A 72089-nucleotide genomic window follows, 5' to 3' on the forward strand; every position below is an offset into this window, starting at 1 on the left:
AACAAAAAATAAATATTTTTCCTCATTCGCGACTATCAAAAATAATTTTATGAACTTATGAAATTGCGATTTTTGGGAAATTTTCAATAAATTATTGCAAACAATAACAAATATATGTGATGTACTTGGGACATTCACAATAAAAAATAAACATTTTTTCTTATTCGTGACTTTCAAAAAAGGTTTTGTGAACGAAGAGTTGCTATTTTTGAGAAATATACAATAAATTATTATAAACAGTTTTGTGAAAGAAGAGACATGAAAAAGAGTTGCGACTTTCGAAAACAGTTTTGCAAAGGAAGAGTTGTGATTTTTATACAAGATATGTGATTTTAACCTAAGTCGGTGCGATGATGGAAATTTTAATTAGCTATAAGTTTTAGCCTAGTTAAATATGAAATATTTAAAGAACAAATTTAAACTTACAATATACATAATTTACATCTTTAAAGTTTGATAATTTATAAATTATAATATTAATCAAAAGAACAAATTTAAACTCATAATTGTCCACATTTTTGTCTTCGCAACCCATCTCCGCAACCATAGAATATTTAAAAAACAAATTTAAACTCATATTTTACATAATTTATATTCTTAAAGTTTGACAATTCATAAATTATAATATTGGCAATTCATAAATTACAATAATCTCCATAATTCTGTCTTCGCAACATCCATCTCTACAGCCTCCGTAGTTTTTCTGTTGTGGTCTTTTTTTGTTATTTACATTAAGATTTTTCTTCAATTTCTTATATAATGAGATCATATCAATTTGCAATTTGTGACATAATTCTAAAAAAAAGATTATAAGCAAACAACTAATATAGCTTACCTCTCATAAACATCACAAATAAGGACATAAATATGTACCTGGGTGAGGTCAATTTCTTGTTTCTGCCCAAGTAGTAAATTATAATATTAATCAAAAGAACAAATTTAAACTCATAATTGTCCATAGTTTCGTCTTTGCAGCCCATCTTCGCAGCCATGAAATAGTTAAAGAACAAATTTAAACTCATAATGTACATCATTTACATTCTTAAAGTTTGACAATTCATAAATTATAATAATTTCTATAATTTTGTCTTCACAACATCCGTCTCTACAACCTTCGTTGTTTTTTGTTATGGTCTTTTTTTTTTTTTTTTTTGCCTTAAGATTCTTCCTCAACTTCTCATATAATAAGATCACATCATTTTTGCAGTTTGTGACATAATTCTAAAAAAGATTATTAGCTAACAACAAATATAACTTACATTTAATAGATATTATAAACAATGACATATAAATACGTACTTGGGTGAAGGTCAATTCTTCATTTTTACTCAAGTATTGCATGTACAAAAGGATAAATATACCACAGTCATACTTGTAATATAAATATTCTAAGTCAATAACATATATAAGATTAAAGATGAATTAACAAACATATAAGCAAAGTAATTACTCATTTTCTTGTTGAGGAATATCATCCACAAGTGAGACCATGTACTTGTCGTAACAGTTGTAGCTCATCTACGATGTAAAAAATCAGTCTCCAATAAAATATTAAACCTACCGAGTACAAAAGAGTAATAAGATCATGTTTAAATAAGTAATCTTAACTTACTATGTTTTAGATATCCTGGTGTGCACAAATTGAATTCTATAGTTTGAACTATTTCACCTTTGAGGTTCATTTCTCAAATAACCCAATGGTTATTGCTTCAGTTGACAGAAAATAAGACTTGCAACATAAATCAAGTTTAAGATCGCTTTTGGGCATTCAAATTTATGTTTGTTATGTACCCGACATTATCACGAGAATGTTTACTATCACATGAAGCATGTCATACCATGCACAATTCCAAAAAAAAAATTGCTAAATTTGATTTCCATAAAGCTTTTGATTCACTAAGTTGAGATTTTCTATTTAAAGTCTTAGCGGGGCGGAAGGGAGATGGGTAAGGTGAGTGGCAGCGTTTTTGGAATCATCTTCAATTATAATTAGTATTAATAATAAGACATGAGTCGTTTTAAAGCCTAATAAGAGAATGAGACAAGGAGACCCAATTTCACTCATTCTTTTCATATTAGCTATGGAAGTGTTGAGCTATCTACTTCCTTAAGCAAGCGATTGTGGATTATATAGAGGAGTGGACTAGGCTTATTCTTTTTGTGAATGATGTTTAATATTTGATGAAGCTAGCTAAAAAAATATGATAAATTTGGGTCATTAAACTTTTCTTGGAGATCGCTGGTTGCAAATTAATTTAGAGAAAAATATTTTTGTTTTACTTAACGATGAAAATGAAAGTTTAAAACATGTATACAGAAGCCATAATAAAAGTTACCTGATACTAAGGTAACTTTGGAGTCATGAGAGAGAGAGAGAGAGAGAGAGAGAGAGAGAGAGAGATTTTCTCTTCAAACTTTAATAAAGTTGAAGGCTGAAGAAATTGGTTATTATGATTGAACAGAAATTCTTAGTTTTTAGAGGAGCACATAGGTATTATTTCACTTTTGTTTTTTCATAAATTGTAGATACCGAATTTAATTTTTTATTTTATGACCCTGATTCAATGACCAGCCTCTAAATTGGGTGTTGTTTTTCTATACTGCGCCGGGCCGTTGATCTAATATTAATTAACGAGCGAATACAGGTTGAACTGAACCGAACATTGATCGTTCATACCAAAGCTTGCCAAGCCTATCTTACAAATTCCAGACCAGCACTTTACAGGCTGAACATGAGATGACCCACAAGCAGTTCATCTCGTTTCACTTTCCCAGCCCTTAGGAAAAAAAATCCCAAGTATTGTAAAATCCACCTCCTGTTTGGATAACTCTCACTTGGAGTCCTTTGAGATTCCAAGAATTGCGATGCTGAATCTAGGTTCTTATGTTCCATTTCAAGCAATTCTTCTTTAGAGAGAGAGAGAGAGAGTGACTCTTTAAAAATTTGCGTGGTCAAATTGGTCTTCAGATCGTATAAACTCAATCAGTTTCTCTACTTTGCGTGCAACGGACAAAAAATCACGAACAGAAAGGCCACTATAGCGACATTCTTATCTCACGGATAAGGATCGCATCCTCTCTCGCCCAATGCGCCCATCGATATGCAGAAACCAGTGGCCATGCATCAAAGATTCAATACATAAACAGAAAGAAACCAAAATTTCAAAGCCCCAATTCATCAAAGCACAACGTTATTATATCAGTCGCCTGTGTGTTTCATCTTCATTCAAGAAAAGAGTGCCCACTTTTACAGTTCAAAAAAAAAAACTGCCGTCCCATCCAAAGGCCATCATCGGTTTTTACTAGAAAGAAAATGCGAAAAGGTCAGAAACCGGAGCTTCTTCACTAGCGCCTTTCTACTCGATATTGACGTCAATGACATTGCTCCTCTGATCTTCCTTCGCCTTAGGCACCGTTATTTTGAGTACCCCATTCTTCATCTCGGCCTTGATCTGGTCGAGCTTGTACAGGTTGGGAGGGATATTGATCCTGCTGCTGTAACTCCTCCCCGATTCCTCGTCCCCGGCCTCAGGCGGGGCCTCGCCACGGATGATGAGCGTGTTCTGCTCGGCAGACACCTTGACGTGCTCCTTGTCCAAGCCCGGCATGTCCATCCTCAACCGGAGCGCGTCGCCGTCCTCCCTCACGTCCCAACCTCTTCTCGCCCCGCTCGTCATCCCCCGCGTCGCGGCCAGCACTGGGTTTTCCAGGAACTGGTCCATGATGTTCAGAAGGTGATTCAGGTTCTTAGATGGGAAGAAGGGATCAAACACATCTGCAGTTCACCAACCGTTCGATCAAATTTCCCAGACGAAAACCACTAGAATTTAAGTCACAAATTCAGGGGAAAAGACCGCAAGGATAAAGTTGTTTGCTAACAGCCCAAAAGAAACAAAGTTTCCCAAGCGAATCGAAGAAACTAAGACCGCAGAACATTCCATTCGACGAAATGTCTCAAAGAAGAGGGTCGCGCTAAAACTTACCGGTAAAGATTCCGGGAACATCGCGGCGCCGCGGCGCAGGAGCACCCTCCCTACGATCGACGCCGTCGTAGTCGCGCACCTGAGCAGAGGTGTTGAAGGCGCGAGTGGATGAGGATGAGGCCGCCATGGCCCTCGTTAGCGAGGTGAGGCGCAAGCAAGAGGTGCCCTTCTTCAGCGCTAGCATGGCAGCCATTTTTAAAGGAGATGGTATTAAAGAAACTCAGAGAAGGATGTAGTTGCAGAGGGTTTTTGGTTGCAATGGAGATGAGTGTCTGGCGTTTTAGGGGTGGGGATGCTTTATAGTGGGGGGAGACGGGCGGTGATGGAAGGTTCCAGAGAGAAGGGTTGGACGGAACGTTCTTCTGGATAGGCCCAGTTGGTCCTCTCTCCCTCTTTCTGGCTCCACCCTTTCTTGGCACCCAAGTTTCCAGAACAGCTGGGCAACATATGCATTGGTGCCTTGACCTTTTGGTTAACTATGAGGTCATGAATCACGTTGGTTATTCATTTATTTTAGAAAAAAAAAATACCCTGATACACCCTTCCTACACAAATTATTAAAAGGACCCATACATCTAATTACAAGGCTGTCAACAGGCCGGGTTTGTACCGTATACCTGATCCGACTCAAACCTGAATTCGCCGGTAGGGGCATAAAAATGCTGACCCTAATAATTAGGGGTGTCAACAGATTGGATCTGGTTTGAACTCAGGTGTGTCCAAATCCATATGTGACTTTGAAGTGTGGGTACCGGCTTTGGACCCAAGTTGGATAGGGTTTACTATAAAAAAAACATACTTGGGTCCTATGAGGATTACATGAATCAGACCCTATCCATACCCTATAAAATAACATTTTTTGTCGCTTTTACATTTAAAAACCACATATCTTAATCCTTCCTACCTAAATTATTAAAAAAGCCCATACATCTAACCATAAGGCTGCCAACAAGTCGGGTTTGTACCGGATACCCCATCCGACTGGAACTTGAATTCCCCAGTATGAGCATAAAACGGCCGACCCAAATAATTAGGAATGTCAACGGGTTGGATCTGGTTCAGACTCAGGTGGGTTCAAATCTGGATCTGATTTGCTTCAGACCCAGGTCTGAATGGGTCCACTATAAAGAAAATCATACCTGGGTCTTATAAGGATTACATGAATCTGACACTATCCATACCATATAAAATAACTTTTTTTATCTCTTTTACATTGAAAAATTACAGATCTTAATCAGAACTCAGGTAAGACTTGTGTCCGATGTGAAATTTCACAACCATACCCACCGTATCATATATTAATTGGGCCCTTCAGGTTTGACCCGGATTTTAATCAGACCTTATTTATCACCAAATTAACCCTGACCCTATAGGGCTTGGTAAACCTGACCTATTTATACCGATACAAATAATATATATTCGGGTCGACCCAAACTCAACTCAAGCAATATGTGGGCCGGGTTTGGGATATGATTTTTACTTATACTCAACCCAATTTGTTTATTTTATATGTATTTTAAATAAAAGTAGACTGAAATTATAAGGATATGGGTTTGAGATTTCATTTCTGTCACCCAATAAAACTTGAACCCAAACCCAACCTGATGCTTTGTTATTTGGGCAAGTTTGGGTACACCTTGATGTTGTGGGTGTGACGCATTGCCAGGCCTACATCTAAGAAAGGGGCATCCGGTGCATGGTGGCTTGGATGCCTTTTATTTTGGAAAAATGAAAATACAAGACAATGTGCTAAAATTCTCACTTTGACCAAAATCACAAATAGCTGACTTTTGAAGTACTTATTTCATTCACCCGGTACCAGCCAATCCATGAGGGTTCGATTACCTAGGGTTCTGGATCGAGCGATTCAATTGATGTTTCACCTTTCACCAAAGCATAAAGTGTCTAGAGACAAGCTACCTATTGGAGATCTGAGGTAGGTCTCTAGATCCTGTGCTAGTAGACTGAGGTGAACCCAACTGCTTCACCTTTTGACTTTGACCAACCATGCTGAACGAGCCAATCATTAGAACATTTTTACCCTTCACATGAGCAAAACTCACAAAGTTTGTGTGATATGTCGCTCTGCTCATCAGGTATCTCAAACTCTAGTTTAAAAGGAGGTTCACACTTTTTTTTTTGCAGACTTCATGAAGCGCTCAAAACATTATGTTATTTACATAGTCTTCTCTATTAATCATAAAATTGCATATCTGGTACTAAAAGTCGCTGAAAAATGTGTGAGCCTTACTTCTCCTTTCTTTAACCCTCACTTAAATATATGTTCACACATAATTTTTTTGTAGTATTTATAAAATGCATAAAAACATATTTTGTGAACTTCCTCATGATAGTAACTTCGCAAATACCTTAGTAATATCACATATATATGTTTCCAAACTTGTTGGAAATTGTGCAAACCTCATTTTTCCTTTCTTTAACCCTCACTTAAATGTATGTTCACACATATTTTTTATGGTCTTCACAAAGCGCGCAACAATAAGTTTTGTAAATCTTCTTATAATAGTAACTTCGTAAATACCTTAGTAAAATCGCATATATCTAGTACCAAAGTTGCTGAAAACTATGTGAACCGACATAGAATAAATGTGACTCTTCAAGAGTATAAAAAACGATTGTCTGCACCCTAAGGTTATTTGCACATATTCTAGGGTTTCTTTGCAGTCCTCAACTTGTGGTCTCCTTGATCTTCGAAAAAAAAATTGACTTTTCTGACAACTATTTTTGGCCACTTTTTCCTATTGATTCATCGATAGCACTTCATCATTGAGTTTTTCAAATTCATCAATGACAAATTTTTATTTTTTGGTAAGTACATTCCTGACAGTGAGTTTTTTTTATAAGCACAATATTTTTGATGGGTTTTCCCATAACAATTTTTCTTAAGTTGTTGCATATTCTCTCTTGTACATATCTTTATCTTTCATACATAAAATATGCCTACAACAAATATTAGAGGCATTGTAAATTTTCTTTTTCTTATCTAATACAATGTTTTTCAAGCATGTTTTTTAGTTTAGCGTTTCTGGTCTACATACAAACATTGTTTGATAGCTATAAGCACTTTCATCTTCTAAATCCTAGAGGCTTGAGGTTCATGTTTTTAGTTTAGTTCACTGCTTAATTTTCTTTAAGTAGTTAAATATTAAATTATGTGCTTCTTAGTTTGCAGAGTTTGACACAATATCACGTTTAAAAAGTATGTGTCTAAGGGACTTACATCCATATCGTCTACTAGTATTAAAGCAAAGAAATAAATATCAAAGAAGAAAAATTACGCATTGGCTCATCCGGTATACTATGATTTACGTAATCAACTTAAAACATGAATAGAGAGTGAGCCTGATCTATAGCCAAAATAGTGGTTCTCTGACATTTATCATAAAAAATACAACCTCAATTATGAGCCACCCCTAAATGAGGGGTGCAAAACACCTAAAATATTGGCCAAAATACAGTTAACAACTCTTGGGTGTCGCAAAACTAAAACAAAATGTGAAAAAAAATAATGAAGAGTTTGTTGTCACAATCATGTCTCTCATCGTGAAAGCATCTAAGAAGATAAAGGTAGAGGAGGACTCAGTGAATAAGAAGTTTGACTCATGCACTCACTCTGAGGTTGTTGTTAACCTTAATGAGTGAATAGATGAAGCTAGAGACGTGGACATAGAGAATGTGAATTTAGGTGTGGAGGAAGCACCTCAGCAAGAGCAGGAGGAACTCTACAAAAAAGGAGAGGAGACACCTCACCAAGGGGAGAATGCGGAGAATTTAGTGCAAGCTCTAAAGAAGAGATCAAAACGAAAAGAAGGTTCGGTACTCCTTGACAGATACTTTGATCATTTTTTATTTTGAATATAAATATTTCTAAGATGTTTGTAATTATTTTATATTTTACATTAAATCATTTATTAAATTGTCATATATATACTGTAGGAGCCGCAAGGCGAGGAGAGTGATCATACAGGCCACATGCACGATTTTACTGGTTCCAATTACACTAGAGGTTCTCATCTCTTTCAGAAGATGCGAAAGACAGAATTGATAGTATGCATTTCCAAAAAATCTTGAAAATCACACCATGGAATATCAGTCACATACTCATAGAAGTCGTTGTGCAGTTTAGGAATGTGGCAAGCAACACATTTCAGGTTGAAGATATTGAGATATTCATCATGTTGAGGGACGTAACACGAATCACCAGATTTAAGTGTCATGGGAAGCCAATGAGTGGACATCGGTGGGGTGGTTTGAAACACATGTGCAATATTTATTTAGAAGCCAAGGATAATGTGTTCTTAGAAAAAAGGTTAAAGTTATCATGGTTGAGGAGTCTTATTGACACTAGCAAGATGAGGAGAATGAAGGAGAGACTACTATATGTTGAAGGGAAGGACGATACCAGTAATATCTTGGATAAGAACTGAGAGTATTCTTGCTCAACTTCTTTGGCATATGCATATTTATTGACATTGGTGGAAAGTCGATCTATAGTTTGTAAATTGAACTGGTGACCAACTTGAATTACATCAAACAATACGCATAGGGGAGCTGCCACACTTGCATAACTCTATGCAGGTCTGAATAGCATGAGGACTGAAATAATAAACATCATCGGCATGTTAGTGTTGTTGGAGGTAGATATTTCTTCGTTTGTACCTAAATTATTGACTTGAATTAAAGTATTATTTAATATTTTTATGTAATATTTTGTGTATTAATATGTATTCATCCTTGTAGGTTTAGATATGAGAGCACATATCTATTAGAATATATTTTGTAATGTGAAGCTAGTCAAGCAATGAAGAACAGACTAATCGAAGAGCATCTGGTCATCACATGGACAAAGACCATTACTTAAAATTGCTACGAACAATGACCAGAGCAAATATAAGTATTTTTTATAATGTTTTATACATGTTTATTTCATTATATAGGTAAAGTGGTGCACCTATTAAGACGCAGAGCAGGAGAAAGAAAATCAAGATATGGTTATGCAAACAAAGAGTATTGTGAGAACAAACATTTAGTTGTACAACATGAATGAAGTTTAGTGTCAAATGACCAGCCAAGTGAAATTTGGTTATGTTCAACAACCAACCAGTTGCCCTAACGTATTTAGCAAAATCGTCTCACAGACAATAAATGATAGGACAAAAGATTACCTCATATTATTCTTCTTTAAACTTGAAGACAGATGTGACAATGGCAAAGATATCGGCTTATCCTCCATGGTACTTGTCAATGATAACGAGGATATAAATGTTCAATCTCAACATTTTGTAGGCAGTCCCTCTATAAAGAGGGTCATTGAGGAAGGAGAGGAACATAGAACGATGAGTCAAAAGTACAGAAGGACTGCAAGAGTGGGCTCTTGCACAAGACAAATTATGTGTATTGGTGGATATGCTTGCTGCAAAGGAGTCCATTAAACAAAATCAAACTAATCTTATCGATAACTATGCTATGGTCATCGAGGAGTTACAAGAGCGCCTGCAGAGATAAAGTGAGTATATTTATTTTTTTTGAATGAATGTATGTATGAATAAATGTATGTATAAATAAATAAATGAATGTATAAAATGTATTGAATGAATAAGCAAATTTATTTTAAATGAATAAATGTATGAACTTGTTCATTTTTAAATGAATGAATAAATGTATGTATGTATGTATGTATGTATATATGTATGAGTGGATTCATTTTTTTATAAATAAGCAAAATAAATGAATGAAATGAATGGTCAGTTTAATTTTAATGAATGAAATAAATGAATATATGAACTGATTTATTTTTTAAATGAATGTATGTATGAGCAGGTTCATTTTTTAATGAATGAGTAGATTCATTTTGGATGAATGTATAAATTAGTTTATTTTTAAATGAATGAATGTACGTATGAGCATATTTATTTTTGAATAAATGAACAAAATTAATGAATGAAATGAATGAGCATCTTCATTTCTAATGAATGAAATGAATGTATGAACTAGTTCATTTCTAAATTGAATGAGCATAATGAATGTATGTATTTATGAGTATACATGAATTAGTTTATTTTTTAAATAAATGATTAAATGTATGAATGAGAAGGTTCATTTTTTGAAAACTCCATAAATAATTGTTGTAAATAATTATTTGTTCAAACGATTCACTTTAGATCCATTGCAACAAAGATTTCAGCAGCATGTTTTATTACAGATGCTACGTGGTTAGGTGATCCGGACGAGTACTTTACCAAGTACTCCAGCCACGCAAAACACCAAAAATTGCCAGCGAGTGCAGCCATTTTCTGTGTTTTGTGTCACCTGAGTACTTTGGATATGCTCTGCTATGAAATTGGTTAAGCCTTGTTTGAAAGCAATTTAAAAAAACAAATAAAAACACTTGTTATGAACTTTCAAAGGAATAATAATGCTTGCAGACACACATGTATGCTACTATAATCGTATTTACAATTTGGCTTAACAAAGCTTTCCTTTTTTTTCTTTTTTTGGTAAATCTAACCTCATAAGCTGTCACATGGACTCAACAAAAAGACATGTGACAAGCATATAAGAGGACACGACATGGGGAAGTTGGAGTATCCTTGTGACAGAGATCATAGATGTAATTTATGTTGGGTATGGGTGGTCATAAGGATACCGCTGAGGGAGGCCAGTCCACCCCCTCAAAGGTTATCTCATTCCCATAAGACAGGTGCTTAACAGTAAATCAAAATTTCACGCCAGCAATTGCATAGTTGATTCCCTCGTATTTTACAGGTGCCATAACAGAATGCATAGTTGATTCCCTGATAGATATTTAGCTTTGGAAGTTGAATTAAAGCTGCTGAGTTTGAAAGAGAGATGCAAGTCCAAGGGACCTTGGACAGAAAAGTGTCCAAGGTACCTTAGAGTCCGTTCATCTCCAAGATGAACGGCATCCAAAAACCCATCAATTGATAGGTTTCCATCTAGATGGGTCCCACAAAAAATTCCAGTGATGTTCATCATCGGCATCAAAGGTTATAAAATGGGCTGTTCATATTTGTCGATGCACCCTTTATTTGGTTGGTTTCTGGATGCCCTTGATCGTCCCAGGACCTGATCCTCTCTCCAAATGAAAGTTCCATTCTCTCTCTCTCATCTGCTGGTGCAACCAACAGGACTATTTCCAGCACCATCATTGCAGAAGGACGACCTTGTCAGATCATGTCACCGAAAATGTGCTGTTTGGGTCCAGATCTAGTCAATACCTGCCTGCCCCAGCAATCACTGTGAGGTCAACAGATTGCTCCAAGGCTCTTCACACAAAGGCGTACCCTATCATCAAGTGAAACTCATGTAGGACTTCAAACAGAAATTTGAGACAGCAAGAACACCGACCTACAGGCCTATAAGTTTTTCAGCATATAAGGATATAAGGATACGCATAGATGAACCTATATCAGAGACTAGCAATCGAAGATCCAGACACTAAAATAAAATGCATTTCTGTTAGACAAACCTGTATCAGCATTCCGCACAACTGGAGAACAGCATGCACAGGTGCGCACACACACACACATACGAGAGAGAGAGAGAGAGAGAAGCTTAAACTTCAACCAAAATTGTTCTTAATTCTTAAACTTGAGAAACTCAAGTTGGAAAGAATGGGAATTATGACCAACAAAATTTTGTGCGTCAAGGGTACCTGTAAAAATGCAAACCGACAAGGGGAAAACCAGTTTCAAGGCTTAAGAGCCAATGCAAGGCCAACTTTTGAGGCAGCACCGACAGCCTTGGGATCAATCTCGGCCGACAAAGTTATGAGTGATTTAAGCCTCCATTCATGCTGACAAAGCAGTGCTACACTTCCATTGTCACAAAATCGAGTCTTCACAAGTGTAAGAGGATCAACTGCATATGAACCCCCAATACTGAAACTGTTCTTAACTGTTGTAAATCCATGAGTAATTTCGGCAGCAACAGCAGCACTTCTCAAAGGATTCACTATGTGGATGTAAGAAGCCTTCAGTGTCTCTCCCTTGTCAGCCCTATACAACAAAAGGAGGTAGGGGAAGATTTATCAATCAAACAAAGAATCAAAGCAAATACATAGGATTAATATCAGCCAGACAATCTAGTTTTTTTTAGTTGACATCAAAGAATTGGCAAACCACCATAAAACCAATCCACAAGCTAAAACCAGACTCCATATACATTTAAGTAAAACAAAAAAAAGACAATTCTGCTCTTTATCACTTTCATCTTTTTTATAACCCAGATTGAATAAGGAACCAGAACTCACTGGGTCCATAGCACATAGACAGTCACTAAAGCCTCACAACTCGGATTTGAGCTAGAGATTAAAAAACAAAAAACATGATGGAAATTTTAGTCAGCTCTAAGGCCATCCGATAGGTTCATCTTTCTTTTGGCCCTTCTAGAATGATCAGAACAAGGGAAGGCAAATAAAACCTCATAAGCCCAAAAGAAGAGCAAGTGAATGCCCATGACAAACAAAATTTGAAGAGAATCTAAGTTTGTGAAAGTAAGAATAAAGTTTTTGAAAAAGGATATATAGAATCTCCTAACCATCCTAAACCGCTTAAAAATGCATAGTTGTAGGTGCTTGCTTATTCTGAACTTATAGATCCATTCATATAGCTTAGTAGAAAACACACAATTGATGAGGAAAATTTTTATGTTCTTATGTGCTCTTAGAGTGAACAAAAATCAATGGGTCATTATTGCACTAAAACTTGATGATCAGTTATCAAATTTTCTCATTATCCAAAGCATGAGTTTGTAGTAAATAAGCAATGATAAACACATCTATAGACAGATTAAGCTAAAAACATTTGCAACTATGTTTTTTTAAAGTGGTTAGGATGGGCAGGACAAAACTGGTCAGGGCTCTCTCTCTCTCTCTCTCTCTCTTATATATAATATATATGGGTAGTATTGATATTAGTGAAGGTACAAAACTATTGAGATGAAAATCATAGATGCAAGCTGTATCAACGCAATCTGACCCATAGATGTCTTCAACATGGTTTGATACTAACGATCAACCCTTGGATCATGTTTTCCTAACGTAAGAACACGACCTTGACCATGAAGTTTTGGTACTTTGTTGGGTCATTGATTTTTGAAGCTTGAAAAACTTGCTTACACAGCACAATCATATGATCCAAATTTCATTTCCAACAAAACAGTGTATTATCAACATCTGTAGGGTCTGATCTACAAAAAATATTTAAAAAAATGTGAAAATGAGATGATTTCTACTCAATAGTTCTGTGTGTCTGTTGTAATACAGAACCACCATAACTCACACCTGACTTACATAGATCTAGCCTCCATAGATCTAGCCTCCAAAAGCAAAAGCTATTTACAATTTTTATGTGTTAAAATTGCTTCCAACTTGATATTTTGACCCATTTTTTAACCAGCCTCCTCTTCATGGATTATGAAAAGTTGATCTTTCACCACCTTAAAAATTTAATCTCATGATTTATTGAAAATGGTTAAACTTACCAACATGGTAAATAAATCGTCCTAAACACATCAGTATGCTTAGATCCAGCATTTGGTGGCTGGATCGTGCAAACAAGAATGTGCACCACCGTAATTATCATGGCTCAGAGTCACAATAAACTTTCTCACACATACATACATGTGTTTATATTTATATATAAAGGAAAATATATTCGAAGAAGCAACAAGAATTTTGGTAGCATAACCCTGAAATAGCATGCAACAGCTTGTTAAAGCTCAGCAAATTTCTACACATCCAAATAAAAGAACAGGAACCAGAAGGTGCTAAGATTCTTTTATTGCATAATACATACAATATAACAGAAGCCGAGAAGTCTTGCTTGGTTAAGCCAACTCCAGCATTGTACTTTGTTAATGAAGCAGAAGCAGTATTAAACGCTACCTCTGCACCAAAGCTAAGCTCATCACTGCCAACTGCAGCCGACAACTCAATAAGAGGAGTGGGTGACAGACCAATGCTGGAATTAATAGCAGCATGATCATGAAGGTACTGCACTTCCAGCTGAGATGTGAAAGGACTATGAGAAATGCTACGTAAAAAAATAAAAATGTTCTTTCCCTGAAGATATACTAATTGTGCTTCAAAAGAAATGCTAACCTTTCCAGACTTATGATCAGGTACTTTAAAAGTAAGAGTAGTCCTTGCACGAGGGAAAATATCATTCAAAGTGATGATAGTTGAGATCTGTTAATATGCAAAAGTCAAAATGCAAGCAGCAAGTAGAAGTGATAAAACAGAACAAGGACATAATACATCAAAGAATTACTTAAAAAGAGCTACCTACCAATGCTACCATCAATTAGTGACTTGAAACCAATGTTAATCACTGACTCATATACTAAGCAAATTAAAAAGATACTATGACAACTGCTAAGTGCTAAATAACATCAAATTCTAACATAAGCAAAACAGGCTCAAGCAACAAAATGAGTATAAATAATGAGTATCTCCAGGTTTGCGAATTGCAGGTTGCAAGTTGAAAGTATGTAGCAGTTCTACGTGTGACCCTGTGCCTATATGTGCCTGACTTGGTGCAACACTCTTTCTGTTGAAACTTCAACTGGCATTCACAGCCACGTTCATGGGTCCAGGTCACAGGTCATGCTATGTAAAAATACGTATATCTGACCAGAGTTTTTCTCTTTTCTTTTCTTTTCTCCTTTCTGATTTTGAAAGGACACTGAAGAGATGTGATGCCTAATGTTACACAGACACCAAAGTTAAAACTAGAGCAACACTAACTTTTGAAACCTCTATATAGTTATACACGTTGATATATCAGGGTCAAGGGTCTAAAAGATATTCAGACATGAAGAACTACTCTGCTAAAAAGTTGTGTTGCTGGTCATGAAACAACATAGAGAGCCCAGAAATAATCGCTCCAAGTCTGTAGTTGTCTAAAACTGTTAGATCACCAACCAAGGTCCTGGGTTATCCTCCTGCTTTGAGGACACTGAAGCATAATATCAGCTAGAAGGAACAAATAGAATAAGATGTGAAATAACCAAGTGAAAATTAAATTGCACTCAAGGACATCCAGCATAATCACAGTTAGCAGATGTCATGCACACTGTGGATACCAAACAGCAGATGGTCATTTGTCAAAAAATAGGCAAAAGATATTATATGAATCAGGGTGAGAAGAATCAATGGATCAAATGTAACTTTTTATTTTTCCTTTTTTTGAGTGAGGGGGTCAGTTCTAGTGTGTCAAAGCCAACATAGGCATAAGCACCAGTTAGACGAGCATATACAGATGCAACTTTGAAAGAAACAGAAAACATGCAGTGTTTTGGGTGAATTCCTTACATTACAATCAGTATCTACTTTGAGATCAACAGTAGTACTTCGGTTTTTGTACACTGTGCTGATGTCACCAGTAAAGAGATCACCCTTCTTCACACCAGTTGTTGAAATCCCCTGCCAAATGATTTGTCTAATGCTTTAAGATTATTTCAATGCAAAAAAACAGTGTGAAAATATACAAGCAGAGAAGAGTTCTAAAATAACAAAGGCAGGACTGCAGGAACATAACAGGAACTGGGATTACATGATCCCATATAGACAACCCAGAGGACTTGTTAAAATCCACGTGCCTGCTGAATTTGAGTGGCAAGTGATTAATGGGCACAGCATCATTCAGATCCAACTGGATCTGATCAATAACCAGACATATGTTGGATCTAATTAATTTGATCCAATCAGACAAAGATAGATGTCAGTCAGGCCTAGACAGATCCAATTACATGTCCTAGGCTTAGGTAACATGGATCAAAAATTTTGTCAGATATAAAAATCGATATATGAAGTGCGCAGACCGATGACTGTACATCTGGATCTGGGACCAGTCACGGATACAACCATATAGGACTCAGCATGATCCAGACTAGAACCAGGTCAGATAAAGCATACTTTTAACCAATATTGCCAGGGTCCAACCTGGATACAACACTTTAACAAACCTGGTAGCAATTTAACTAACGTTATTGGTCATCTTCACTTGGAAAGAAAAGAAGGCTTGCATTTGATGATCTGGGGACCTTGCTTCTTGAGGTTGAATAGACCTTTTTTTCAGCATCCATTTCAAGTATGTCCATTTATCTTCTCTGTTCATTCCAGGTCTGGCTCAGGTGATACCCTTTATCAACACCCCTGGTCACAACCCAATAGTACTTCAACACAGAACCCCTGCTGTAAGATGGTGGTGGCCCACTACCATTAACAGCATGCCCTTCAATATAATTCATTGTTCCAGAAAAATAACTGTTTTGACCCTCCTTTCCCAATAGTCACTCTTGGATTTTACAGTTCTGGCAAGTGAAAATGCATGCTCCAGCAAATACAGAGGCATTTTCTTTTTTCTTTTCTTGTCTTTTTTTTATAGGCAAGCAGGCATTAGCAGACCCCTACCAGTTCATTAATCAAAAAAAACAAATTACATTAATCTTCCTAAAAGGAAGCTAATCCATAGAATACATAGAACCATTTCAAGATATAACCCCTAACTGTCGGCAAATAGAGAGGCATTTTCAGTTGCCAGAACTGTCAGACCCTCCATTAAAGAGGTCGCCACGAGCCTAGCTAGATTTCTGCATTAAGTGGGTCTTGCAAAGAGGGGCATGCACTGCAATACTGCTGAGTTACAACCAGAGCCAGTCATAATGGGAATGACCAGATCCCATGTTGTTTATGTCCATGAATTACCATAATGAGGGAGTGCTCATGCATTGTCATAATAAATTTCAAATTTCTGATCATAGATGCAAATTTCAACATTTTTTTCTAAAATCTTGCAATTTTATCACCACATTTTCAAAAAACTGATATAATCTCCAAAAAATACAATATTTTCAAAATATCATCTATTTTGAAAATAACACATTTTTATCATGATATTTAGCATTTTATATATTTTCTTATATACTTTTACAATTTAAATATACTGATATTTTTCAAGATTTTCCTGAGAAAAACTATTTTTTGATACTTATTGCGAGATTTTCCTTTGCAGAGAAAATCCTGATAACGAGATTTGTGACTATGTCTCTGATCCCACCAGATATTTTATCTAAGAAATGCCAGGGAGCCATCAGCATTGAAGGCACCGGGAAGAGCCTCAGCATGATTAGGGATTTTGTAACAATCCTATTCTTAGTATCATTTAAATGATTCTAATCAGATTCAAAGGTATTCAAGGAAGATGGAAAAAAGAACATATCTAAAACTCATGATCAACCCAAAAGATGAACAAGACGACAATTTTTGAACAACTATTCAAAGAAAAGAGAGTGAAAAATACCAGTCCTCCACTCAACATAGTCAAAGTAAACTTTTGATCATAGTTGTAGTCCCTATTTAGAAGATCTGCAAAAAAGACATCACTTCATTACCCAAAAGAACATAAATTAAAGAAAATAAAGAATGAGAACTTCCAGTTGTAAAAAAAGTTGACTCAACACCCAAGACCATTTATGCTACACATGCACCTTTTATAAATATAAACATGTATTATGTATAGTATCATTTAGCCAGAGTACAACATGAAACAACAGAAAAAGAAAAAGAAGAATTAAAATCCATAAACTGCAATGGCTAATTCCTGAGAAGTATTTTCTAAGTTGGAAAAATACAACTGTTGAAAAGGAAATCTTAAAAAACCCTACATTAGTAAGACAAAATGCAAGAAAGAAACTAAGTAAAAAGCTTGCAAGATCAAATGGATGAAGACTAAAAGTATAACTTTTCTAGTTTTATGGATAGATTCATGTAGTCAGAATTCAATGATAAATTGAGAAAACTGGAGACATTAGTCATTATGATGCATCTTTCTGTAAGGTGAAAGTTATTTGTCCCCCAACTGATGACCCAACTTTACCAATGGCAAACATCAAGAAACAGAGCAAATTCATGTATGTAATTTGCTAGGTACTGAAACCTATTTCAAATTCCCTTAATAATGACATGCCTAAACTGGACAGAAGTGTTATTGATGTTACAACTTACAAGGATGCTGTCAAAGGAGTAATGGCCTAGAGCAACTGCTGCACCCTCAGATGATACACAATAGCATGATTAGCATCTTATTGGATAATATGTCTATTGCATAATAAAAAAGATGAGAAACATACAGGGCTAAGCAATGGGCCGGCCCAGCCAAAGCCTTAGTTGCCAGGTCTGGGAGGTGGGGCCCTATATTGCTGCCTAGGCCGTCACCACCTAGGCTTTTTTTAAAGCCTAGGCATTTTTTTTTGAAGACATCATTTGTTTTCTTCTTCGAGGAAGAGAAGAAGAAAGAGAAAACATGTTATTTGTGTATTGCTTGTATTATGTCTATTGTTGAAAAGAATAAGAAGAATGAAAAGAAGAAGAGATATTATTTGTCCTTGTATCATATCTATTGTTGAGAAGAAGAAGAAGACATTATTTGTCTATTGTTTCTATTATGTCTATTTTTGTTGTTAATTTTTTTGTATACATGATTTTATTTTTTGTGTATTGTTCATTCACATTGTTAGTTGTATGGTTCATTTATTCAATTGTTAATTTATTCTTAATTTGTTTGAGCATGTTAAGGTTGTAATATAATTGTTTTACAGTGTTCAACAACATATTATTTGTCTATTGCTTATTATTGATTGAATTTATGTTGTATACATGTTTCTTATTATGTTTTTTATAATTTTTTTAATTTTGGGTACCGCCTAGGCTATTCATGACAACTAAGGACAGAGCCAGTGCAATTTTTCGGATAGGTTAACTGGCCAATTGATGGGGCTGGGCCTGGCCAAACCCGACTGGGCTGAGTCTCAAAAAGGAGGCCCAGAACCTGCCTGACACCAACCCCTAGCCACACATTTACTGATTCTAGATAACATTTATAATGAAGTCAATATAACCTTTCAAAATCTATCTTCTCCAACACACCACACCACCCCTCTTTTTGACCACCAGGAGCCAGTAGGTGGTATCCTTCAAAGAGTAAGAGGACGAGAAAGAGGTCAGGACCTAAAACACACACACACACACACACACACACAGGGGGGGGGGGGGGGGGGACAGGAGTAATGTCGGACGACGTTACAACATCGAACAAGCGGACGCGCGACTCGTAAAGGCTTTAGTGGCGGTCTTTTCTGCCGCTAAAACCCTTGTAGTTATAACTTATAATAGATTATAACTACAGGGACCTTTAGCAGCAATCCCTTTGGGTGGAAAAAATGTGTGTCATTGATCACGCGCTCGTCCGACCTAGGCGTCCAATGTTATACCCGTTCATATATATATGAAAAGTGACAGAAACTACACTTGACAACTGACAGCATACCAAAATCAATGTTGTCAAACTAAGAAACAGGAAACGATACGGGCATAGAAAAAAAGCAATATAAGAATTGAATGAGAATTGAAATGGAACACAAATAAAAACTAAAATAAAAGTGACTATTCTCATGATTTGTTAGTGTAAGAATTAATTTTTAACAAAATTTAAAAATGATGACTGCCAATTTAGAGAAAGCACGTGAAAGTGAGTGAGAAGCGTGAGAGGAAACATATAAAAAACATGAAAAGTAGAGTGAGAAAACATATAAGAAGAATAGATGAAGCATGTGGAAAGCATATGCGAAGCATGGGAGAATCGAGATTCCCATCAAGTTTCGGAAGCAGGGGGTATCGCGCTTCGGAAGCGAGTTTCCGGGTAGCGGGCTTCCCACCTATCTAAGAAGCTTCTGGTAGCTCTGACCAAAACTAATGGGTGTCTCAAGATGCTCCATTGTAAACTAGCTAAAATTTTGAAACAAGATAGACCAGGCAATTAGAGAGTGAGAATTACTCGTGATGCATGTGTAATTTTCTGAATGCTTCTGTGCTTGTCTATGCATGTGCTTCTCATCTAGTTGTGCATCAAAATTGTCACTAGATTACAGTGTGCATCACAAGAACCTTAAGAGAACTCCATCACCATGATTTGACCACAGCAATCCAATTCATCTTACTGTAAGAAATATTATGAAGGTAAAAATTAAGGAAATATCAGTCTTATCCATCACACGCTCAACTATGTGCTTTCATCATTGACTTTGCAATTTTAGGTAATGTGTATTTTCTGTTAACCTGTGACTTGTAGGTTCCATTAAAGACAATGCACCAGTAAAATTTTAACAACTAACACATAACATAGATGTGCATTCCTAAGACATTTGACAACACATCCAAATCATTTCATCTTATCATAACAAATCCAATGAAGGAGTACATATAAATTGCAGATCTCCTGTAATAGAAAGCTTCTTTGAAATAAATGATGAACTATGTCACATGGGTGCGGGTGCGTGTGCGGGTGCGGGGATTCGGCACTTCCAAAAAACCCGGGTGCGGGGGTGCGGCAGGGGCAAAAATGTAATATATATATATATATATATATATATATATATATATATTAGAAAAGGGAATAATAATAATAATAGTAATGTAATAATAAACATATATTAAAAATCTAGAAATAATTTTAATGTATGGATCCAACATGCGGATCCACACCGCAAGAGAACCGCGGATCCACCTCGCTGCTGGATCCCGGGTCTTGGACTCGGCCCGTACCCTACGAGGAAAAAAAAGTATAATTTAAGGCAACCCGATACAGGTTGCTCGATAAAACGAGGGTGGTTCCCGCAAGGTGAAATCGCAAAGGGGGAGGGGGGCGGAGCATAGCCACCAAGAGGACGGGGCGCTCCTACCTTTTCGGGGACCACCGTCCTCAAATAGGGGTCCCAAACCCCTTCTCTTCCACTCTCTGCCTCCCACGCTCTCGTTCTTGCGCACGCCAGCAGGAGCAATCGATGCCCTCTACATTTCCCTCTATCTCCTTTTCCCCCTGCCTCTCATCTTCCTCTGTTTTTTCGTTCTCCCTCTCGGCCCGAGCTCGACAGTAGCAGCACCGACAGACCTCCACTCTCACGACAACAGCCTCCTCGCCGGTTAAGGTAGGTTTTACTGTGATTTCGCACAACTACTGAGTTTTCAAGCATGCTTTGGATTTGCTGTAACTCTCAACTCGAAAAATTGGGGGTTTGGGTTTGCCGTGAATCCCCAAATCAAAAATTTGGGATTTAAGGTAGGGTTTATTACGATTGTTGAGGGTGTATTCTGTTTCAAGTTGCAATGGGTTGTAATACACCCAAATCGAAAAGATTTTGAAGTTTTAGAGGGGTTTTCGTGTGGATGCAACTGCGAGCCTTTTCGTGTGCCGAAATGGCCCTGGGTGCGGTCAACGCACCCGGTGCCGCACCCGCGTCGAGTCGCGTCGACACGGGTGCGGCACCCTGCTAGCCGAATCCCTGTGACATAGATGATGAACATAAAGGTAATAGGGGAAAAGAAATAGATGGTTACAACAGCACCAGAAAAAGAACAGATTTAGAAAGAGAAATGATCAAACAGTCCTGAGAATTTCTCATGTTCCTTTACAAGAATGATCATTATGACTAGATCCAAGAAAAACAGATTCACCAACCAAATTAGAACCTCAAATCACAAGGATGCAGCAACAATTTATTATTTTTCAACTATAAAGAATAAGCACGTTATTGATACCTTTTGCTTTCTTCCCAATATCAGAGAATGGACCTGGACCCTTCCCCATCTCTAAACCCTAAATCAAGTAGGATCTCTCTGCAAAAACAAAATAAGAGTCTAGCTTATAGACTTTCAAAAGTGAGCCAAAGTTCACAACACAGAAAAAGGAAAAAGATGACTAAGTTATATATTCTCCATTGCTTTTATCCATCAAATCACAAAAAATAAATAGTGATATTACATAATGTAACCATTTGAGGGTTCAAAAGTCAAAATTCTTAATCTCTTTCACGAAGCACAGCAATGATGTATGATGAAAAGTCCCGTCACTCGGATAGTTCTCAACATCTGCATGCACCAATCGTGAACAGGACTCAACAGGTTCTGCTTGAATTGAATGCCAACAGCAAACAACCTTAGCTTTCCAGCTCCTAATAGCTTCCAGGTCAATCCACCTCCCCATGAAAGACAGAAATAATATTGCATAATGCAATTATCTGAGGGTTTAGAAGTCATATTTGCACCAATTGTATGGTATTTTCTAACCCAGATGACTGTAAGTCCAGACTATGTTAGCACTCGGTATGCGCCTGCATTCTTAGGAAGAGGAAGCAACTAAACTGCTCATAAATTCATAATGTTTCAGCCAATTATCAGGTGATAAGTGGTTCCTATCATTGAACATGATAAATATAAGATATTTGTGTTGAAGCCCACTAATATATTTGAAATATCATTAATGGAACTTAAAAAGTTGGCAGTTCCCTTGGGAATTCATAAAAATGAAATGCTACAGAAGTATGTGATTCAATATTATGGTATCGTTTGGTTGCACATGGTGAAATAAATGTGTACTGGATAGCATGCATATGATACAATTGGGTACTACAAAATTTTATGTCACCCACATATGACCCCCTAAAAAGTTGCAGACACATACTTGAGCTGGAAAAAACTTAACAGGTAAACTTGCAAAACATGGTGAATTCTGTGTATTTTATTTTTTATCCAAGCTAAATTTAAAAGATCAAACCAAACAACCCTTATAAATTTATTATTTAAGACAACAGAGAAAAGAGGGTGGTGATCTATGATGGACACTGTGAAATTGTCTACGAAGAGACAATACGCATACAAGCACAAATACTTTATAAAAGAAGTGCACGAAAGCACTCTCACAACACTTGAACAAAATACGCAAAAAGCGTATAAATAATAAACATGCAATAATGCATGTATTTCATAAAATGGAAGCAAATGCTTGAGACTCTCAAGCTTGTTTTACAACAAGGGGGAACACCCTTATTTATACAAGAGAGAAGAGGTGCAAGAGGGGGCTCCCCAAAGGAGTCGTTGGGGAGCTCCCAACGGTCACAATTGTGACCGTTGGGGGCTCCCCAACGACTCTATTGGGGAGGCCCCCAATGCACCTTTTTGTTTAAGCAAAAAGGAAAAAATAAAAGAAAAGGAATTACAAAAAATAAAAGGAAAAAAATACAGCATATTCCAAATGGAATATGCGCAAAATGTAAAAAGACAGAAATACCCTTTTTGGGTAAAATAAAAAAGGGGGAAAATGGGAAAATATATAAATATATATACTTATATATAGAGATACGTATACATATATTATATGTATACGTATCTCTATGTATATAAGTATATATATTTATACTTACAATAATGTTTTTGAGTATACATGTTAACACCCCCCCTCAAACTTACGGTGTGATAACCGCAAGTTTGCCAAGGAGGAAATGAAATCTAAGCGAACAAAGAGCTTTTGTGAAGAAGTCCGCAAGTTGATACTCAGACGTCACGTATGGTAAATCAATGACCTTCTTCAAGTATTCTTCCCTGACATAATGGCAGTCCATCTCTATATGCTTTGTTCGCTCGTGAAAGGTGTGGTTTTTGGCAATATAGATTGCACTTTTGTTGTCACAGCACAGCTTTGTTGGTTCTCTGATGGGCACTCTCATATCTTCCAAAAGTTGTCAAATCCATACGATTTCCATGGTAGTGGATGCCATGGCTCTGTATTCGGCTTCAGTGGATGACAGAGAGACCTTCTGTTGCTTTTTACATCGCCATGAAATCAAAGATTCACCTAAGAAAACACAAAAACCAGTGGTAGAGTGACGGTTACTAGGGTCACCTCCCCAATCTGAGTCAGTATAAGCAAGTAATTTTAAATCAGAAGAAGAAGATAAAAATACTCCCTTATTTACTGTGCCCTTCAAGTATCTGATGATGCGAAGAACAGCACTCATATGAACGGTTGTGGGAGCGTGCTGAAACTGACTGGCGATGTGTATAGCATGTGACAAATAAGGTCGAGTAATACTAAGATACATTAAAGAACCTACCAACTGCTTGTAAGGGGTAGGATCGGTTAAGGGAACACCATCGTCAATCTTCATTTTTGCTTCCACAACTTCAGGAGTTTCGCATACTTTGTCATCAAAAATCTCGGATCTGTCAATAATCTCAAGTTTAGACTGAGATAGAAAATAACCACGTTGTGAATAGGCAACCTCAATTCCAAGAAAATATGTCAGAAAACCCAAGTCTGACATCTCAAATTTTGAAGTCAAGACGGACTTAATACCCTTGACTCCTTGAACATCATCACCTGTAATTAACATGTCATCAACATAGAGTAATAATATGGCAATCCCTGCATTAGATTTTCTAGTAAATAGAGCAATGTCAGTATAACACGAGGAGAAACCATTTTCCAACATTACACTGGTAAATCTGTCATACCAGGCTTTGGGAGCCTGTTTCAAACCATAGAGGGCATTTCGAAGACGAAGAACTTTATCTTTAGGAATCTTCATGCCTGGTGGGGCATCCATATACACTTCTTCGTTAAGATCACCATTTAAAAAAGCATTTTTCACATCCATTTGAAAAATGTTCCAATTTTTAATAGATGCAACAGAAATAAGACATCTAACTGTAACCATTCAGGCTACAGGAGCAAAAGTTTCTTCATAATCAATTTCATACTCTTGCCCATACCCTTTTGCAACTAAGCTAGCTTTATACCTTTCCAGGGATCCGTCGCTTTTAGTTTTAACCTTAAAAACCCATCGACAACCTATAGTTTTCTTTCCTATGGGTAGAGTTTGGAAATCCCAAGTTTTGGCTCTTTTGAGAGCATTAAGTTCATTTTGCATGGCTTCTTGCCATTCTATACATTTTTTAGCTTCTTCAAAATTTCTTGGCTCAAAATAAGAGTGAATGGCACTAACACAAGCCCTATATCCGGGTGAAAAAGAATCAAAGGAGACAAAACGAGTTGGTGGTCTCCTATTCCTTTCAGATCTTCGGTGATCGAGAGTAGGAACAAGCTCACTATATTGGTCAATGGCACTTCTAAAGGTGTCTTGGTTTCTACGGGAGTAGGTTATCGGATCACTTGAAATCCTGTTTTCTTGATTATTGAAAGGGTTATGTTCTTCAACATCACCATCATTTTCCTCATCGTGATTTGATAATACATCATCATCACTAGATATATCATCATTACTAGCCAATAAATAAAAAAGGAATGAATAATCAAAATTTTCTTGTTGAGAAACATTTTTTTCAAATCCACTCTCATTTTCTAAAAACGTTACATTTCTAGAAACATATAATTTATCATCTCGAAGATCATAGCAACGAAACCCTTTTTGAGTTTCGGAATACCCAAGAAAGGCACAGGGGATAGCTTTGGGAGAGAGCTTGTCATTTTTATCCGTAAGTATAAAACATTTATACCCAAAAACACGTAACCTATTATAATCAGGTTGGAGCTTATATAAGTCTCAAAAGGGGATATTTTTCCTAATATCCTAGATGGTAAGCGATTTATCAGATAAACAGAAGCAAGAGCTGCTTCAGCCCAAAAGTTCTTAGGAATGTTTTGAGAAATAAGCAGGGTCCTAGTGGTCTCAATGATGTGCCTATGTTTTCTTTCGGCCAACCCATTCTGTTGAGGGGTTTTAGGACAAGACCTTTGGTGAATAATCCCGTGATCCTCAAGATATATTTTAAATTGGTTGGAGAGATATTCTCCTCCCGAATCACTTCTAAAAATCTTTATATTACTGTTGAATTGATTCTTGATCACTGAGTGAAAGGTTTTAAAACATGTAAAAACTTCATGTTTGTACTTAAGGAAATAGATCCATGAATACCTGGAGAAATCATCCACAAAAATAACATAGTAAGAAAAGCCTCCCTTTGAAACAACAGGTGCGGGTCCCTAAACATCGGAATGAACAATTTCAAAGGTTTTAGATGAGAACATAGTTATTTGCTCAAAAGGTAAACTTTGCATTTTTCCGAGAATACAATCATTACAGGAAAATGAACTTTTACATAGATCCTTTGCAAAATGTAAATAAGATAACTTGGTGATATTAGGATGACCAAGTCTTTTGTGCCACATGTTTATATCTTTGTTCCGAGCAACATTACAAAAAGATTTTGGAACTTGAAGAGATTCCATATAGTATAAGTCTCCTTTTCTAAAGCCTTCCCCAATCAATTTCCCGGACCGGTGATCCTGTATTAAACATTTGTCATATGAAAATTTAATATCACATCCATGGTCCGAGAGTTGAGAAACAGAGAGAAGGTTTAAGTTAAGTTTAGGTATAAATCTAATTTTTTGAATGAAAAAATCTTGAGTTTCAAAATTACCTATTCCTTTAATTTCAAGAGAGGTTCCATCTGCAGTGGAAACAAAGGATGGAGAAACATTTTTTGAATAATCGGAAAGTGAAAACATGTTTGGGGACATATGAAAAGATGCACCTGAGTCCAAAAGCCAAGAGACTTTACCTGGAATGGAAGAAGTAGACACGGCGGCACCGGATGTAGCTCCCTTGAGAAGAGGTTGAAGGGCTTCCACTATTTGATTTAACGAGAGTGACCCACTTGATGATGCCTCTTCCTTTTGTGGTACACCGGTGGTGGCCATAGCGAGAAGCTTCTTCCATTTGGGACATACGGGTTTGATATGTCCCGGTTCTTTACAAAAGTGACAAATAGTCTTGCTATAGTCCCTCTTTTCTCTTTGTCCACCATCTCCTCCTTGATTTTGGAATTTAAAATGAGGAGTACGATAGGTCTTTACATTATTTCCGGGTCTTGATACGGCATTGACCTCATTGTTTTCTTCATGATTACAAGGAACCACAAGAACATTTGATCCTTGTTTACATAAATTCATACGAGTCTCCTCACCACTTAATTTGGTGAGAACATCGTCAAGAGAGGGAGGAGTAAATGAGGATAGAAGTGATGACCTTATTTGCTCAAATTTCGGTCTTAACCCATTCAAAAAATTGAAGAACTGATCTTCTTCAAGTTGCTTGTGGCGGAGTTCAATTGTCTCTCCACTCCATTTTGGTTCAAGCATAGAAAGCTCATCCCAAATAGAGGAAAGGTCGGCAAAATATTCCCTAATAGACATTTCACCTTGAGTAAGGGAGAGAGCCTTCTTTTGAAGGTAATATTTATGGGATAGATCTCTTGATGTATACATTTTCTCAAGATAATGCCAAGCTTCCGATGCTTTTTTGAACTTGATAATGTTGGCGTTAATCTTTGTTTCGACGGATGCGAAGAACCAAGAAAGAATCTTGAAGTTCTTCATTTCCCATTCGTCGTGCTTCTTGGAGTATTCTTCAAGAGCTTTGATTCTTTCCTCTCCCTCAAGAATCTTGATTTCACTTCCGTCCATTACGGTTATTTTGGGTTCCGGTTCCGGAATTGTGCCTTGCACATAACCCCACAATCCTTTTCGTTTTATGTGAGCCTCCATGTTCCCGGCCCAAATGTGATAGTTGGACCCATTCAACTTGAAGCCAAGAGCAAAGTGAGACTCTTTCTCACCCATTAATGCGTAAAGAGAAGGAGAAAAGGGGTGTACCAACACAATGTTTCAACTTCTAGCTGGCAGAAGATCCTTCTAAAATATTTGAGAAGCAAGATCCACCACTTCAATCTCTAAAGATCCGAAGGCACGATTTTAGAGGCACTCGAAAAAAGGAGAATCCCACGATCTTCAATCACCAACCTTGCTCTGATACCATGTGAAATTATCTACGAAGAGACAATACGCATACAAGCACAAATACTTTATAAAAGAAGTGCACAAAAGCACTCTCACAACACTTGAACAAAATACGCAAAAAGCGTATAAATAATAAACATGCAATAATGCATGTATTTCATAAAATGGAAGCAAATGCTTGAGACTCTCAAGCTTGTTTTACAACAAGGGGGAACACCCCTATTTATACAAGAGAGAAGAGGTGCAAGAGGGGGCTCCCCAAAGGAGTCGTTGGGGAGCTCCCAACGGTCACAATTGTGACCGTTGGGGGCTCCCCAACGACTCTATTGGGGAGGCCCCCAATGCACCTTTTTGTTTAAGCAAAAAGGAAAAAATAAAAGAAAAGGAATTACAAAAAATAAAAGGAAAAAAATACAGCATATTCCAAATGAAATATGCGCAAAATGTAAAAAGACAGAAATACCCTTTTTGGGTAAAATAAAAAAGGGGAAAAATGGAAAATATATAAATATATATACTTATATATAGAGATACGTATACATATAATATATGTATACGTATCTCTATGTATATAAGTATATATATTTATACTTACAATAATGTTTTTGAGTATATATTTTAACAGGACACAACTCATGGGTGTTAGTAACTTCTTAATAGAGACATCTTTCCACACATCAATTCAGAGACAGACAGGATTTTCAACAGTTTCCTAACCTCATATCTAAATATTGTGCTTTTAAAATCATATTTACATTCCTACAACAAAGATAAGAGTAAAAAAAAAATGTTGGATGAACATAGCATGAAAAGAAAACGATCAAGCAAAAGGTATTATAGCTTGGCAAACTGCCAGAAATGCAAAATAGACATAGAAGCTATGTCATCCGACCTTTAAAAAAATGCCTGAATACTTGGGTCCACTTTTATATCCATGTTATGTCTATAAAATTTTGACAATGTCTATAATTAGTGCATACAGTTAACTCACTGCAAGACATGATTATGCTGAAAGCCTGAAACCTTCCACACAGAGCTGCCAATGAATCCAGCAGTACCACAAGAGTTGCACAAACCACTGAAGGAATTTATTTTACATTTATTTATTTATTTCTTCTTACATATTAGGAGTTCCTCTACTCAACAACACCATGGATCTCAATGATCCCTCATGTGTGCACAATATCCCATTTTCTCAATCTTCCTCAGCAGATAAATTTCTTGAAGCTTCTATTTATATATTCTCAGGTTGAACAAAATGGAAATCCTTTGGAAAAAAAATAGACTTTTCTAAGAAAAAGGGAGAAAAGATGAAACAAATACTAAAGTAATTGACAATAAAGATGAATTTTATCCCGGCAGCAGACCCAGCTCTCAGAAGCAACAAATCACCCTTGCAACACTTATTTTTCCAAAAATCATATACACAAAAATATCTCAAGGAAATTAAATGGCTCACAAATAGAAAAGATTTTTCATACAGTTTTTCAGAAGATAGACCAATATTACGTTGGTATCACAAAGATCGTAGTGGGATTTTCCTGTCATATGAGCAATCTATCTGTGTTAAGTAATGCCAATGGCTTCAAACAATTGAAAACATTTTAAATAATTGTCCATGCATTTGATCAACAATTTAGTTTACCCTTTAGGTTCATCAAAGGAAGAAGTGGCATATAGGGATGGGTTCCAATAAAGAAATTTACGCCTCAAAGAGACCTGTACTATGGCATGCCAACCTGAAATGCATGAAAATTTAACAAAATATACGATGATGATGATAGAAATAATGTTGCAGAGCATATGATGCATACAGAGCAAAACATTAAAAAGTTGAGAAACAAAAAGATTTCATATATGATAATATCAAACAAGATTACTAAATGGAGACCAGCGAACAAAATATAACACAAGCTACACTAAAACATGAAAAAAGAAGGAACTTGCTGGGAACTAAAGAACATGGCAACGATTTGACAATGAGTAGGATATGAAAAGAATATTCTTGGAAATTTTGATGCACGACGTGGAAAATAAGGCAGGATCAGTCACTGTATTTTGTCAATGGATAGGCAGGTAGGACGTTGACAATTCTGGTATTACAATTAGTGTAACCAATTTAAAGGATGGCAAAACATCAACATTAAGCAATCCCATGGGTGCCAATAAGTTTGATTTCTCCACCTGTCCAACTGAAACCGAATCTAACTGGTCATCCTAAACATCACACGAGTTTGTTAAGTCACAGGCGTAGATATGAATCAAAATACCTTTTGGTTAAGATGTTGCAGTCTTCCTCAATCCTTAAGCCATAGGGCTCATAGAGTCACATGCATTAATTTCAGGCATATCTCGTCAAGGCAAAATCTTGGCATATTAAAGGCTTTTTATAAATTGCAAGAAAATCTAAGGAATAGAAAAATGAAAATTCACCAAAAAAAAAGAAAATAATATGTTTTAATTAATTTTTGAAAATTTGTAAAGAAAAGACAGAGCATATCCAAAATTGTAAAAAGGTCAAATTAATATAAATTCATACTTAAAATTACAAAAGAAATGGAAACAAAAAGATTCTAAGATACATTGATAGTATTGTGATGTTTATAAATAGCCATTTTTTTTGCAAACAGAACTATAGTTTTTTTTTAATAATTTTGTCCACTATTGTGATAACATCATAATATTTTCAAAATATTGGTGATATCTGTGATAACAGTTTAAACCAGCACAAGAAGGGCACTTAAGATTTAAGAAAAATGTCCCTCAGATGCTGCAGTATACATAATCATAAAGCCGATGGATACCAGCACATTATCCGAAGTGAGTGTGACCAGATAACTACATATATAACAGCATCCAATGACTACAAAACTGACAGTTATCTTTAATACCTGGTGAAATAGAAAAGCTGCAAATGCTGGAATTGGTAGACCCTAACCACTTTAACCTCCTAACCGTCCAAACCAGACAGAAAAAACACAGCTGTGTTATTTGCTAAATTTTAACTTACCGATGCACTGTATATAGCTGACTTAGCAGAAAACGTAAATTAGATTAGGAAAATTCCATGTTGAGATGTGTTTTTAGAGAGATCAAAATTCAATGGCTCGTATTGCGCTAAAAAAAATGTGTTACATTCAAATTTTCTTTAAATTAAGCTGATCCAAACCATGTTTTTCAGTAAATAAAATTGATAAACACATCGACAGGTTCCAATTGGGCAAAACACACTTTCGAGTTTCAACTGTGATTTCTCTCAAGTACTTAGGACGGTTAGGATACAAACTGGTTAGGACCTACCAATTCTTACACACACGGGCGCGTGCGCATGCACGCGCACAAACAACGTTTTTTTTGTATATTCAAGGTCATTACATTGCTTATGGGATTGCAAAAATTGGGAGATGGATAAGTACTAGTGATCTTCATCCCACCACATACCATCCCTTAACATGCAAGAATATCAGAAGTATTACCACAGCATCAGTTCATAACATATTCACTAGTGTTTGATCAAGAGAGATCAACAAAGCCAAATAAAGGCCGTAAACAGCTCATCCTAGCATCAATTTTTTCCACTTAAAATCAAATCAAAACGACCTCGATAACACGAAGCAAAATATTCCAATGAAATTTAAAGAACAGAAAAGGCATGAAACATAGCTCTAAATGATCACAGACACGAAGCTTCATCGTGGGGGAATCGGCAAATAACACATGCCCATGTTGAAAATGGAAAGAAAAAAAGGGAAAAAAAAAAAACAGACAAACAAAGGAAATGGAGAAGAAGGATGAAAGAGAAAAACGAAGCCTATCGAGAAAAGAAAGGAAAAACGAAGTGGCAGAGAGGGGGGGGGGGGGGGGGGGAGTACTCACAAAGAAAAGGGGTGGAACGGGAAAGCGTAGAGGCCTCCGCTGCGTTCTGCAGACGCAGCCCTTCGCCTGCTACGTTTGCCGCGCGGGACGACGAGGGCTGGCTTCGTAGGAGAGAAGAATTACGAGAATGCCCCGATCATTGCTCGTGGTGACCGAAATATCTTGGTTTAAAAGGCGTGTGTTTTGTGGTTTGGCCAGACCGTGTCCAAGATCTACGAATCCAAAATGTGACCTCGTGGTCCAAGAACTCATATCGTGTCTTGCTCACTCCTGACCAAGTTTTGTAATCTAAAAACAATGCCACTAATCTAGGTTCAAATATCATGGGTGTCACCTCTTGCAAGCCGGCGTGGCGAGCCACGGAGTTTTACTTTGCAAGAATAGCGATCATAAGTACGGCAGACAAAGCCAGCGCAACTAGGTCTAGGTCTAGGTCTATGATCTTGTGGGTGGTTTCTCTATGTAAATATAAAATAATAATAATAATAATATCAGTAATCGTGAAAAATATAAAACATAGGTCTATCTCGTTTGTTAAAATGATGATAAAAATGTGATATTTTCAAAACAAAAGTAGTACCTTGAAAATATTGACCTACCAACTTACTCCCTTTCCGCACGTAAACATTTGATATTGTAACAGCAGCATTCGTGGCAATCGGGTCGGATTGGCGGGTCAGCATACCTCAACATGAACACGGCCCGTTTATTAAATGGGTCAGATGTGGCAAACGTGAACACGATCCATTTATTAAACGGTTAACCCGACACAACACGGTTAACCCGTTTAATAAACGAGTCTCGATCGGAGATTCCGCCGTCGAGCTCTGCATGAGCCTCACAACCGCCTTCGACGTCGGTCCCTCTGTCCGCCCCAACGACCCCTCTAACACCTTCCGCCTCGTCGTCAAGACCGGCATCGGACCCTTTGGCTCCCCCGCTGCCTCCCCGCTCTCCATGAGCATCGAGTTCGACCTCCTCCGCGGCGGCCACGACCCTAAGTTCTTCGTTCGGTTCAGCCTTCGGGCCGACGATTTCTCCATCAAGAAGACGGCCAGATCGTCGGCGATTGGATTCTCTAATGATCTCGACTCCTTCTTTGACCGGAAGACGAGCGAGGGTTTGGAGGTAAACGATCCCTTGAAGGAGAACGGCGGTGGAGAATCGATCGATCGTCTCCGACTAGGGTTCTGCAAAAACAGAGGAGTGGTTGTGGCCAAGCAGCATGACGGATCGACGGTGGCATCCGGATCGTTTGCCGGCGTGATCAACAACCTATTCTCTAGTGTCGAGATACGCGCGAAGAGTGCCTTTCTGGTGAGAAAGCACGTCGTTGTCAGCTTTGGGTGGGGGATTAGGGTTTCGGCGAGGCTGTCATATATCGGCCAGAATCTCACTCAAGAACCTACCGATCTTGGTGATGGGACCCGATTACCATAATAGGATTTGTGTTCGTGTATTTGGCGGCACTCGGGTTGTGGGTTGACGGGTTCGTGTAAACGGGTTGACGGGTTGGCATACCCCTAACACGAACATGACCCGTTTAATAAATGGGCTAGGCAGGTCGACCCATTTAAGCCAAACCCTAACCCGGCTAAGAAGCGAGTTGGTGGGTCGGGTCAGATTTTGCCACCCCTAATTCGTTCCAACTTAGTGAACTTGACCAAATGACAATGTAAAACCGCTAACGGACAGTTTACTTTGGATTTTTTTTTTTTGTTGCTTTTTTTCCTCACGAGCCTATCTGAACTAGACCAGCTCCTGGAAGCGCTCAGCTTCACTTCACCTAGAAATAAGCTAAGCGAGCAGCCTGCCACTCATATTGAGATCAAACCACTGCGTTTGAGGTAAATGACTAGATAACCAAGGAAAGATGAAAGACCCTTTTATTTATGGTATGGAATGAATATTGGCTGTTGGAAGTTGAGACTTTTTCCTATTAACTTCTAAGCCGCTGACTAAAAAGAAAATATTTAAAATTGCAAAAACAACAACATTAACTAAATGAGCTGTGTTTGTGAAGTTGAAGTTAGAAAACAAAATTTCTTATGTTATCACAGCAGCGAGGGAATTAGCGCACCTTCGAATATTCACATTGAACACTTGTCAAGGGTAAATAACACTAGCCAGTAGGAATGCACAAAGAGCCAAGCTAGCTCGGGCTTGCATCGCCTGTTTAAGCTCGGCTCGAACTCGTTCAAAAAATAAATGAGCTGAGCTTAAACAAGAATTCAGGCTTAGTACACATAAACAAGATGAGCTTGAACAGACGGTCAAGCTCGATAAGCCCGATTAAGCTCGGCTCATATAGTTATATATAAAAAAAAAGATTTCACATATGTATACATTTTGTTCACGATATTGTTACAAAGAAAAGTCTTAACTTAGTGGATAAGTCATTTTCATTGGTCATACGTGGAAGTTAGCTTGGGCTCGAATCGGGGTTTCCTCTCTTTAGAAAAGAAGCATTTTACACCAATTTCAAACGTTTAAAAAATCTTTTTAAATTAAAGTTATTCAGGGCTTGACTCAAGCCGATCTCAGGCAAAGGTTGTTCAAACTCAGCTTGAGCTAAAAAACAATCAAGTTTTCTACTCGAGCCGAGCCAGCCTAAGCTCGGCTCAAACCTGGCTAGTGTGCATCCCTACTAGCCAGTTTCCTACGGTGAAAGAAGAAAATTGTATAAACCGTTCCTATTGCAGGGTCGGGTCTGACTTAAAAAGGTTCATTGATTTTCAAACTGATCCATTTATTGAAATTTGGGAATGATATTGTCAACAGGGACCAGTTGGTTGGCACGATCTCTCGTATACATATACATGAGATTAAGAGCTAAATAGGAAACCCCTCAAGTTTATGTCTGCATCTTCTCAAGCTATGCACAGTTGGAACCGCTTCAGAATTTCCATAAAATCCAATGTTGGGCAAGGTCCAACCCAGCTCCGTATATTAATCCGACCCGGATTCTAATCGGGCTTCCTTCTTTTTCACCAAAGGGTTTGGTACCGCTCTGGTCTGAGCCAAACCCGACCCGTTGACAACCAGTGCCGGCTCTACGTCGGATTTGGAGCTCCTCACACAACTGGGTCCAGTTCACGCCAGAGCTTGGTTTTATCAGGTGTTTGAATATAAGCTGTTCTGTGCAAGCTCCCGTGTACGGTGCAGTTGTAGCGGGAAAAGTGGACGCTCAGAACGATCCCCAAACTCAATGGAGTAGGAGGTAAAATACTGTCCCTTTCTTCTGTTCCCATCTTTATCTGAATTTAACCAGAAGTTTCGTCAGCGAAAATCTTTCCTGGAAATAACTTGCTAACTTCAGGAAATGTGCCTACTCCCTCAGCAGGTTCAGATAAACCTAGGTTTTGCTTTTGCCCCAAATTTTAGTTCCGTACATTGTGATTTCATTTAGATTGTACATCTATTTTATTTTTATTTTTTCCAGCCATCTCGGCTCTTGACATCCACGTATAGATTCAATTTGGTTCAATAAAAAATCCAAACAATTCTTCGATGGAATTCTTTGATGAGGGTCAATAGCAGTGATTTTTTTTTTTTTGCTGCTATTGCTCTAATTCTTGCAGCTATTGTCCTATAATTCGCTAATGAAATGGTCTTTGTTGACCAATAACTATAACATTTATAGTTGCTATTAAAGTTACCCAACACCAGCGAGATTACTCACCACAACTGGAAACACTAATAGCGGTGAAATTGTTTTAATGGCGAGATATTTGTAACGCCGCTATAGGCTACCTATATGATATACCATTCTTGTGTTGCCGTTATAGGCTACTTTTAGGTTATACCATTCCTATGTCGCCGTTATAGCTTATAACGGCGAGAATTAACTCACCGTTGTAGGCTATAACAGGGATAATTAACTCGTTGTTATAGGCTGGCTATAACGGCGAGAAAGAGATCTCGCCTATAAAGGCAAGACAGGAATGTCGCCGTTATAGGATATAAACCTGCAAATTAAAAACTATCAATTAGTTTTAATTTTTTTTTATGTTTAAATACTTAAAATATACGCTTCAACAAATACTTCAAATATACTAAAATTAACAACTCAAACATACATTCAACGAAAACAACATTACACTTTAAACATTCAAGTCATTCAACTTCAATCGTACATCCTCAAACATTCAATATACTTCAAACTATTGACATACACTTCAAACACTATGCCAAAAAATACTTATAGTGACGGCTCCAAGTAATCACTATAAGTAAAAAAAAACCGTCAATATAAGTTATAGTGACGGCTTAGTGTCCAACACTATAAGTCTTGTCGCTATTATTTATAGTGACTAATTGAAGCTTTCAATATAAGCTTTTTTGGCCGTCACTATAGGTCCACACAAGTGACACCTCTATGTGTATTGGTGACGGCTATGTCGTCACAAATACAAGTTAATGGTGAAAGCTTGACCTGTCACTAGTTCTTAAATGAACATTAAAAAAAATGAGTATTGGTGATAGCTAAGACTGTCACCAATAGTCATTCAAGTAAAGAAAAAAAATTCCCTCACAGTTGGAAGGTCAACGTGGGGACAACTTAAGAAAACACTCCCACATATTAAAATATTAGAACTATAATCAAGTCCTTAGAATCACATTTCTTTAGTTGTCCAGGATACCCATGCGATATAGCAAATAGGTAAACAACAGTGTAAGACTAAGCTCCTTAAAGGTTATACACAAATATATCCTGAATTCTATCAACAAACAATTTTCTAAAGCATCTCAGAGCATGATGTTCTTATATAATGTGAGCCTAAACCATCAATCAATAAAAATTACCTCCAAAGGATGGATTACAATCAATGCGGCGCATAACTCAGAACTCAAATGTTAGTGACTGTTGAGTTGGAAACATATACAGATTTCACCTGAACAACATAAGCAACAAACACCAAATGATCATAACGAAATCACATAGAACTTCGAAATTAAAAATATCACTAGCAAAGAAAAGCCACAAATTGAAAACCCAATACGGAGAAATTATATCATATGAATGATATATATATATATATATATATATATATAATCACTACAAATCTTTGTAAGATAATACTGCTATAATATGAATATTGAAAGAAGTCCTAACCCAACACTGTTGTAAGCCTGTAATATGAATGGCAATGAGCTTGTATGTAGATCATGTCGAAGAAGAGGAGATTAGACTTGCCAAAACAGTGTTCTCAGCACACAAACACACTTTATATCTAAAATGAAAATGCCTGGGAACAACATAAAAGGAGGAACAAAATTTGTTGGTCTAGACCAAGTCGGTCTGTTAATAGCAGACCCAACTCGGTCTAGATCGAGTTGGTCTGTCAATAGCAGACCCAACTTGGCTTGGATCGAGTCGGTATGCTAAAACAATTAGACTTGACTCGGTTTGGGGTATATCCAGACCAAGTCGGTCTGGTATATTTTTTTTTGTTGGGTTGAGACAGAGAGTGAAACTCTCTATCTCTCCCCTCTCTCTCTGTTATTACGGCCTCCGGCAATCGTAGGGTTGCCGGTGGTTGAGACAGGGCACCCCCTGCCTCCCACTATTAACGTGGCGGCACCGTCGGCAACAACAGTTGACAACGGCAGTCCGCCCCCTCTCCCTTCTATTTTTTTTTTTCTACAATAGTAGGCTGTCAGCAACTGTGTTGTTGGTGGTGAGGGCAGAGGGGTGATCCCCTTTGTGCCTCTCCATTAAGGGTGGCAGGGACAAGATAAATCCCTGTCCCCGCCCCTCTCTTTTTTTTTATCGAGCCGACAATCCCTGTGGTTGCCGATAGTGAGGACAGAGGGAATGCCCCCTCTACACCTCCTCAATGAGGGAGGCAGGGACAGGGAGCGACTCCTTATCTCTGCCTCTCTCTCCTCTTTGACGATGCCCCACCATCGTCGTCGACAATCGTGGTGGTTGCTATTTTTTTTTTTAAAGGAAAGCAAAGAACTGACTTACCTCCTGTCGCTGGTGATGCCTTCCTCGCCACCCCCTTCTTCTCCTCTCTCTCTCTCTTAATGAAAATGAGGCTGAGAAAGAGAAGGGGCCATGGCTTTTACAAACCATGGGTGAAGGGCGTTACTCCTCTCCCATCACCTCTCCTCTTTAAGAGGAGTTTCCCCTCTCCTCACTACCCATACCTAGGAGAAAAAGGGGTTACCCTCTTTACTTGAATGAGGCAGGGGCCCTCTCCCCCATTACCCATTTAATGGGAGAGAGAGGGGTCATGCCCTCTCCATTTTCGTAACTGAACCAGGTGGGTTTTAATCTCACTTGGTAGGCATTATAATTTCACTTTCATTAAAAGAAAATTTATCCTAAATCTTACCTACAAATAAATGAGAAAATTGTGCACGAATGTCTGTTTCACACTCTCATGTAGCTTCATTCTTGTTGTGATGCTTTCATCTTACTAGGACCATCGAAATAACCTTCTTTTTTAATTTATGTTCTTTGAATTCTAAAATCTCTATTGGTTCTTCACTAATACTTAAGTCTTCTTTAATATCCATCATTGATTTGATCGTATTCGGTATGTGCGAAATATCTGACACATATTTTCTTAACATGGATACATGCACAGTGATAGAGATAATGCTAACTGATAGGTTGTAAAACCTATCTTTTTCAAGATTTCAAAGGGTCCAATATATTTTGGACTTAATTTTCCTTTCTTTTTGAACTTCATTACTCCTTTAAAAGGTGATATCTTTAAGAAAATTTGGTCACCTTGCTCGAACTCCAACTTATGTCACCTCTTACCTGCATAACTTTTTTGATGACTCTGAGTTATTAGGAGTCTTTCACAGATGAATTTGATATGCTCTTCCATTTGTCGAACCAATTCTGGTCCTAATGTCTTCCTCTCACCTACTTGGTCCCAACACAGGGACATTCTACAATGCCTCTCATATAAAGGTTCGTAGGGAGCCATACCAATGCTAACCTGAAAATTATTGTTATAGGCAAATTCTATTTATGGCAGAATCTCATGTCAAGAGTCATGATACTCTAATGCACAAGCTCACAACATATTCTCTAGCGTTTGAATGGTCCTTTCCGACTGTTCATCTATCGAATGATGAAAAAGTTGTGCTCATTTTCAATTGTGTTTTCATTGCTTCTTGAAAGCTTTGCCAAAACTTGGAGGTAAATTTCAAATCTCTGTTGGATACAATAGAGTTTCGCACTCTGTGCAATTTCACTATCTCTTTAATAAAGAGACAAGCCAACATTTCAAAGGAACACGTTGTCTTGCATGCGAGAAAATGTGCAGACTTCGTCAACTTGTCGACAATCACCCAGATCACATTTAATCCTTCATTGATCGTAGGAAAGTCTATCACAAAATTCATTGTGATATCTACCTACTTTCGTACAGAGATGGGCAGCGGTTGCAAGAATCCACCCGGTCTCTGATGTTTGATCTTTATTTGCTGACATACAAGGCATCTGCTAACAAAATCAGTAACATCGTTCTTCATTCCATTCTACCAGAAGTTGTTCTTCAAATCCCTATACATCTTCGTATTGTCAGGGTGAATGAAGTACCTAGAATAATGAGTCTCATCTAGAAGTTGTTTCCTAAATTTCTCATCCTTAGCAATACGCACTCAATCTTGAAACCTCAGAATACCTTGGTCATCAACTTTGAAATCTAAAACTTCACCTTTAGATACTGCTAATTTATTTCCTTCAAATTCTTGATCTAAGGGTTGCTTCTCTTGATATTGTCCCAAATTTCAGACCCTAAGGTCGTCTGGACAAACATCAACCGACCTGGTAGACATTACATTTCTACTTTTTGTTCCACAATGCTGACAAGCAGGTTTGATAAGGACAGTCTTATGGCTACTTCTGTTTCCCGACTGAGTGCATCAGCCACTACGTTAGGCTTCTCTAGATGATATTTTGATTGAAATTTATAATCCTTGAGTAGCTCAAGTCATCGCATTTACCTTATATTCAATTCCTTTTGGGAGAACAAATATTTCAAACTCTGGTGGTCAATTTAGACCTCAAATTGTTCTTTGTATAAGTAGTGTTGCCAAATCTTGAGTGCAAACACTACTGCTGCCAACTCCAGATCATGAGTTGGGTAATTCATCTCGTGCACCTTTAATTTTTGAGACGCATACATGGTAACTCTGCTATGCTGCATCAGGACATAACACAATCCTTTATGTGATGCATCGTTATAAATGGTAAAACCGCAAGTGCCTGAAGGTAGAACTAACATTGATGCAGTGGTTAATCACTTCTTTATTTCTTGAAAACTTTGTTTGCATTTCTCGTTCTACTCGAACTTAGCATCTGATGCAATGCTACAGTAGACTCGGTACACACCGATCCACGATCTAGGATTCAAACGGATCCAAATGCATGCGGAAGCTTATACGATGTAGAGTCCGAACAAAACTCTGGAAAAAATAGATTTTCGGGACCTGTGCACTCTGTTTCGACAAAGGTGGTCCAAATAAAAGTTGTGCGTAACTTGCACAGATTTCCAACAAATCTAGACACACCAGATTCGGAGCAGGAACCTCTAATCCACGGACTCGACACCGGGACTGTTAAACAAGTCCAACACAGATTATCAAAATTCAGAGGCAAACTGTTTGAAGGGATTTTCACCCTTCAAACGTTAAAGTTTGCAGAAACTCACAACTGACGAAATAAAGGTCAGATCCAGACCTTTTCAGAACATTAAAGTTTGTAATTTTCTGATGTCTCTACAATCCTCTACGATTTTTTGAATATCCATAATGATATAAAAAAATATTGTTGCAGGAAATGACATTCAAGTATTCAATGACAATAGAAATTGATATTTTCGGAATACAAAGACAATGATTCAATAAAATCACCAAACATGAAAGATGTTAGCTTTTCACAGAATAAAAAAATTCTAATTTTCATGTAGGGGATCTTCAGTTAACGACAAAATACCGAACACTATTAGGAGTGTTCTGAACCAAATTAATAATAGTGGATCATTGTCAGTCTGAGACTTTGACAACAATTTTCAGGGCCTTAAACGACTGAATCATAAAATAGTCTTAACTACAAAGTTGAAGACAATCTTCTTAGCTTTTCGAGAAGCTAAAAAGCATCCAAATCGGATCAGTATCGAGACTGATATAACCATTTCTTTGAAGGTGTCTCTGACAAACTGAGACAACAATTTTACAAAATTTATTGAAATAACGAGTTTTAAATCACACTGAATATTCCGAGAATTAACTTGATTGAGCAATCTGATTTTTAACATAAAAATGATCTAATCATGCATTCAAAAGAGTCAATGAACTAGTCACACTTTCAGCAAGATGAAACGATCAACATAAGTTTCATATGATCAAAGTAAACAAACAAAATAAAGACCCCGCGATTATCCGGTTTGAAGTTGGAATGGCCATCATTGGGAAGCAACCAACGCCACAACAAATGAGTCATGAACGAAGGTGCCGAAATCTCAGCCACCATGAACAAGTTTAGATCAACCTCAACGAATGAAACCACCCATGAGTTCCACTTCTACACTCACAAGGTGATACACAGTTTCACCTTCTTCTCCAAGCAACCTTGCACCAAACATCCACACTCAAAAGCTTTTCTTAAGTATCAACCACACCAACAACTTGATTTTTCTCACTCTAGCACCAGCCACACAACCAAAAACGAAAATGAAGAAGCTCCTCCAACCCCTTGGACGACCTCTCCTAATTAAGGACTTTGCTTACTTGGTCATGGGCCTTCCCAAGCCTTACGCCAAAAATGAGTGTGTCAGCCTCGTTCTTGCCAAGAGCCATTAACTCCATCAACAGTCCAAATTGACTTTTGACTGATCAACATAAATTCAAATGAGTTCCAAGATGAACCACATTAAAGTGGCACCACTAGGGGTGGCAATCGGGTCGGGTTGGCGTGTCAGCATACCTCAACCCGAACCCGACCCGTTTATTAAACGGGTCGGCTGTGGCAAACACGAACCCGACCTGTTTAATAAACGGGTAACCCGACACGACCCGCCAACCCATTTAATAAATGGGTTGGGTCGGGTAAACGGGTTTTCAGGTTTGCGGGTCAGGTTGGCGGGTTGACGGATCGGGTTGGCAGGTTGGCGGGTCGGGTTGACGGGTTGACGGGTCGGGCAGACGGGTTGACCCACCCGCCTAACCCGTTTATTAAACGGGTCAGCCGGGTTGGCGGGTTGGCATACCCCCAACCCGAACCCGACCTGTTTAATAAACGGGTTACACGGGTCGACCCGTTTATTAAACGGGTTGGCTTAAGCCCAACCCGAACCCGCCTAAGAGGCGGGTTGGCGGGTCGTGTCAGAAATTGCCACCCCTAGGCACCACCTAGAACCCCCCTCATGAAGACGGATCAAGATCCGGATCAGAATAGGCTGCGAATTGGATCCTGCACCAACACCAAGAGAGAAGCGAATCTGCAAAAAAATAAAAACTACCCTTGGACCCCATACACCCTCTAGTACCACAAAAAGATCATACAGGGTACCAGAACTATCCGAATCCGTAGAATTTGGTTTCTAAAAACTAAAATAAAAAAAGATTACAAAAAATAATTATTGCTAAAACAAAGTCCAAAATATGATTTCACAATGGAATCAAAACAATAAAAGGAGCACAACGAGCATCGCCTAATTGGGAGATCCACTAGGACCAGGGATGTCCTGCAAGCATGTGGATCACCTTGGGCAGCGATGTCTGAAACGAGTCTGGATATTTGGATTGGGATCCAAATCTGCTTCTGTCGCTGGATGCTCTGCATCAGCATCCTTCTTTGTACTGGGTGAGGGACGACCTAGTCGAGAGAGAGCAACCAACACTCTCAACCTAATGCATCTGACTTCACTCATGAGTTCCTTAACCTGCAACCTCATGACTAATGTGGAGTTTTTTTTATCTCCGTAGTTGGAGATGAGTAATCTTTTGTGCTAAAAAAATTGGTTCCATAGAGCCTAGAGTATTGTTTATCCTATTTATTTAATTAAATATTAAAAAAATTTACAAGTGTTACGACTATGACTTCAAATATAGATTTAGATGTGGAGAAATCCTCAATTACCCTAATGAAGTCATCATCCAAATATGTGAGCATAATACTTTTAGCTATTTTATATTTATTTTTATATTTTTTATATTTATTTTTTTCTACTTCTATAGCAGTACAGGGTCTTGCATTTCTACTTGCAGGACATTCTCAATGCCCTCAAGGTTCAAAACAAGAGGAATCCTCCTCTTTCAAGTTTGAAAATTTGTGTCAGTGAGTTTGTGTGTTTTTGATCATTTTTCTAACTTTTGTTATTATACATTGACAAAATATGATAAAAAATGTGTCAAACATCCAACAAAAGAATAAACAATATAACATTAGCCATGAATACCTAAAATATCATGTTCATAATCAAGAAATACATGATATAAGACATATTTTATCATGCAAATATTAAAAAATATGGAAGAGTATTAGATTCTGACTTATTTCAATCAAAATAGAGGTTTATGAGGTAAATTGCATAAACTGACTATTTTTCTGTAATTTCAAAAAAGTTAGTGTTGGATTTGTAAAAAACATAAAAGACGAAACTCTTAAAAGTAATAAAGATGTAATTTTCAGAAAATCAAAAGTCTGTCTCAGGTATTTTCTGCAGTACATACTCTTTCTAAAATTTAAAATGAGGGCTTTGTTTTGTAAAAATAAAGGACACAAAGGGAAAATTCGCAAACCAACAACAAGAGGGATATAACTGGGATTACTGAAAATATACATGAGCTTATTGGTGATTTTACCTTTGAAAAAAGGTATAAAAACAAAAAAAAATCGGGTTTGAGGAAACCCTAAGCTTAATTTTTTTGTTTTTTTTGTTTTCGCTTCCTTCTTCTGTCGAATCCACCCCTCCCATGTGGCTCTGGCAGTCTCTTCCGATGGATCGAAGGTTTGGTGGCGGAGGACCACCACCACCGACCCAATGACGCCCTTTTCTCGTCAGAAAAGGAGTTACCTACACCCTTGACACCAAAAAATGAGCGAACAAAAAAAAAATGGGTGGCCATCGGGTTGGGCTTCAGGTACCCTGCCCGAATTGGGTCGGGTTTGAGCTGCACTTTGCAGCCCAAGTCCGAATAAAGTCAGGGCGGGCCTGGTCCGATCAGGCCAGCCCATGTGCAAAATGCACAGGGCCCGACAAGACCTATCCATTAACTGGGTTGGGCTTGAAGGGCCTGGCCTGACCCAAGCCCAATTGTGACTGAGTCGGGCTGGGCTTGGGCCTCAATATGGGTCGGGCCTTAATTGGGCCCGGCCAGATTTCCATCCCTAGTCAGACATCATGTGGGCTCATTGAGCTATTTTTGTGTAAGATGATCAAATCAATGCGCAGGTGACGCCTTACCCTGTGGGTGGGACCCACCAAGCTACTTTGCACATGTAAGACTGAATGAATGTCGGTGATAAGAATCCCAAGACTTGGAGTTCGAAATCGTAGGAAATCTGACTGAAGCGTAATATCCAAACATAGTCCCAACAGGAAATTTATTAAAAGGGTTTTGGTGGTTCTTAGGGAGCTCTATGTTTCACGCCTTTTCTTATGAAAGAGATCATCTTTCTTATCTTTTGTAGGAAAGAGGACTTTTTATCTAAGTTGGTTGAAACAGACATTTCATGAGAAATATGTAGTGGGGGACTGGGGTCTAACCTAATAAACACAAAAAAGAACCTTTCTTACCTCTTATGAAAAAACACTTTGCCTCTTGAGCTTCCCTTTCTAAGGAAAGTGGCTTACCTTGGGTGAAACGCAAAGTCTAATGGCGTCCGTCGGTTCAGGGCCGGATCGGATGTCAAACCAAACCCGATCGGTAAAAGAAATCACTTCCTTTAATAACCAGATCCCGAGTCAGTTTATAAGTTTAATTATTTGGATCCAGATCAGACTAATGTCCAAATCTGAATACATTTAAAAGGGACATATCTCACCTGATTAGCTTAAGTAGCTGATCAGTCCGGGTCGGGAATAGTTTTTCTCATCCAAATCCGAATCTGACTCCTGATTATGTTGGATTCGGTAATGCTCACACGTGGATCAAATCCGACCCGTTTACATCCTCAGGTACACCGGGAGAGGGAAAATTCCCGCCTTTCCCAAAACGCCACAACTCCTCCCCTTTTTTCCCCAAATTCCGGCGAGATCTAACGAAGGAAATGGCGAACCACCACCCGACGACGACGGCCGCCGATCTCCTCCGCTCCGGCCGTAAGCTCACCACAGGATGCCGGAATCTCGACCGCTTCCTCGCCGGAGGCATCCCGTGCAGCTCCATCACCGAGTTCGTCGGGGAGAACGGCTCCGGCAAGACCCAGCTCTGCCTCCAGCTCCTCCTCTACTGCCAGCTCCCGCCCTCGCCCTCCGCCTCCACCTTCTACATCTCCTCCGAGTCCCCGGTCCCCCTCCGCCGCCTCCGCCAGCTTGCCGACTCCTTCCTCCTCGGCCTCCCGCCGGGCAGCCGCCCTTCGGCGCCCCCCCTCGATAACGTGTTCGTTCACTCCGTCCAGACGGCCGAAGACCTCCTCTCCCTCCTCCACCGCCTCGACCCGATCCTCCCCCGCCTCCGCCTCCTCGTCGTCGACTCCATCGCGGCGCTCTTCCGGTCGGAGTTCGATGCGTCCTCCGCCGACCTCGTCCGCCGGTCCGCCCTCTTCTTCCGGATCGCCGGCAGGCTGAAGGCCCAGGCGGCCCGGTTCGGCTTCGCCGTCGTCGTGACGAACCAGGTCGGCGACGTGATCGGGCCGGAGGCGGGCGGAGCTCGGCCGCTGGTGTCCTCAGGGAGGAGGGTGTGCCCGGCGTTGGGCCTCTCCTGGGCCAACTGCGTCAACGCGAGGGTGTTCTTGTCAAGGAGCCAGGAGTGTGAGTTCGGGTCTTTGGATCCAAACCAGACCCGAACCCGAAGGAAGATGCAGGTGGTCTTCGCGCCACATCTGCCCGACGGTTCTTCTTGCGAGTTCATTATTGACAGAGACGGTGTCCATGGCTTGTTGGATTAGTGGGTCATGGTCTGTTCTTTCAGATCGGATCCATTTTTTCTTTTTTTGCAATTGAAAAATGAAATTGACGAGGGTATTTTGGTAATTGACAGGCATAATATATGAGCATTCTTTTTTTTATAAAAAAAAATTAGGCTTCTTCGCTCTGCATCTCCGTTGTCTTGAATTCTTTTTTTTTATTCCGTCTTTGCCTATATGCAAAGGAAATCAAAGATTGATTCCCTTATGTTGCACCATCACACAAGTTTTTTTTTTTTTAAAGGCAATATGGGGTTTGCCAGTGTCAGGTGCTTAGATACAAAAAGCTCTGGCAAGGTAGTGCATGAGTGTATGCATGCACAAGCACAATGAAAGTAAGAATGCATAAAACTTTTTTTATAACTTGTAAGTAGAGTCCATAAAGAAGGAGACATAGAGGCCCAATCCACAAAGTTATTAAACTAAAAGGCCATATACAATACTTGAGAGTGCCAAAAATGTATATACATTATAAATAAAAGGTGAAAACATGGCAGTCCGAAATACACTCATCCGCTTAAATTGTTATAGTCATTGATGCCAATTGTTTATAGTAGTCCTCTATAAGTTGATGATGCTAAAACATATGAGTAGCTTTCTTTCATGTAGTTTCACATTTTGGTAGACATTTTTATTATACCAAGTACTTTTTTACTTTGCCGAGATAGTTGTTGGAGTAGTCGAGAATAACTTTTGGTTCTCTGTTTGGGATGCTGACCGTTGATGGTGTACATTGTGGAATGGTAGCACGTTGTGGCATGCTCTGTTGAGGGTCTCCTTCGTCTTCATGAATCAACTTCAGGTTGCATATATGAAAGACCGGATGCTCTTGAAAATTTGATGACAAGTTCAACTGGTACACCAAGTTTTCAACGCGCTTGGTGATGGTGAAGAGGTTGTCATACTTGCAAATGAGGCCCCGATGGTGGTCTCAAAAGATAGTTGTGTGATCAAGGAAGAGATTCACCAACACCTTATCTCCAACATATAATTCTGCTATCGACGCTTTTCGCTTGATCATTTCTTCATGCGCTTGGTTGCCTTGTTCAAATATGCATTTGCTAACTATGTCTGATCCTGCCAGTTTTTTACGAACTGGTATGCATAAGGTGCTTTGCCATGTCCTCGCACAGTAAAACAGTGTGGAGGCTGCGACTCTTGTTCGATTGCAACTTCGAATAGACTATGGTCGGATAACTCACTCTTTTAGAAGTTGTAGCAGAATTGAGTAGCATCAAGTAAATCAACCCAATTTCTTTGATTGGAACTGACAAAATGCTACGGATATTTCTCTAGCATGTCATTGATTCTCTCTGTTTGCTCACCGATTTGGGGTGAAAACTTTTGCTGAAATGCAAGTTTGTCTCTATCAAGAAAAATACTTCTCGCCAAAATTTGCCAATGAAGTGGGCATCACGATCACTAATGACACTCTCGAAAATTCCCCAATACTTGATCACATTCTACACGAATAATTTTACGATATCAGCAACTAAGCAGGTGGCAAGGGCAGGCACAAAGATGACATACTTCAAAAACTTATCCACAACCACGTAGATAAAATTGTAACTTTGAGATTTTGGCAAGCTCACAATGAAGTCCATGGTTATGCACTCTCACAGACGACTTGGCATAGGTACGGGCTCCAATAATCCACCAGGTCTTTAATTTATGAGCTTATCTTGTTGGCAGATCAAGCAAGTCCGTACATAAGCGTCCACATCGTTGCATATCTGTGGCCAATAAAGCACATATTCTAACAATGCCGAAGTCCTTTGTTGTTCTGGGTGACCCACCCAGGTGATATCATGGCACTCGTGCATTAAGCGTCATTTGCTTCTCCATCTTCTCAAGCGTTTCATACACAAGTGAGTACAAATCGCTATTCTCATTCTTTACGTTCTTTTTTCCTTCTTTTTCAGAGGTGCTTTGGTCACTTGTTTTATATAGAGAAGGAAAACTTGAAGATGTGACCAGGCTTTGTGTTTTGGCCCATCAATGAATAACTTGTGGATCACTTCCTTTGTTAGTGGATGCAGTCTTTTGCTTCAGACTATGCGTCTAAGGACACCATTGGGGTTGTAGACCTCTACAATTGTGAACACAGAAAGGTGTTCATCTAGTCACCTTCATACTTTAAAAAGATCTTGTCCATCTTCGTTTGGACAATGGAAAAAGTCACACAACATGGGTTGTGTCTGTATATGTAGTTAGTAAACTAGCAAAGCAGCCATCGCATGTTTGGCTTTCTTTACGGTGGTGCCGCTTAGGCTTAATTAGGTTCGGGCTTACCAAATAAGGCCTAGCTAGCACACCTTCAAACTTTGGTTAATGCCTGCATAAATGCATCACCAAGCTTTTCTTGGTCTAGCAAGATGAATGAGTTTGGGTCTTCATTATGTAAAAGACCATACAGATGCTTCCACATCCAAGTAGGGGTGTCAAGAGGTAGGGTTTGACCCGGACCCGATCCGTACCATACTGGGTTTGGTGATAAACAAGAAGGTCTTAGAATTTGGGTCAGACCCATAGAGCTATGGTTTGTGAAATTTCTTACTAGACCTGAGCCCGACTAAGATCCACAATTTTTTAATATAAAAAAGTGAAAAAATATTAGTTTAATGGGTATGGTCTGGGTCTGGTTCATAGAATCCTTATAGGATCCCAGTATGGTTTCTCTTAAGGTAAGTCTGATTAAACTCGGTTCTGGACTCAGAACAATTATCTCAAATCAGGTCTGGGTTAGGTTCCACCTGGGTCCAAGGGACCTGGACAGAAAACTGTCCAAGGTACTTTGGATGCCGTCCATCATCTAAATGAACAGCAACCAAGAACCAACAAGGGCTTCTTGTTTTGGATGAATCTCAGCCGTCTATTTTTTAATCGCTGTCATGAAAGTGAACATCGTCCAAATGGGGGCTATCCTTTTTTACAACTTTTGGATGCCATTCATCTTGATGATGGACGACATCCAGGCAACCTTGGACAATTTTCTGTCCAATGGATTCAAATGGAATCTCAGCTGATCTACTGGATCAGGCTATCGAAAATCAACTGGTGCTAACAAGCCCATTCTTAACAAGCATAAGCAAAAGATTGGAGTGAAGATGACTATTTGATGATGTATGAGTACCGCTTACCAGACACCAACAGGAACACAAGCAGAACAATTCAGTGACGGTGATGCTCTCTCTCTCTTAATGTTATTTCTCTTCTAATATAGATACACAGCAGGAGTCTGTGATTTAACTTATCTTCGCCTCTTGCTAATTATAATAACGAAATGTCTTTTGGAGTTGGATGATTGTGAACTATACAAAGTGTGCAAGCTGCCTGAGAAGAATGAAGATAAACGTGAAACCAAAGATCAGAGGAACGAAGAAGCAGGATAATTTGTAACGCGCAATGAAACTAATAATGCCAACATCTCCGGCAAGGAGGCGACTGACAGAAACGTGAATCGAGCATCGATCAGTCAGGAACCCAGTTTTTCAGGTGGGGCAGCTGATGTAGGGGCTCCACCTGTAAATGGTGCAGGATTGGAATCTCATGATTTTTCCGGGAGATGATGGAAGGAATGACGAAACTAGTGCTATCAACTTCAGCAAGTTGATGACTGATGCATCGAATTAGAAACAAAGTTTCTCGGTTGGGGCGGCAGACCCCAAAGTACTCGTCGAGGGTGTAAGATTTGAAACTACTCATGATTTTGCAGATCCCAATATGAACTTTCAGTTTAGAATTAGATCAAGATATTTGCTTCAGTTTAAAAAGTCTAGAGAAGATCAAGATTTTCTTTGAGAAACCGTACAGAGCAGTGGGAGGTTTCAAGGGGGGTTATTATCTTGCAAAGCAGGTTATATGTCCCCCCCAACCGGGCCGGTACTGAGATCTCATGTTCGGGGCTTCCAAATAGCGTCACGTATACGATCGAGACCGGCATGGTTCCCGATGACCGTCCGCATCATACTGCATCGTAATTTGGTGCCGCAACAAAGACTTAAGTACCCTTTACCGCCATTCGCTTCATCTTCTTCGAACTGACATAAATATCCTCTTTCTAGAAAACTGAACCGTCGGTTCGTGAAAAGGACAAAACTGCCCTCCATCGTTATCGCGCCAACGAACGTTCCGCAGAGTTTGCGTATGTAGCAAGCGTTATGTTGTAGGATTCAAATAGTTCAAAACAATTCATTCTCGCTCTAAGCACTCTACCGGAGATTCTTTGCTTTCATCTGGAGTCGTCGAAGCATCCTTTCCCTTTGTTCCAGAGCATCTGTTTCCGTCTTACCGCTGCTTACTCTACAGTTGGAATATCCAAATTCTCATCGTTTCGGTGAGTTTCGTGTAACGTTGTGTTTCTTCAATATGAAGATTGCTTCTTATACAACGATTTGTTTCTTATGAACCCAAATATTCCGACGATTTCTAATCATGATGATCGTGTAATGTGTTGTGCAGGTTAGCAATGTCTGCGCCTCATCAGATTAGAGATATCCCGTCGTTTTATGGGTTGTCTATTAGAGAAGTGATCCGCCAGTCTCATCTATCTAAGGTTTTTGAAAGATACCAAAATATACTTAAGATTGAGAACGATGAAGACAGAGAAAAAGCCTTAGAATCGTATTATGCGGAGGATTATCCATCAGATATCGAGGCTACGAACCAAAGGAAGAACTCTGAAGAATGAAAGATGCAGAACAAGGATGACGAAGAGAAGGCAAAGACAAAAAATATTGATGAGAATTTGAAAAGAAGGCTGAGGATTGACGCACGGATGAGGGAAAAGAGGAAGAAAGTCAAGTCTTCCATGAGGCAAGTCTCTCCTCAAAAATACCGCAGATGCTAAACATCGAAGCGTTCAAGTTTCCCAAGTTGGGGGATCCAGGGAAAGGAACCTTACAAAGTGCACACAGTATAATCTTACCATCAATTGTCGCTAGATGGCCGAGGCTTAAGAACTTGGCAATCCTCGGATTTGCAGCATAGATAGCATATGCTGTAGTCTTTGGTCCACACCCCTATCAGCATACTCCTTTCAGCACCCACATTTCCAAAATGTTTGCAGACCCAGACTTCCCTGCTGCTCCACACTAACAGAAGCGTCCTCCCTCTCTCACAGTTTGGCATGCACCCCGTATCTACGCTGCTTTATACTTCAATTTCCAATACAGCCAAAAGGCTCGGGTCGGGTCGGACTGATCACTGCTCAATAGGGTTGTAAACTAGGGCTGTCAATGGGTTGGATATCCTCATTGAAACCTACCCAAATAACATGCCATTGGGGTTGCTGCACATGTATAAGCCTGTAACCCTAGATTCATTAACGGTTGTTAGATAGATGCATATACATGTTTAACGGTGCAGTCTATATCAGACTTTTAAGACCCAGGTATGGTTTTCTTTATAATGGGTCTAATCAAACCCAGTCCGGACCTGATACAGATAGTGTAAAAAGATAGATCCAAGTTGGACCCGCTTAGCTCTGAACCAGAACCAAACCATTGATAATTGTTTCCTATTAAGAGAGGCGACTAACCGTCGTTTTTTTTTCTTTTGAAAGGCAAGCTGGGGTTAGGCAGACCCCTAACAGTTATATAATTAACGATACCATTGGGATTTGAACTTGCAACGTCCCAACACAAGGTGACATGCACTAGCTGCTCCTACCAGACAACCGGAGCGCCCCCCCCCCCGGTTGGTAACTAACCGTGGTTATGCTTAATTAAAAAAACATTTTTTCCTTTTTTTTATAAAGAAAACAGGGGTACGGCTAAAACTGGGTCGGACTCAAAGGATCCCATTAATATATGGAGTCAGGTATTGTGTGTGAAATTTCATGCCAAACCCGGGTTCTACCTGAGTTTTGCTTAAGACCTGTTATTTTCAGTACAAAAAGGGTATGAACCGGGTGTAGTTTATGTAAATTCTTATAGGGTCCGAGTATGATTTTTCTTATAGTAGACCTGATAGGGTCCAGGTCCAGACCTGGTACCCACACCTCAAAAAAAATCCGGGTTCAGACTCACCTGGGTCTTGACACCCCTACCTATGTCTCACGCCAATGTTGTGGGTATTGTTGTGAATCTGCCTGAATTGGCTTAATTTTTAAATAATTTCTAAAAACGGTTTAAAATAGTTTTTGATATTTTGAACATTATTTCAATATTTTTTTCTGACATGTTAAAAGGTTGTCATTCAGATCGATTCAGTTCAGAATCGGAATCAGCCGATTCCCTGAATTCGTTTGCACAATTCACGGTCCGATACAATTTTGACAACACTGGTTCACACTTATAAAAAGGAAAATATGAAAAAAAAATTGAACTCCTAAATCTTTTCATATTTTTTTTACTCTAGTATATAATTATATATGTATAGAGTAATGGTTAGTGCTAAATGTTTTTTTCAGGTTCTTTTGTTTAATTTTTAAATTCTGACCATACAGATGTGATGTTCGATTCCGGTACATGTGTGGGATTTTATAAGGTTCAAAAAGTCATCGGTCTAAAATCTTTATAAAATTTTTAAAATCCAAATATCATTTTTTTCATAAAAAAACACATGATTCAGGTGTGGATTCCTCTTAAATGAACCATGCCTAACACATTTATGGGGTCAGAACTCCCAAAAAAAATACTGAAAGATAGAAAAACCCATTTAGCACATATTATTTAGCATATTTGATTTAGCACCTGCCCATTACTCGTATAAAGTATCAGCAATAGGTAGGTGCTAAATGAAATATGTAAAAATGATGCGTGTTAAATGTGTTTTTTCAGGTTTTTCATTTTATTTTTTAAATTCTGATCGTACAAATGTGATTTATGTACTTGATTTTATAGGGATACGTTGTTGAAGTGTTCATTTTGTAAGAAAATTGAACTTTTCAATCTTTTCATATATTTTTACCCTAGTATATAAGTATAAATGTATAAAGTAATGGGTAGGTGCTAAATGATACATGCTAAATAGGTTTTTCAGGTTTTTTAATTATATTTTTAAATTATGACCATGATCTATGTACTTGATTTTATAGGATCAACTCTTCAAGTGTTCGATGCCGGTACATGGTTGGGATTTTATATAGTTCAAAAAATCCAAAATCTTTGTAAATTTTCTAGGACCCAAATATCATTTTTTTCATAAAAAACGCATGATTCAGGTATAGATTCTTCATAAATCGGCCATGCTGAACACATTTATGGGGTTGGAACTGCAAAAAAGAAAAATACTGAAAGAGTAAAAATACCGATTTAGCACGTATTATTTAACGTATTTGATTTAGCATCTACCCATTACGTATAGAGTATGAGCAATGGGTAGGTGCTAAATGATGTTAAATGATGCCTGCTAAATGTGTTTTTCAAGTTTTTTTGTTTTATGTTTACAAATGTGAACTATGTACTTGATTTTATATAGAGATCAGCTCTTTAAGTGTTGTTTTTTTTTTGAAGGTTGGAAAAGAAAACTTTTTTTTTTAATTTATTGTAAGAAATTTCCCTACACCGTGAAAACCACGAAACCGAGATTTGGAGTTGTGACATTGGATCGGATTAGGATCTGGCAGCGGGTCGCTCAACAGGGTCCGGGTCTGATTGCGTTGGAAGTTTGAACCCACATCCAGTTAGCTCCCGTTGGGTTGTACATAAACCCGACCCGGTCCATTTACTTGTCAGCCTCTCTGCGTCTGAGACTGACGGTTGAAGTCGTCCGTCTTCGCCATGATCGGCGAAGCTATGTGGATGCAAGATCACGAAAATCACGATTTTTGCAGTTCCCGAATTTTCCCTTCTCATGGTTTCCCTGCCATGAACGTGAACTACCGAAGATGGGTCTGACGAGGAGAAGAAGGAGAGAAGAACCAGAAGGGAATCGTAGAGAGAGCGATGGCGGTGGCCTCTGTGGTTTCCGCACCCTTCGCGTTGCGAGCGCGTGGGCGAAAATGGGTCGTTGGTGTCGAGATTCTTCGATGTTTCTTCTGCTACGCTGCGCGAAAACCCATCTCCCACGCTCAAAGAGATTGGAGTCCCGACGGAAACGTCTCTCGGGCCAACTACATGATCACCAAGTTGAGCCGAGAAGGCAGGGTTTCGGACGCGCGCCAAGTGTTCGAAGAAATGCCTGAACGAGATGTTGTATCGTGGACGGCTATGATCTCGGGGTATATAAAATGTGGGCTGGTTGGAGAGGCTCGGGCTCTTTTCGACCGGGCGGGAAGGAAGAACGTGATCACTTGGACCGCGATGCTCGCTGGGTATGTGCAGGCGAAGCGGGTCTTGGAAGCGGAGAAGCTATTTGGCGAGATGCCGGAGAGGAACACCGTTTCTTGGAACACCATGATTGCAGGGTTTGCCCAGAACGGCAGAATCGATCGTGCCCGTGAACTGTTCGATGAAATGCCCCTGAGAAATGTGGTTTCGTGGAATACGATGATATCGGCACTGGCTCAGTGTGGGAGAATCGAGGAGGCTTTGGATCTTTTCAAGAGGATGCCGAACAGAGACGTGATTTCTTGGACCGCCATGGTTGCAGGTTTGGCACAGAATGGTAGGATCGATGATGCTAGGCTGCTGTTTGATAAAATGCCTGAACGAAATGTTGTGTCCTGGAATTCCATGATTGCTGGTTATGCACAGAATTCACGCCTGAAGGATGCTCAGACGCTTTTCGATGAGATGCCAGAGCGAGATGTGGCTTCTTGGAATAATATGATAACGGGATACATCCAGATTGGTGATATGGAAATGGCGCGACGGCTATTCAATGAAATGAGTGAGCGGAATGTGGTCACTTGGACAGCAATGATAATGGGTTACTCAGAATGTTGTCACAGTGAAGAAGCAATAAAGATGTTCTCCAAGATGCAGAGGGCTGGTATTAGTGCCAACCAGGGTACATTCGTTAGTGTTCTTGGTGCTTGTAGCAGTCTGGCTGGGCTGGGTGAAGGAAAGCAGATCCATCAAATTGTTTGTAAAACTAGATACCACTTGAATTCATTTGTTGACACAGCATTGATCAGTATGTATGCAAAATGCGGAGAAGTTGAAACTGCCAGACTGATTTTTGATAGGGCAGTGCAGAAGGATGTGGTTTATTGGAATGGGATGATTGCTGCTTATGCACATCATGGCCATGGAAAAGAAGCAATTCAAATCTTTCATGAAATGCTGGACTGTGGATTTGAACCAGATGATGTTACTTATGTTGGAATTCTATCTGCTTGCAGCCATGCTGGCATGGTTGATGAAGGATTGAAGCTTTTCCGCACCATGATCAGAAACAAATCGATAAGAGTGCGGGAAGATCACTTTGCTTGCATGGTGGATTTATGTGGCCGTGCTGGCAGGCTTGAAGAAGCTGTCAATTTTATAAAACGTTTGGAGATTAAGCCTACGGCATGCATCTGGGGTGCACTCCTTGCTGCTTGTACTCTCCATGGAGATCTAAGAACTGGGGAGTATGCAGCAAAGAGACTTCTAGAAGTGGAACCGGAGAATGCAGGGACATACCTTTTGTTGTCAAATATTTATGCTGGAGCTGGAAAATGGAAAGAAGCTGCAAGTGTGCGGTTAAAGCTAAAGAACAAAGGGTTGAAGAAGCAGCCAGGATGTAGTTGGATTGAAGTGCAGAACAGGGTACATGTGTTTGTTGCACGCGACAAATCTCACCGCCAAGTCGATGAGATATACGATTTGCTTCAGATTATACATGGACAGATGAAAAGAGTTGGATACATGCCTTGTAACAAAATTCTTTCATCCTATGACCTAATAGAGTGATTCTTTTTATTTTTATTTTTAAACAGTTTTGGTGCTTCAGATCATGGCAACCAGAGTGATTCAAGGAGTTGCAAATACCTCATATTTTTAAGAGGAGCTCAAATAGGTATTTTGGAGGAGTTGAGTCAGCTGATTTCCAGCAAAAAATCTTGACTCCCTCTAACTCCTCCCAAACATCAGCCAATTACTCATATTCAGTGCCATGTCATATAACGGACTCCGGTTACATCCCAACTCCAACGACAAGCTCCCAAACAGGGCCCAAGTAAAGCAAGAAGTGAGTATTTAGAAAATACCTTCAAGCAAGAAACATGTAAGAAGCATAAGAGGAACCAAGCAAGACGCAACAATGAAAGTGAATAGAAAATATAGAAAATGATCATACTGTACGGATAATTTGACCCAATTCCTTAAAAATCCTATAATTTTTTATATTATTTCGATGTTCAAACTCATAAATATTTGACATCATTAGAACCCTTTTACCATTCACAACTGCAAATTGAGACCTTTTTACCATTCACAACTATGAATTGAGGCCTTATTATGATAAAATTGTATCGTCCGTTGACTAGGTTTAACTCCCACTTAAATCCAAAATCACAGTTTTTTTTTTATGCGGACCTCACAAACTCGCATAAATTTATTTGTAAATTTTAGGTGAAAATGAAATCACCAAAATTGCAAATATCCTACACTTTTGCATATAGGTCAATATTTCGCATAAATATATTTGTGAAACACCTTTCATAAATATCCTACACTTTCACATATACTTCTCAAAATCGCATAACTTTACGTGAGAAACTCCACTTAAAAGGAACCAACAAAATCTCAAATATCATACTTAAATATTTGTGAATTTTTTATTATATATGCTTTTTCTTAATATTTATGATTTTGTCGAATTATATATATACTCATTTTTTGTTTGAGGGTTTCTTATTTTCATTTGTATCTGCAAAGAACTTCTTTCTAGAACCCTTATGGTGATTCCTACATTTAGAGGAAGTTATGGTATCATCTTTGTGATCGAATTCCCCATCTTAAGGTTTGAAAGATGAGTTTCATATAATAAAAATGAAAAGTATATATGATTTTGTTGGTTTCCGTTAAGTGGAGTTTGGCCGCAAGGGTTTTATAGAGATTTTTTTTGCAGACACAAACGAAAAGAAACCCTCAAACAAAAATGAGAATATATATGATTCGAAAAAATCACAAATATTAAGAAAATTTGCATATAATAAAAATTTTATAAATATTTAAGTATGATATTTATGATTTTTTTGTTCTCTTTAAGTGGATTTTCACACATAAATTTATACGATTTTAGGAAGTATATGCAAAAAAGTATGATATTTACGAGAGGTGTATTGCAATTATATTGATGCAAAATATTTACGTATATGCAAAAGAGTAGGATATTTGCAATTTTGGTGGTTTCAGTTTCACCAAAAATTTGCAAATAAATTTATGTGAGTTTGTGAGCTCTGCATAAAATAACCTATGATTTTGGATTTAAGTGGAAGTTAGACCTAATCATATAATTTTATAGCAATAAGGCCTCAATTCATAGTTGTAAAGGGTAAAAGGGTCCTAATGATGTCGGATACTTGCTATTTTGAACATTGAAAGAATATAAAAAATTATAAAAATTTTAGAAAATCATGTCAAATTATTCATACAGTACAGTCATTTTTTATAGGAAATACATAAAAAATAAAAGGAAAGACAGAACGACCTTTTTATTCAAATGTAAAAGTACTCAAATTAATATATGTAAATTTATAATTAAAATATAATTTTCTACTATTATTCAGAGATAAAAAATGCATTTCAACATCAAAAGATTTCAATTTCATATTGAAAAACCAAGATTTTCATTTTCCGAAAGCCAGCTTTTCATAAAGTTTTTTAAAGTACAAAAAAAAAAAATATGATTGAAAACTTTCATACCAAACTTGATCATGTATGGGTAAAACAAAGTAGAAATTGAAAAAAAGAGAAAGAATAACATAGTTGTTTAATGTGGTTCGGACTTACATCCACGATCTGAAAAAGAACCTCTTCTTCACTATATGATTGTAATCAACTCATTCATCATCTTTATACACGATGAGCTGAACAAAACCAAAGACAAAAGTTTACAAAGAAAACATGGATCCACAATAGGTAGTTTTTCGTCTTTGATATCTGCTTGTTGGACTGCCTTAAACATTTTTTCTGCTTGCTTAATTTGAAAAGGCTTGTGAAAGGTAACATTGGGACTAAAATCCGTAACGTTGGTACTAAGATTTGTTTCCAGCATATTTTTATCTTTCTCAAAAATAAGCTGGTAATTCTTTCTTTTTTTGTTCTTGAATTTCATTTCTCTTGCTTACCATAGTTGTGCCACTATGTTGGCATGGCTGAGCATGCTTAGTTGTCTCATCTTGTTGGCTTACCATAGTTGTGCCACTACATTGTTGGCTCATCATAATTGGCTGAGTATGCTTAGTGGTCTTATCTTTTTGGCTTACCATAACAGGCTTATTCTGATCTTGAGCATGTTTCTTTCTTTATCTGTCATGCTTGCCTGACTAGTCCTTACTGTGTTGGCTTACCATTTCTTGTTTGTATTTCAACATAATAATCACAATTTGACTTGGGGCTCTCTTCTTTCCTTCAAGAGAGTAATTTAAATTTGAATCAAGGTGTCAATCAATAACATTAATCTTATTAGAAATCATGCTTTCATCTCATGGAAGCCAAGGTTAGTACTCTTTTCTCTTTTCTCTTTAGAAATATTGTTCTTGACAAAATTTTAAGTAATTTTGTTTAATTTCTTCAAATCAGGGTGTAAATGTATTAGGACAGCATAAATTGGGTCTGTTGCGACGATAAACAGGTTTGAGTGCAATAGGTGTCCAGGTTACATTGGTTTGAGTATATATTATTGGGTATATAAACATATCAGTACATAAGTGTTTAAGTATAATGTAGGTTAGAGAATATGCCATTTTGCCGTATAATGCAAAGGTTTTCATATGACTGACAAGGTGTACATCCACTTGAGTTTTAACTAACATTTCCCAGGAACCCGTCCAAATTTCAATCGAGTATGTACTTTGTGCGACCTATCCCAAATGATGTAGGTTATATGTTCCCCCCCGAAACACGCAGGTGCATGTTCTTGGGTCAGAATGAGCGCCACATATGTAAGCACGTGGGGCTCGTTTCCCTATGTGTGTCGGCATCACTTAGCATCGGAGTCCGGTTTGTTTACAAAGACTTAAGTACCCTTTCCCGCCATTAGTGTCATGAAACGACGCTTTGAGTAAAGGATAAAAATGTCCTCCCGCCATAAGAGAGAAAGAGTTAAAATCATCATTGTTTTCGTCCTAAGGAGTAAATGATTCAGCTTTAACAGGAGCTCCTCGCAATATGTCGCTCTAAACGTTTTGTCTCATCCTTTGACGATGCACCATCTGCTGTAACAGGAGCTTCCTTTGATAATGCAGCCTTTGATGTCATCTGCTGCCGCGGAATTACCCTTTGTCGCCGTATGCTGCCGTCGGAGCACCCTTTTTCGTCGTCTACTACACTCGGAGCACCCCTTTTTACTGTCTACTGTCATCGAAGGGTAGTCGGAGCATTGTTGCCACCATCAGCTGCATCTACTTTCTAGGTGTTTCTCCTCCACTGTCAGATTAGCAAAACTTGTGTCTTTTCGATGAGTTTTGTGTAAGGTTTCGTTATGTAAACAAATCGATTTTCATTATGTAAATCTGAATGTTAAATCTTACAACTGGTTATATTATTCATGCTAAATAACACCTATTTTCATACTAAAATAAATTGATTTGAACCTATCCACCTTCTGAGCCTAAAAAAACAGTTAGCATGATTTGTTCTTATGAAGACCAAACATTACAATGATATTTACTTATGAAGGCTAAATTTTTACAATGATTTATACATTTAATGCAGTAGCAATTTGTTCGATGCATCAACAATTTATACGTTTCAAGCAGTAGCAATTTAGCTGATTTATGATTCATGATTTATACATTTAAAGCAGCCACGATTTATACATTTAATGCAATAGCGATTTATGATTTACAATGATATGTACTTATAAAGGGTTCAATTTCTACAACGATTTGTTGTTAAATTTATGTGTTGTGCAGGTTAGCAATGAATATAATTCGTATGACAAGAAATTCTTCATCGTTGGAAGGAATGACTCTTGGAGAAATCATCCGCCAATATGATATATATGAGGGTTATGTAAAGTACCAAAATATAATGAACATTGACCATGAAAAAGACAAGAACAAATTGTTGGATATTTATTATGCGGAGCCTGATCCATTAGATATGGAAGATGAAAAGCAAACGAAGAAAGATGAGGAAGAACTAAGGATGAAGAAGAAGAAGGATAACGAAGAGAAGGAAAAGCAAAGGAAGAAGGAGGAGGAGAATGAAAACTATGCACACTTATGAGCCAAAAGAATTTCTTATTGCCGACCATGCAAAATTAAATCTACATGAACATCATTCTTCATGTTATCTGTCATGATCGTCAGTTGCATCGCACTATACTATGCATCAAGTTGTTATTTACTGTGTCAATTAAAGAAACGACTTATCAAATATGTGTGTTGACGATAGTGATTCATGTGACAACGATTTAATGACAGCTACGATGCTGTGAAGCGATTTCAATTTTAATCGCTAAATGAACAATGATTTGAATACACAAATCGCCACCACAATCGCACAATAATGTAAATGTTGCACGCATATGTTTCAATATCACAATACAAATATCTTATAAATCGACACTAGCAAACACATAATATGTTACAAATCGGTATATATGTCGCATAATATATTACAAATCGATACAAAAATTCAGCATAATAGCTTACAAATCGCGATTTGCGTTATACTATTCCAATATTTTTTATACAAAGGCAAATCGTTGTAACCGACATATACATCATTGCGTAAATCACAAAAATCGTCAATCGGAATCCAGGTCTCACAAGGCATATCGATTTTTGACAACGAGCGAGATGTGAAACGACGTTTATTGTTGAATCCCAAACGTTACAACGATATGTACTTATGAAGGGTGCGATTTTTACAATGATTTGTACGTTTGAAACAACGATTTGTACGTTTAAAGCAGGAATGATTTGTACATTTGATAAAATAGTGATGCATACTTGTTAACGATAGCGATTCACATGACAGCTATTTAATTATAGGTATGAAGCTTTGAAGAGATTTTCATAGAAATCGCTAAATGAGCAACGATTTGAACACGCAAATGGCCACCTCATGTCGTTACAATATAAATTCTTCACGCACAATTTTCAATTACATACTATAATATCTAACAAATCGATACTAGAAAGCACTCAATATTTTACAAATTGGTACATATATCTCATAATATATTACTATACCTAAACTTATACTTTAAACCCTAAACCCTTAATATCTTACTAAACCCTAACTCTAAACCCATAATATATTACTAGACCCTAAACCCTAAACCCTAAACATAAATCCTAAACCCTAAACCTAAAACTAAACCCTTTAACCCTAAACCTAAACCCTAAACCTTAAACCTAAACCCTAACCTAAACCTTAAACCCTAAACCCTAAACCCTAAAACCCAAAAAACCCTAAACCCTAAAAACCCTAACCCTAACCCTAAACCTAAACCCTAAACTGTTAAAATATTGTTTTGATTATTAATTATTAATATTGATTCTAAATATCGATTTTTAAGATATCAATACAAATTTCTAAATCGATTTAAGATATTGTTTTGAATCTTAATATTGATTTCTATGTTGATTTTTAATATGGATTTAAGATATTGTTTTGATTCTTAATATCGATTTAAGATATTGTTTTGATTCTAAATATCGATTTAAGATATTGTTTTGATTCTAAATATCGATTGCTAAGATATCAATAGGAATTTCCATATCGATTTAAGTTGTTGTTTTGATTCTTAATATTGATTTAAGATATTGTTCTGATTCTAAATATTGATTTTAAAGATATCAATACGAATTTCCAAATCGATTTAAGATATTGTTCTGAATCTTAATATCGATTTCTATGCTGATTCTTAATATCGATTTAAGATATTGTTTTGATTCTTAATATCGATTTAAAATATTGTTTTAATTTTAAATATCAATTTTTAAGATATCCATAAGAATTTTCATATTGATTTAAGGTGTTGTTAAATATCAATTTTTAAGATATCCATAGGAATTTCCATATTGATTTAAGGTGTTGTTTTGATTCTTAATATCGATTTAAGATATTGTTTTGTTTATAAATATCGATTTTTAAGATATCAATATGATTTTTTAAATCGATTTAAGATATTGTTCTGAATCTTAATATCAATTTTTATGCTGATTCTTAATATCGATTTAAGATATTCTTTTGATTCTTAATATCGATTTAAGATATTATTTTGATTCTAAATATCGATTTTCAAGATATCAATAGGAATTTCTATGTCGATTTAAGCTATATATTTTTCATTCTAAATATTGATTTCTATCCTGATTCGGTATATCGATTTATAAGCTATCAACAGTAATTTCCATATCGATTTGTATGTGTTATACTATGATAATATTTTCGTAACAAAGGCAAATCTTTGTGGCCGACAAAGACGTCATTATAAAATCTTTTATTATAAAATATGAACCGCCAACAACATGAACCGACAAAAAATCTTTGGTGGGTTCCATAAGCATTAAACTCCTCGGCTATAAAAAGAGCTCGTCGCAATATTTTCCCCTAAACGTTCCATAAAAAATCTAACGCTTCATCTTTTTTGGCCGGAGCACTCTTTGTTGTCTCGGTGAGTTTTTGTGTTGTGCAGGTTACCAATGGCTTACATTTCTAAGAGAAAAAATGTTTCATCGTCAGTGGGAAAATATCTTGATGAAATCGTCGAACAGTATGCTTTCTATGAGCAATTAGAAGCGTACTACAGAATAATGAAGATTAAGAATGATAAAGAAAGTGAGCAATTGTTGGTAAAGTATAGAGCAGAGCCTAATCCGTCAGATATTGAAGATGATAATCCAATGAAGAATGATGAGGAAAAAGTACAGATGAAAAAGAAGAAGAAGGATGATGAAGAGAAGCAAAATGAAAGGAAGGAGGAGGATAATGAAAAACAACAAAGAAAATCATGGCAAAAGAAGGAGGAGGTGGAGGATAAGGAAAAACGAAGAAATAATAAGGAGAAGGAGGAAGAGAAGCAAAGGCAAAAGAAGGAGGAGGAGGTGAGGAAAAAACAAATGAAGAAATAGGAGAAGGAGGAAGAGAAGTGAAGGCAAAAGAATGAGGAGGAGGAGAGGAAAAAGCAAAGAAAGAATAAGGAGAATGAGGAAGAGAAGCGAAGGCAAAAGAAGGAGGAGGAGGAGAGGGAAAAGCAAAGGAAGAATAAGGAGAAGGAGGAAGATAAGCAAAGGCATTTGAAGAAGGAGGAGGAGGAGGAAGAAAAGCAAAGACAGTTGAAAAAGAAAGAGGAGGAGGAGGAAGAGAAGCAAATACAATTAAAGAAGAAGGAAGAGGAAAGACAAAGGCAGCCGATTCAGGATAAGGAAGAGAAGGAAAGGTAAAGGAAGGAGAAGGAGGATAAGGAAGAGAAGAAAAGACAAAGGAAGGAGAAGGCAGACGAGGAAGAGAAGAAAAGGCAAAGAAACGAGAGGAGTATGAGGAAGAGAAGGAGGATGAGGAAAAGAAGGAAAGAGAAAGGAAGAAGCAGGACAAGGAAGAGAAGGAAAAAGAAAGAAAGAAGCAGAAGGAAGAGAAGGAAAGAAAAAGGAAAAAGCATACGATGGTTGTTAATACCGAAAGTAAGAAAGAAGTACAAAAGCAGAGGAAGGGAGGGGATGAAGAGGAGAAAAGTGTGATCAAGGTACGTTAATCGCTATTGTATGTCACAATGTACTATTGTAGGTATTATTATGTATAGTGATTACTATGAATAGCGATTACTCTGTATAGCAATTATTGTGTATAGCAATTATTATGTATAGTGATTACTCTGTATAATGATTACTGCGATAGCTATTAATACGATAGCGATTACTCTGTATAGCGATTACTATGTATAGTGATTAACTGATATTTGATATTTTATGTTACAGGTAGGTCAGAAGAGAAGCAAAGCAGCAAGTGAAAAGCTGAAAGGGCAATGTCAGTGGCCTGTAGTTTTGTCATGGTTCAGAAAGCGGAGTGAATATTAGAAGGACCGATTGCGAAAGATGCACTTCGGCGGCCTTCTGGACCAACATTATTTTGAAAATTGTTGGAACACCATGACCCACCTGGTCAATAAGTTGAACCATATGATGAACACGTTCCAGTTTGAGGATTTTAAGATCACCATAACCCTAAAAGATGTGGCACGGATTATGGGTCTTAAGTGCCATGAAAGTGTTGTCCTAACACGAGATTCAAACTATAACCCAAGGGACAATTGCACGGCCCTTCTAGGAATGTCAATAGAGGAATGACGTGAGTGTATTTCTGATAGAAGCAATTCCTCATCGATGAAAGTTTATTTTTTCTGTATTAAATGGAAAGGCCAGTCCATTGCATGTGTATCTGATTGTTCTGGTTCGAGAATAAGTTACTTGTGACTGCAGTTCCTGGAAGACTTAGATGAAGTCGACAACTGGGCATGGGGTGCTGCTATGCTCACACACTTGTACAATCAACTTTACTGTGTGAGTAGGAGTACGAAAACCGTCGGGGGGTTTTGGCCATTTGTTCAGGTATTTGTTTATTACATATTTAGTGCTTGTGGACTAAGCTCATTGAAGGTTGTAGTCTTACTAATATATTATTTTTATAGCATGGACGTGGGAGCATATTGTCGCCTTGCGTCCTCAGTGTGGCTCTTCGGTTTGTGGGTTTCCCAAGATCGGCTAGTGGGCTTCAATAAATGTCAAGGAGGAAAATGCTTAGTTCATTTTAGATGAGCTGCAATTAAATGAGGTAAATGGTTTAAAATCATTGTAGTGTTTAACATTCTTAAGTAATCATCGCTTTAAAATTTTGTCTTAGTACAAATCGTTATCGCATTTGCATCTAACTTTCATTAGCGTAAATCATTGTAATGTTTAGCATTCTTAAGTAATCATCACTTTAGGATTTTGTCTTCCTTAGTATAAATCGTTATCTTCTTAGCATTTAACTTTTATTAGCGTAAATAGTTATAATGTTTAGCATTTTTAAATAATCATCGCTTTAGGATTTTGTCTTCCTTAGTACAAATCATTATCGCATTTGCATCTAACTTTCATTAGCATAAATCATTGTAATGTTTAACATTCTTAAGTAATCATTGCTTTAGGATTTTGTCTTCCTTAGTATAAATCGTTATCTCCTTAGCATCTAACTTTTATTAACGTAAATCATTATAATGTTTAGCATTCTTAAGTAATCATCGCTTTACGATTTTGTCTTCCTTATTACAAATTGTTATCACATTTGCATCTAACTTTCATTAGTGTAAACCGTTGTAATGATTAGCATTCTTAAGTAATTATCACTTTAGAATTTTGTATTCTTTAGTACAAATCGTTCTCGCATGTGCATCTAACTTTTATTAGCGTAAATCGTTGTAATATTTAGCATTCTTAAGTAATCATCACATTCAATATTTTGTCTTTCTTAGTACAAATCGTTATCGTATTTGCATCTAACTTTCATTATCATAAATTGTTGTAATGTTTAGCATTCTTAAGTAATCATCGCTTTAGAATTTTGTATTCCTTAGTACAAATCATTATAGCATTTTCATCTAACTTTCATTAGCATAAATCGTTATAATGTTTAGCATTCTTAAGTAATCATCGCATTCAACATTTTATCTTCTTTAGTACAAATGGTTATCGCATTCAATATTTTGCATGAATAATTGTCTATATCTAAACCACAATCTCAATTGCACAGGTTGTGTGGAGACCTTATGGAGATGGAGAGGACAAGGACGACAAGGTTGTTGTTGAGGCTGCGAGACTGTCTGTCTGTGATATTTGGCTCTTTAGCAAATGTGAAGCCGAGTTGCAACATGGTAGTCGAGTACTCCTACAAGCTGGCTTGGGACAGTCGATACCAAAATTCCCTATGGTATTGAAAAGGAAGATGAATAGTGGTGAGATCAGGAACGTGAATTGACACGAACGCTTCAAGAAATAATTGTATAGCTGAAACAAAGGAGGTATTCGTGTCATACCATATAATTATAAAGAACGACAATATGACCCCAACTATTTCAAACAATATTGGCAACCCATGCGTGAAAATCGACAGATTCAGGAAAAGCAACCAGAATGTAAGCTCACTCTTGTCACCAAGCATGTCGTCTTACAACATAGACATAATGTCCATTTGGTGGATACTATGATTCTTTTTGTTGCAGTACATGATAAGGAGCAAACATACCTCTCAAAAGAAAAGGTATCGCCCGACCAAAGGTTAGTGATGCTGGAGAGTGAGAATAAGGAGTTATGGAAGGACGTGTAGAATTTGAGTAGACAAATTGGGTCACTGGTTGAGATGATTACCAGTGGGTTTAATAAGATCAAGAAAATGAAGAGGCCATTGAATAAAGAGACTCCACCAATTCTAAGAAAGAGACAATTTCTATGTCCATCTGAGTCGTCAAGTGTCAGTGAATAAATATATTATGTGATTTGTGTATCTCAATAATTCTATGTTGTAATTCTATCATTCTTTGTTGTAATTATATAATTCTTTCATTAATAAGTGTAACACAAAAGTGCCACTGAAAATTGACAAGACTACATAAACCTAAGTTTGTAATTATATAATTCTTTCATGATTTATACTTATGTATAACGCTTACTAGCTTAGGGTTTATTATGTATCATGATTCTTGTGATAGTGATTACTATGTATAGCTTTTAGTATGTATAGTGATTTGTACTTATGTTTGCTAAATTGTATAGCAATTACTAGTTTAGGGTTTATTACTTATAGTGTTTCCTGTGATAGCGATTGCTTAATATGTCGATTACTCAATATAGCGATTATAAAGATACCATTATTTATACTTACGTTTGCTAAATCGTATAGCGATTACTGGTTTAGGGTTTATTATTTATAGTGTTTCCTGCGATAGCGATTACTTAGTTTAGCGATTAATAGGTATAGCATTTATGAAGTTACCATGATTTGTACTTACATTTGCTAAATCGTATAGCGATTACTAATTTTGAGTTTATTATGTATAGTGATTCTTATAATAGCGATTACTCAGTAGCAACTATGATGTTACCATAATTTGTACTTTTGCTAAATCGTATAGCGATTACTGGTTCAAGGTTTATTACTTATAGTGTTTCCTATGATAGTGATTACTTAGTATCGCGATTAATAGGTATAGTGATTATGAAGTTGCCATGATTTATACTTACGTTTGCTAAATCCTATAGCGATTACTACTTTTGAGTTTATATTGGATAGCAATTCTGGTAATAGCAATTACTAGGTATAGCGATTATGAAGTTAACATGATTTGTACTTAGGTTTGTTCAATCATTAAGCAATTACTGGTTTAGGTTTTATTATTTATAGTGTTTCCTTTAGGTGCAAAGACCGTCGCATAACATTAGTTTAGGGTTTAGGGTCTAGAGTTTAAGGAAACATCATCTGACATGCTACTGATGTTATGCGACGTGTCATTCATTTACACGTACTAACGTCATTTCGATGATACTAGCAAATGAAATGACATCTTTTAATTAATGCGCACTATAATTTATTTATTTGTTAATATTCTTTTTGCGTAATTTTTGAAAACTGGCAGGACGTAAAATGACATGAAGAATAAATGAATGAAGCATTGCATAACTTCAGTAATGTGTTTCGTAAGAAACACGATGTTTTCTTTAAGAGCATGGAACAAGCGATGTTTTATTTAAAGAAGAAAATGAGTCTTTCCTATAACCTGCTTCATGAGCAACGAACAGAAAAAATGACATTTTCTTTGACCTTCTTCATTGCAAAAGTTGTATCAATGTCAAAGAAGGACGTTGTGATTCAGTTGAACGTCCACAAAAAAGGGTATCTTCGATTCCTATAACCTACTTCATCTTTTTTAAGTCGTTTACAGTTTGTTTAGTGAATATAATGCTAGAGTTCGTTTACTGAATATTCAACTAATTTCAGTGCAACATCTACAAAACAAGGTGATAGAAAACTCAACAAAGTGCTCAAAGAAAATAATGACCGGATGCGAGATGAATTTGCAGAAGGATACACTATCAGTAATTTTGTACGTATAAAACCACTATCAGTTATACATTTATGTATGCCATGGGTATGTATATTAACAAGTGCATATTTGTTGTAAACAGACTATACACAATTTCATCATGTATATTCAAAGCAAGGGAACAACCATGTCGGTCTGCGTCGTCACCCCTTATTTTATGGTATATCGGTTATCTTATATGTTTATTTTCTTTTTTGATTTACTAATATACATTCGTGTTTTAAACTTACTATTATTATTGTTTCGTTCAACAGAGTATTGTCCGTTGAATGCCATACACGGCTGGATTTCTAGACGGACTATAATACTGGGGTAACAATGACCAAATGACAGACTTTTGTTCAAGTGAAAAGGTTTGTGACCATATCGATTTGTAAGATGTTAAATCTATTTAAGATCTTGTTTTGATTCTTAATATTGATTTTTAAGCTATCAATAGGAATTTGCATATCAATTTAAGATATTGTTTTGATTCTTAATATTGATTTCAATATTGATTCTAAATATCGATTTTTAAGATATTGTTTAGATTGTTAATATCAATTTAAGATATTGTTTTGATTCTTAATATTGCTTTCTATGCTGATTCTTAATACCTATTTTTAAGCTATCAACATATCGATTTAAGATATTGTTTTGATTCTTAATATCGATTTCTATGCTAATTCTTAATATCAATTTAATATATTGTTTTGATTCTTAATATCGACCTAAGATATTATTATTTTGATTCTAAATATCGATTTTTAAGATATCAATATGAATTTCCATATCGATTTAAGATGTTTTGATCCGTAATATTGATTTAGGATATTGTTCTGATTCTTAATATTGATTTTTAAGATATCAATACAAATTTTTAAATCGATTTAAGATATTGTACTGAATCTTAATATCGATTTCTATGCTGATTCTTAATATCGATTTAAGATATTGTTTTGATTCTTAATATCGATTTCTATATTGATTCTTAATATCTATTTTTAAGCTATCAATAGGAATTTTCATATCGATTTAAGATGTTCTGATTCTTAATATCGATTTCTATGTTGATTCCTAATATTGATTTAAGATATTTGTTAGATTCTTAATATCGATTTATATGCTGATTATTAACATCAATTTTTATAGTAACAGTATGCATTTTCATATCCATTTTTTGAGATATTTTATAATCGATTTGTAGATATTGATTCCTATATTATGGCAATCGGAAAAGCGGTGGGTCTTATACGTGTTGGATGTATGAGACCAAAAAATATGGTTATACAACTTCTTGAACTATAACATTTGTAGACGGTGACATTGTGAATTTGGTAAGTTTCTATCTTTAAGATTACCGTATCTTGTACAGTGGCCTGAAATTTACTTGCTTTTGCATAAACCATATGTTAGATTTTTGAGAGATATGTTAGGTGTCGACATTGGCCCGTGGAGGCTTCACGTCACAGAGGATGCTCATTTACAAAATAATGGCGTCGATTATGGCATCTTTGTAATAAAGTATATTGAAGCAATATACTATGGATGAGCACCAGAATTCACTGTTGTATGTTGTACACTTAAACATGTTTTATTATCCTATATTATTGGTGACTATATTTTTATATTGGTTTGACTTTCGGGTTTTTTTCAGTATGATATACTAGGATTCCGCACAGAATTATACGAAAAATTAAAGGATTTTCTAGTTGAGAAAGATACAAAAACCCAGGCTGCAGGATTATCTAGAAAGCTATGAAGGACGCAAGACCCTCAGAAGTAAGAGAAAGTCCTTTTAAAAGTCTACTTGTTCTCAAGGATAACGTGAATAGGGTTATGTTCTACTACTGAGAGAAAGAGAGAGAGCAATTTTTTTGTTCAACTTTCAATTTCCAATTTTTTTGTACAAACATTTGTAACAGATTTTGTAAACTGTGTATACAAATTTTGTAAGACTGTGTACAAAATTCACATTGACCCATAAACCAAAATTATGAACCTGGCACACTTGTGTTGAATACGCAAATCGCCACCTCAAGCGCCCAAATCGCAATAATGTAAATTCTGCAGGTACACGTTTCAAAATCATAATAATCTTGCAAATTGACACATCTTATAATTTATGGGATATTATATCGATTTTTGTGAGATATTGTTTTATTTGTTAATATCGATTTATATTATATTATGCTAAATTATCATATATCGATTTGTAAGATATTATGTGTTTTCTAGTGTCGATTTGTGAGATATTATTTTGTATTTATTATCGATTTATAACATATTATGTTGAATTATTGTGTAGCGATTTGTAAGATATTATGTGTTTTCTAGTGTCGATTTGTGAGATATTATTTTGGTTGTTAAAATTGATTTGTAATATATTATGCTGAATTATTGTATATTGATTTGTAAGATATTATGTATTTTCTACTGTCGTTTTGTGAGATATTGTTTTGTTTGTTAATATCTATTTGTAATATATTATGCTGAATTGTCGTATATTGATTTGTAGGATATTATGTTGAATTGACTTATACCGATTTATAATATATTATGCTGAATTGTCGTATATCGATTTGTAAGATAATATGTGTTTTCTAGTAATGATTTGTGAGATATTGTTTTGGTTGTTAATAACGATTTGTAATATATTATGCTGAATTGCCGCATATCGATTTATAAGATATTATGTTGAATTATTTCATATCGATTTTTAATATATTATGCAGAATTATCGTATATCGATTTGTAAGATAATATATGTTTTCTAGTATCGATTTGTAAGATATGGTTTTGTTTGTTAATATCGGTTTTTAAGTTATTATGTTGAATTTCCATATCGATTTGTAATATATTATGCTCAATTGATGTATATCGATTTGTAAGATATTATGTATTTTCTAGTGTCAGTTTTTATGATATTTGTAGTATGATTTCTATTATAGTATTACAATAAAGAATTATAACATTACAACAAAGGATTATTGATTTACAACAAAGAATTATAGAATTGCAACAAATAATTATCGATTTACAACAAAGAATTATCGATATGGCAAGCACAGAAGAGATGTTGATGGTGAACATGGGGGCTCCTGCAATCTCATAGACCGCCTTCTTGGAGGCTCCTCCAACACGGGTCTCCTCGACAATGAGGCTTCATGGTACAATATAATTGGAGGAGAAGACTGAAGTGGGGAAGATGGTGGCTCCAATTTCAACTGCAACCGCCTTCTTGGTGGGGTTGGCTCCTCCAGCATGGGTTTTTTCGATGATGTTGGTGTGTCGCGATAAGACAACAATGAAATAGAGGGTGGAGACGATGGAGGTTCCTCGATTCTTACCCGTGGTCGTGTCAATGACACTTTGTATTAAAAAATCATCATCTTCCTTCTGTCTCAAATTGAACATTAGCTAAAGCAAAAAATATAAAAGGTTGACGATACACTACAAACTAAAAACCACACTGATGAACAAATGCATTAAGCAGATCATGTTCTAATTCACTATACCTCACATGTATTGTCATTGTCGTCCTCCTTTTCACCTCACAAATTAGTTATTGATAAGTTGCACGTAATATAATTTATATGGGAAGCAATATATTATATTACATACTTTTTCATGTGAAGGGCTTGGTTGCTTAGGGATTGGTTGTTTCTTACATATTTTCTTGCAAACCAATTTCAGTGCACCCATATATTGATTTGTAGGATATTATGCTGAATTACCATATACCAATTTGTACTATATTTTGCTGAATTGTCATATATCGATTTGTAAGATATTATGTGTTTTCGAGTATCGATTTGTGAAATAGGGTTTTGTTTGTTAATATCAATTTATAAGCTATTATGTTGAATTTCTATATCGATTTGTAATATATTATGCTTAATTACTGTATATTGATTTGTAAGATATTATGTATTTTTTAGTATCGATTTTTATGATATATGTAGTATGATTTCTATTATAGAATTACAACAAAGAATTATCGATTTACAACAAAAAAGTATAGAATTATAAAAAAAAAATTATCGATTTACAACAAAAAATTATAGAACTACAACAAAGAATTATAGAATGCAAAATATTACAACGATTTGTAAGATATGAAAGTTAAATGCTACAACTATTTTGTAGCTGAAGAATCCACACGTGATTCCTGTGTTCCATTGCTCACTTTTGAATTGAACTGAGCATGTCATGAAATAGAACAATATCAGATAGTATATTAAGTTCAACAGGAAATGCAAACATCCTCCCAAAATTGTTACATATCAAAAGACTTATCAAACTCATGTCATTGTTCGACTCAAA

General features: G+C 37.1%; 4 protein-coding genes across 4 annotated transcripts; 2 read left to right on the plus strand and 2 right to left on the minus strand.

Moving 5' to 3' along the window:
* Positions 1 to 3174: 3174 nt before the first annotated feature.
* Positions 3175 to 4269, minus strand: LOC149835579 (small heat shock protein, chloroplastic-like). The gene is made up of 2 exons (XM_090010583.1): positions 3984 to 4269; positions 3175 to 3775 (listed from the first exon to the last, which is right to left on the minus strand). Exons 1-2 carry the CDS (start codon positions 4174 to 4176, stop codon positions 3357 to 3359), a joined length of 612 nt encoding a protein of 203 aa, XP_089866709.1. The 5' UTR covers positions 4177 to 4269; the 3' UTR covers positions 3175 to 3356.
* A 7316-nt stretch (positions 4270 to 11585) lies between these two features.
* Positions 11586 to 31684, minus strand: VDAC4 (voltage dependent anion channel 4). Its single transcript, XM_090010584.1, has 7 exons — positions 31556 to 31684; positions 21622 to 21699; positions 17330 to 17394; positions 15340 to 15450; positions 14128 to 14214; positions 13823 to 14031; positions 11586 to 12022 (listed from the first exon to the last, which is right to left on the minus strand). The coding sequence occupies exons 2-7, from the start codon at positions 21668 to 21670 to the stop codon at positions 11716 to 11718; spliced, it is 828 nt and encodes a 275-aa protein (XP_089866710.1). The 5' UTR covers positions 21671 to 21699; positions 31556 to 31684; the 3' UTR covers positions 11586 to 11715.
* Positions 31685 to 32386: 702 nt separating this feature from the next.
* Positions 32387 to 45664, plus strand: XRCC3 (homolog of X-ray repair cross complementing 3 (XRCC3)). The gene is given in 3 exon segments (XM_090009619.1): positions 32387 to 32972; positions 44796 to 44839; positions 44841 to 45664. Coding segments are annotated over 3 exon segments (1428 nt in total). The 3' UTR covers positions 45639 to 45664.
* A 7675-nt stretch (positions 45665 to 53339) lies between these two features.
* Positions 53340 to 55453, plus strand: LOC149835582 (uncharacterized). The gene has a single exon (XM_090010585.1). The coding sequence runs from the start codon at positions 53546 to 53548 to the stop codon at positions 55436 to 55438; it is 1893 nt and encodes a 630-aa protein (XP_089866711.1). The 5' UTR covers positions 53340 to 53545; the 3' UTR covers positions 55439 to 55453.
* Positions 55454 to 72089: the final 16636 nt, after the last annotated feature.

The sequence above is a fragment of the Nuphar pumila genome, chromosome 6, assembly GCF_984573655.1.
Source record: "Nuphar pumila chromosome 6, dmNupPumi1.hap1.1, whole genome shotgun sequence".
In the NCBI taxonomy this organism is placed as follows: Eukaryota; Viridiplantae; Streptophyta; class Magnoliopsida; order Nymphaeales; family Nymphaeaceae; genus Nuphar; species Nuphar pumila.

Bases quoted from the DNA above. Each gene is read 5' to 3' on its own strand.
- LOC149835579 (XM_090010583.1), bottom strand. From the start codon at position 4,176: ATGGCTGCCATGCTAGCGCTGAAGAAGGGCACCTCTTGCTTGCGCCTC. The intron at 3,776-3,983 runs GTAAGTTTTAGC...GGTGAACTGCAG, and splicing joins TGTTCCCGGAATCTTTACCG to ATGTGTTTGATCCCTTCTTC.
- VDAC4 (XM_090010584.1), bottom strand. From the start codon at position 21,670: ATGGGGAAGGGTCCAGGTCCATTCTCTGATATTGGGAAGAAAGCAAAA. The intron at 14,215-15,339 runs GTAAGGAATTCA...GCATATTAACAG, and splicing joins AAGTAGATACTGATTGTAAT to ATCTCAACTATCATCACTTT. The intron at 12,023-13,822 runs GTATGTATTATG...TTTGTTGTATAG, and splicing joins TTCTCGGCTTCTGTTATATT to GGCTGACAAGGGAGAGACAC.
- LOC149835582 (XM_090010585.1), top strand. From the start codon at position 53,546: ATGGCGGTGGCCTCTGTGGTTTCCGCACCCTTCGCGTTGCGAGCGCGT.